This window comes from Brachyhypopomus gauderio, unplaced genomic scaffold (genome assembly GCF_052324685.1).
Source record: "Brachyhypopomus gauderio isolate BG-103 unplaced genomic scaffold, BGAUD_0.2 sc91, whole genome shotgun sequence".
NCBI lineage: Eukaryota > Metazoa > Chordata > Actinopteri > Gymnotiformes > Hypopomidae > Brachyhypopomus > Brachyhypopomus gauderio.
Genome location: NW_027506912.1, coordinates 901,596 through 973,684, shown reverse-complemented (window position 1 = coordinate 973,684; position 72,089 = coordinate 901,596). Strand labels below are relative to the sequence as shown.

Genomic DNA, 72,089 nt, shown 5'->3' with positions numbered 1-72,089 from the left:
TAATTCTCTCATGTACTCTGACATCTCCTGTTCCTGGATTTCTAAAGCTGGTCCCTCAATCCTCGGTTGAGGGCACCCTGGCATGGGTCTTCCTGTCATGAGCTGGTGTGGTGAGAGATTGTATTCTCCCGTGGGGGTCGCTCTCATAGACATCAACACTAGTGGCAGCGCCTGAACCCAGTCCATGTCTCCTGCTGCGCACACTTTGGCCAGTTTAGTCTTAATGGTCTGGTTGGCTCTTTCCACCAACCCCTGTGACTGTGGGTGGTAGACAGTGCCAAACTTGTGGGTTAGGCCCAGCTTTTGTTCTACTTCTGCCAAGTGTTTGTTATCAAAGTGGGACCCATTGTCACTCCTAATCACTTTTGGTAGGCCGTACCTGGGAATCAACTCATTTTGCAACCATTTTATGACTGACTTTGAATCTTCCTTTTTGGTGGGTATAGCTTCTACCCACTTGGTGAATCTGTCTACCATGACCAGCAGGTACCTGTACCCCCTTACCCTGTTGTCTGGCCCCATGTCTGTGTAATCGATCACAATCTCCTCAAATGGCCCCGCGGGCACTGGGTATCCTCCAATTCTCACCCGGTATGGTTTCTTTACATTGTATGACTGACAGATATCACATTCGCTCACGTATTGCTTCACATGGTCTCTGAGGTATGGATGCCACCATAAACATTCTAATTTGGTCACCATGGCCGACACTCCGGAGTGAGTTGGCCCATGTGCTTCGCATAGTATCAATTTCATCTTCTCTAAGGGCAGAACTACCCTCCCTTCTGGACTCCTCCAGAGTCCTTTAGTGACAGTGGCTCCCCGGTCTATCCACAATTGCTTCTCATAGACCGTGGCCTGTTCTTGGATCTGTGCCAGGTGGCTCTCTGTCAACTCAGGCATGTTATGAGTTTCCAGCAACAACAAGCTCTGTGGGTTGTACCCTCCAGCAGCTTTGGCTGCTCTGTCAGCAGCTTCATTACCTCTAGAAACAAAACTGTCATTACCCTGATGTCCTCTTACCTTTATCACTGCCACTTCTTTGGGTAACATGATAGCTTCACTCAACTCATGTACTGCTCTCAAATGTTTGATTGGCTGTCCTGTGGCGTTAGTGTACCCATTATCCATCCACCTGACTAGTTCATGGTGGATGACCCCATGCACGTATGCTGAATCTGTGTAAATGTTCACAATCTGACCTGACGCGTGTTCCAGTGCTCTAGTGAGTGCGACCATTTCTGCCAGCTGAGCTGAAGCTGGTTGTGGAACCACTCCTGATTCCACCTCCTCCCACTCTTCCCCACATGCTTGTACCACAGCGTAAGAGGCCTTCAGTTCGTTACCTTGTCTCCAACAACTCCCATCTGAACAGAGTTCCCATGCTCCTGGTTTAGTAATTCTGACCTTGTGCAGTTCTGGTCTGAGCTGAATGTATCTTTCTGTGGCGTCAGCGCAGTCATGTGGTGTCGCATCTTCGGCTACTTCAATGTTATCAGTCAGATTCACAAGTTTTGACGCAGTGTTGTACATGATGTGTGGCTGTGTGAGTATGGCTTTTATCTTGTTCTGTCGTGCTCTTGACAAAGAAAAGGCTTGTGAGTTTATGAACGCCATTACTCCGTGATTGGTGCTGACTATTAGTGGGTGACACATTACCAAGTGTGCTGTCTTCTCTATCGCTGTGGTGAGTCCTGCCATGTATGTTGTGCATGGTCCTGTTCCTATCACTGGTTGATCTAATTTGGAACTGTGAAAAAATAATATGTTCCTTCCTTCACTCTCCCCCTTCTGAAAGAGACAAGCATGAACATGACTGTCTCTTACAGAAACATTTAAATGAAAAGGTTGTGTGTAGTCTGGTGCTGCTAATTCAGTAGCGCTAGCAAGTGCTTGTTTCAGAGTTATCAAATCCCTCTCTGCCTCAACCGTCCAGTCAAGCTCCACCTTCCCGTTACTCAGACCTTTTGACACTGCGAGTTTTCTGAGGCTGTGAGCTAAATCACTGTAGTTAGGTATGTAGTTGCGGCAGTAGCCTGTCAGGCCTAAAAATGACATCATTTGGGACACTGTAGTGGGCTTTGGAAATGACAGTATTGACTGTCTCTGATTTGGAGTCAGGGTGTGACCTTTGTGTGAGATGTTTCTCCCCAGAAAGGTGACCATCGGCCTGGCCACCTGGAGTTTTGACTTGTTCACTTTGTAACCTAATTCAGCTAACAATGTTACCACGAACTGTATTAGTACGGTGTTGGAGTCAATCAAATCATTGTCAGTTAATCTAGACAGATCTTTCAACAGACATTGATTGAAGATGCCTGGTGAGTCTTTGTAGCCTTGAGGTAGCCTGTTGTACGTGTACTGTTGACCTTTAAAGGTAAACGCAAAAATGTCTTTCACATTCTCATCAATTGGTATAGAAAAGAAAGCATTAGCTAAATCTATGCATGAAAAGCTGCAGTGTTCAGTCGTCAGGTTCTGCAAAGATCGATAGGGGTCAGGTACTGGTATGTTCTCAGTTACAGTGACATCATTAATGCGCCTCAAATCATGCACCATACGATACTCATCTTTTCCAGGTTTTTTAACAGGTAATATGGGCGTGTTCCACGGTGACGTCGTGGGTTTCAGAACTCCAACTTTGATTAAATCTGCAATGGTGTCTGTAATACCTGCCATGGCTTCTGGCTTGATTCGGTACTGTGGCTGATGAACGACTTTGTTTCTCCTGGCTTTAACCTAATAGGAGCCATGTGGTGTGATGCACATCCTACATCTACCTTTGTCGTGGTCCACAAGTTGGCTGGGACCGTCTCTAGTTGTTCTTTGGCCTGGGGGTGATCCAACAGTGCTCTGCCGTGTGTGGCTGTCAGGGGCTGGTTACAGAAGTACGCCAAGTCACTGGTGTCACATGCGACTCTCCAGTACTTACCATCCGACGTACCCTCTACCCCTGGCAGACAGGTTGGGCGAAACTGTTCCTTCATGGCAGTGGCCAGCATGGGGCCCAGCTCACGAGGTTCGTGTCCAGCCGAGACCAACAGTGAGACATGTGGTAGTGAATCCTGCTGGTCCGAGTTTCTCCAGTACGTCATCTGTTCTCCTGTTAACACAACTAGTGCAGCCACACCTTCAGGTCCAACAATCATTGATTCACAAATTATATTTTGTAATTGACCTTCAATGTTATTCCACAGCTGTCCGTAAACCCCATCCTCCCCTCTGATGTAATTAAAAGTGCAGTGTGTGCTGTCTATTGGTGGGGTCATACTCTGAAGTGACAGGAACCATGGTTTCCATAAATTAAACGTGTAAAGCAAATTTTTAGCAGTTGCTTGTTCCTCAGGATGTTGTAATGTGGCCCAGTAAATGTGAGCTGGGCCGTCCGCTGCTTGTTGATTAAGTATTCTGAGGCGCTCATCATCGTTGGTGACAGAGACAGCTAATTTACCTTCACTCGGTGTGCATTCAATAATAGCTGAAAATTGACACAACAAATCTCTACCTAACAAATTAATTGGGCACTGTTAGACAAGAAATACTGAACGCCCTTTTTAGGATTGGGTAATTTATCTATCATAGTGTGCAAATCTCTGTGTGTCCACGGAGCGTATGTGTGTGCGTAACTGCTCCCTGGTACTGCCATTATCGGATAATGACCACCAGGGGTCGACGTGTTCTTGGCTTTTGATCGCGTGACCACACCGTGCCTGTCATAGTAGGCGGGCACTCTCAACCATTGCTCGGATTCAGTCAGGTTTATACATTCATCTACCACCTCGCTCTCCTCTGAGGAGGGAGTTTTCACTCGTCTGCTCGCCCCACCCTCGTCATTCTCCACTTCCCATTCTAAATTTTCACCAGTCACAATCAATGTATCTCTTCTGTCAGGTGCACCTCTATCTCTCCTCCTATCATCCGCAGCGCATTCCTCTAGCTGTCTCGCATGCTCTTTTTCCAACTTAGCTTCTTCTTGCCTGATGGCTTTCTCCACATCACAGACCACTTTCTCTGCTCTGTTCAACGTCTGTTCGAACCGTGTGGGGGCACTCAGACTCAAACTCTCAGCCATTCGCTGTTCAATTCTTTGCAATGCATCACTTATCTCTGTTTCTCCAGTTTTCTCACGCGCAGTCTTCGAGCCTCGCTAGTCTACTCTCTATTTTATCCATAGCCACATCACTGACAACCTCCATTACCACCTGTCTCCCCTCATCACATTCACGCTCTCTCACTGATTTTGGACGTGCAGAAGCCCCGTCCACACCAACGTCACTCATTTCACTCACGGACACTGGCGCCATCAGCGCTGCACGCGGACGTTGAGGAGCACCGGGTTCACACGCTTTTTCTGCATAGGGAGGGGGCACAGGGGGTTCTGTCTTTTTGGTTTCAACTCGTTCTTTATCATTAATATTTTGACAAATTTTTCGAAATGTTCTCACATACGACAAATAAGTTTCAGCTTCTTCCAGCTGGTTTTTGCGCTTTTGCTTAGTTAGGGCTCCGCTAGCCTCTAATCTTTTTTTCTCTTTATTAACCCGTGTGACCCAATGCTTCTCGATCTGCTCCCAATCAACCTGAGACACACCGCGATCGTCCGGGTCTGGCCACAACCCTTCGGATCGCATCTTCTCAAAACATTTTTTCACATACATCACTGTGTCCGACCTCATTTTCGGCACAGCACGTTTCTCCATAGTATCAACCAAATAATCCTCCAAACCCTTAATATTATCCATGATATAACTCCGGTTTTCAAACTACTTCCAAATTACTTTTGCTTCGTTCGATTCAGTAAATTTTAAAACTTTTTCGTTGTACTCACTAGCACTTTAATACCCCAGAATCAATTCAGTGAACTTTATCACTTTATCGTCGTGTTCGCAAGCGCTTTAATTCGCCAGCGCGCACCCCAAGGGCAGACAGACACAAGTTAATATCTCCACACTCCAAACAACTCCAGCTCAACACAGCTCGCGCGAGTTTCACTTCCAGCACTTAAATCGTATGTTTACGGAGCGTCATAAACCAAATTATAATCTCATGCATGAAAATATATAATAATTTTTGTTTTACACTTTAACCTCTTATGAAATGTTTATCTTGTGCTTGTGTACACAATGATGAACGTCTTTCTTGGGGGCTTATGCAATTTACTCAGGGGTTCAAATGTCCTCTCATAAGAGGCTCATGGATTTATGGGCGTGGGTTTGTAAGTCCCCCAATGAAAGGCTCTCAAGTTTTATTATAGCACGTATGCTCAAACAATTTATACAGGTCTTTATTCAACATGAAACCACACGGTACATGAAAACCAACCCAACACTGCAATTTTGCAAACACGCATACACAGATACAGCTGTAGTTTCACCAATCACGCACGCAATTTCAACAAAACACACGGGGGCCCCCCAAAACCGGCTGAGCGCGTCCTCCGGAATTTCTTTGAATAATCTATTATTCTTGGAATGCCAGGCTACCTACTCATTCATTTAACCGTGACCGAGCGCATTCTCCACCGTTCTCTTTTTTTTTTTTTTTTTTTTAGAACAATAGTTCCCTTTTTTTTAACGTGGGCTACCTACTCGTCACCTGAGCGCGTCCTCCACCGTTCTTTTTTAGAACCAAAGTTCTTTTTAAGAACGTGGGCTACCTGCTCTTTCTCTGAGCGCGTCCTCCACCGTTCTCTTTTAGAACCAAGGTTCTTTTTAGAACGTGGGCTGCCTACTCTTCAATCGTTTACTGCAGTTTACAGGGCGTCCTCCTCCCGACTTTATGAGTCGTAGGGCAATCCTCCTGTCTATATATCGAGTTTGTAACACGTATACAATTTCAATACTAAATTTACAGAGAGTATTTCGCCTCGACCATTTAGTGACTGAACTTTAATTTAGCCTATGACGTAGTAACATCAGCCAATAGGAGAGAATGGCTCCTTACCTTTTTTCAGACCGGTTTAGTTCAGTCACCTCACGGACGGATTGACCTCCTCTCTTGTCCTAATTGCAGAATTCGACTCCAGCCAAAAACCATCCTCTGCTACCAATTTGTTGGGAATTTTCTTCTCCGACCCAGACGGGCCCCAACACCGCCCGATGAACCGACTGGTTTTTGACTGAGTGGTCCAAGCAAAGTCTTGACAACAAAAGTTCTTTTAAAATGATTTATATAGAATATTAATGAATGCAATATAATAGAAGTATACGTGGTACAAACTCTTCAGTGCACTGGTGCTAGTTGCCTAGGAATCTACCTAACCCAAGTGGATCTCAGCAGTGTCCAAGCGAAAAGCCTCTCGTGCTGGGCGATGTCCTTTCTTTCATACTCTCTGTCCATAAGTTTCGATTTGTTAAGTTTCGATAACTCCCCAATCCTGGCTGCTCTCCATGGAAATTCACCTGCTCCTCTTCTCCCAGCCTGTGTGCCTGGTTATCTAAAAACTGCTTGCTACACATCCTGCACTGAATAGGCCCCTTCTGTTCTCCTCAAGGCCACTGAGGCCTCCTTACTCCTGCTTTCCCACAGTCTTCCTGAAAAACACTAAATTGACACATCAAGTTATTAGCCTTTAATTTTCTTTTTTCCAACACTAACACCTGTTATTTATCAGTGTATTTATTTACTTCATATTCCCAGAGGTCATGCAGTCCAGGGCTGCACTTTCATTGAGGACTACGCGTCTCCAACGTATTCTGCACACTGCCGTGTTGAGAGGAGAACTCTTTCTTTATTTTGCTTGTTCATTGCTCTTTGTGAGCTATTGCATTTTGTTGTTGCTTCATGCTTGTTTTTTTGTCATGGAGAATAAAAACCCTGGCGCTTACAACCAGTGCCTCCAGCCTCCAGCCATCATATCACCTTCTTAAAGAAAACAGTACATTTGAAATAATTTGAACACAGATAAACTTTAAAAGAAAGATTTAGAAAATTTTGAATACAGAAAAATTTGAATATTTACATTTACATTTACGGCATTTAGCAGACGCTCTTATCCAGAGCGACTTACAAAGTGCTTTGCTTCTGATCACAGAATACATCCTAGGTAATAGTACTGATAGGCCAGAATTCAAGACACCATTGAGTCAGACTACTACTAAACTACAGGAGTCAATATAATTACCTAGTGTTTTGCAAGTTAGACGTTTGCCAAGAAGCACAAATAACCATAGACAGACATACAATTTAAGAACAACGGCAAGTGGTATCAGCTGAGTTAGTGCTCTGGTAAGAACTCAACAAACAGGTGAGTCTTCAGTCCATGCTTGAAGATAGCAATAGACTCTGCAGTCCTAGCAGCTAATGGAAGATCGTTCCACCATTTTGGAGCCAGGACGGAAAATAGTCTGGAGCTTTGTCTTCCATGAGACTTTATACATGAAGTTTAGAGTCGAGCCAAGCTTGAGGTTCTGAGTGTTCACTGTACAGATCGGCTTTTTACCATGGACATCATGTAGGGAGGGGCCAGTCCATTTTTGGCTTTGTAAGCAAGCATCAAGGTTTTATATCTGATGCGTGCCGCTACTGGAAGTCAGTGAAGAGAGCGTAGCAGAGGAGTCACATGTGAGAACTTGAACTGGAATGTACAGAAGCTCAGTTTTGCTAGGGTTGAGCTTCAAGTGGTGAATAGTCATCCATGAAGCAATATCTGCCAAGCATGCTGAGATACACCTAGAGACCTGGGTGTCAGAATGAGGGAAGGAAAGAATTAGCTGGGTGTCATCAGCATAGCAATGATAATAGAAACCATGAGACAAAATAATGTCACCAAGGGAACGAGTATATAAAGAGAAGAGAAGCGGGCCTAGGACTGAGCCTTGGGAGACTCCAATGGAAAGTTTACATCAGAGCCATATAGAGAGAGAGTCGCGTCAACTCCGTTCACTCCAATGGACCAGTTTTTTACAGCAATGGCGGATCGTGGAGCCTGTCAATAGTTCCCGGAAGTTAGCAGCAAATACGAGCAGCGCAGTCAAACTGGAGCAGTGGACCATCTGTGATACACTTTTACAGGTTAGTAAGCTTAAAAAATCTGATTGTGTATTATAAGGACATCGGAATCAAATTAGCATGTGCATTAAAATGTGAATTAAAGCACTTTAGTGAATTATCCACCTCTTAATAAGCAGATTTAGGGAACTAAATCTATGCTAAGACAACGCGAATACGGTTAGCGAGATTTCACATTAACGACTGACAGCCTATTAATTGTAAATTCCTCTCTTAATGCCATTTCACCTAAACGCGATGTTTTTGCGGGGTAGCTAAGTATTGGGTAAATATAACATTTGAGTGTGATTGTAGAGTGTGTTGGGTCGAGGAGGTGAAATGAGGATATCCATTTTGGAGTACCAGCTAACTGCTTTTATTTATTTTATTTTCCTTTTTATTTCGTTTTATTTATTTTTATTTTATTTTATTAACGTATTTCCTCAGTTTTTGAAACTGCTGGATATAAAAGACGTATACTATTTAGTGTGATTAAGTTTTAAATATTCTATCACTTAAAGAAATAATATAATTATTAGGAGTTCATACTTATTATACCTGTGTCAACACTATAGCTATCAGCAGCTATGGGCCCTGTCTTTACAGGTCCAGTGGTGCATCGTAGTGCAGGGGGCTTCCTCTTTCTGAGTGCGAGGGGCGATGCACAAAAATGGTGGGAACAGCATCTGCTCTCAGCCTAGTCTTGCCCTGTTTGGTTCTGATGAACTGCTCTGCCTCAAAATGTGCCTGCAGAGTGATGTGATATTACTCCTCACACATGACAACTGAGTTTTGTCTACCCATATACATATCCCATAGTGGGTGAATACACAGTATTAGAGAACACTTACTGGATACGTATACACTCATTACACGTATAAAAAACAACCAAGCATGTGCAACAAGTTCAAATTCATATCACATCAATACTCATAATAATCATTTTCTCCTGTCTTTTTCTCCTCTCTCTCTTTAAGCCAAAGAACCATAGGGGATTCAATGGAGCCTGCAACTAGATAGCACCCTCACCCTGCACCCAAGTCTGTCTGGAGTCTTTGATTTTTTTGTTCACTATTCTGTATTTTAATAAATGATGCATTAAGCTTTCCAATAGTGTGTTTATTGTGAAAAGTGCAAATGCAGTGTTTGATGATTACCTCACATATATATTTGCTGTTGTAATCTTTAGTGAGGGTAAGATTGCTCCTGCTTAGTTGAGACAACCATTTTTTTCTCCTCTCAGTATCAGTGGGGAAACCATAAATTTTTGCTCGATTGGAGCATCCCCATGCAACACAGCAAACCATGGTGGACACTACACAAACAACACGGAGGAAAAGACACAGAAAAACTGCTTGACATGATATTCATATTTGAAATTATTAGAGATTAATTTAATGAATTAAGTGTGTATTAAAAAGACAAGATATATATATATATATATATATATATATATATATATATATATATATATACATATAATTTATCAATGTATTTTAATATGTCATATACTGTCTGGATGTAAATGTAATGTGTTTTAATGTACCCTTTTAAAGCATATTTCTGCACAATGAAGTCAAAGAAAATTTTCCTTCTATCAGAAAATGTACATTAGTCATTTAGATTAGTTAGGTTAATGTTAGAAAATTAATCTAATCTGAATTTCTCACCCCTTCCTGTCCCTCTAAATATATAAATGAACGTAATATATAACAATTATAAAACAATCAAAGCATTAAACAGCAATGTGCTCTAAAATTAGCCTAAAGTTGGTCGCCATATGTTCACAATAATCCTCAAATCGCAGTTCTGTCTGTGTGTTTATGCACTCAAATTGAATTCCTGGAACTATCTGAAGCCTCCGTGAATCACGTGACCATCAAGCGTTTTGAACTTCCGTTGTCGCAACTCTCTCTCTATACGGCTCTGGTTTACATGGATTGTATGTAGATCCTCTCCATGTTACCTGATAGGAATGGTCTTCAAGATATGACTGGAACCATTTCCAAGCAGAGCCAGTCACACAGAGGCTAGAAAGAACAGAGAGGAGGATGTTGTGGTTGACAGTGTCAAAGGCTGCAGAAAGATCTAGAAGAATTCTCGGTCACTGTTTTGAGGGCAGTTTCTGTTGAGTGTGCCCGTTTGAAGCCAGACTGATTAGGATCATGGAGTTGGTTCTGGGTGAGGAAGAGAGATAATTGGTCATAGACTGCTCACTCCAGAGTTTTTGATAGAAAAGAAAGAAGTGATACCGGTCTGTATTTGTTCATGTCAGAGGTGTCAAGTGTTGCTTTTTTCAGGATTGGTACCACCCTTGCCATCCTGAACATGGTAGGCACATGACCCAAACCTAAGAAGTTGATGATTGCCGAGATGAATGGAAGGAGTTCTCTTGACATATTCTAGAAAATATATAGAGTAAGCAGTTGAGATTACATGATGCTTCTCTGCTGAGAACAAAATGACACCAAGTTTAGAGATAACATCCCCTGCAACAAGCCCTTTCAGGTTTAAGTTGCAGGATCATTAGCTCAATTTTTCAATCTCCACACTTCTTATTCGTCGTCTAATCACTTCAGTTGTCATTCTTACACTGCTGAAAATAGGATCAACCACATCATAGAGCGGTAGTTCTTCTTCTAAGTAAATCCTATTCCCCACTTCGGAAGACAGCTCAATTCCATCATATCCATGGCCTCGTACACTGCTTCGTCTTCCCCATCTTCATCGGCATTTACATACACTACCTCAACCAATTCTTCAAGAATGATCGCATGTTCCTCCAGACGAGGCATCTACAGGATACGCTGTCCCCTGTACACCGTAGATATGCACCACTGGCACATCATCGGCCCACAACAAAGCAGAGCTGCGCCTACCACAACCACGGGCGTAGCTGCCATGAGCCACGCTCTCCAAGATGCAAACCATAGGGTTGCGTAACTCCCGGCCTGTGCTTTTCACTTCTCCTGCACGATCCACCAAATAGCTGTAGCTATTCTTGCTATGGCAGCAGTTCCTATCATTACAGAAACCACTTGCCAGCGAATGACCCCACTTCTGGATCTCCTCTTCCCTATTCTGTTTCCTTCACCCTCCATGCCCTTCTTGATTGCTTACAAGTTACCAGAATATAAACAGTCTGGCCCCACTTTTCACACAGGATTTCGGGTGAAGTCAGGATCCCTACTCTACTCTTCATTCTTCTCCTCTCACTCCTCCTCAGGCTGTGGAACTCGTCTGGCGTGGACCCACGTCACCAGGACTTGGAATCTCAAACAGACTCAGGCCATGTTTTGGTCTTACCTGCATTCTCATTTGCATGAGAACAATGGGGAGGATCTTAGTCCACCCTCGATTCGTTTCTGCACATGCTTTGCTTAGTTTGCTTTTCAGGTTGCTGTTCTCTCTCTCCACTGCCCCCGCACTGGATGACAGGCACAGTGTTGTTTCATGTCAATTCCTAAAAATGTGCTTACCATTTTCAAGGCCCCACTGATGACAGGGGTTCCGTTTTCGCTAGATATTTTACTTGGAATGCCCCATTTAGGAATGATTTGTTTTACCAGGGACTTGGCTACAGCATCTGAATCTTGCTTTGCTGTGGAGAAAACTTCAACCCACTTTGAGAACATGTCCACAACTATTTCTTTCCTTCACTTGGTATGAGCTCCACAAAATCCATCTACAAATGATCAAATGTTTTCTCAGGTGTTGGGTGTGCTGCTTGTTGCATCTGTGTTCCTCTCCCTACATTGTGTTGTGTACATATCACGCACTGTTGACAAAACTTCTGAGCAACCCCTGTGTGAACCAATGAAATTTTAACTGGTCAATCATTCCCCCTTTTGACACATGAGCTTTCCTATAGGTCAACTTAGCATAATCAGGAAACATGAACTTCGGCAAGCACGGCCAGCCTGAGGGACAGCGCCACACACTGTCCTGAAAAGCACAGCCTGCTTTCCTCCAAGCCGCCTTCTCCTCCTGTGTGGCTGTGGGTTGTAAATATGTGAGTGAGAGGGAGGGGTACTCACTGGGCTGAATAGAGTAGAGTACAGCCTACTCTATTCAGCCCAGTGCTGGGATCCCTGGATGCTGACCCATCGACAAATAAAATGCAATCTGGGTTGTCCAGGGGCTCTCCCTTGAGATCCAGCCTGTTGCATGTCGAGCAACACAGTGTTGTATTTCAGCCATCTCTGAGTGGATAAGTGTGATGTTTTCTTTTCAAGAAGCAGACGTGAAATGGAGTGTGGGACTAATAAGGTCAATGTAGAATAGCTCACAATGTCTCAGGATGCCGTCACCACCTTCTATGCCGAAGCCCCGCCACAGCAGGGTGAAACTTACAAGAGAAATAAGCAACTGGTCTCTGTTGGTCCCCATGTCTCTGCAAGAGAACAGAAGTCATACAACCATTCTTTTCATCCACCCTCTGTATGTAGGGCCGTGAGGGATCAGGAATGTCCAGGGTGGGGGCAGTCTGCAAGGCCTCTTTATGAAGGCCTCTTCGGCTTCGGTGGTCAATGGCTAATGTCGCTGGTCCACGGGTCAGAGCCCGCAAGGGAATCTCAACACAAGAATAGTTAGGTATGGAGCTTTTTTAGTGTCACCAGAACCTGAACCTGAAATCATTATTACTTGAAAAAACAGTCTGTAAAATTCATTCAGGTATGCAAAAATGTAAGTTAAAATTCAGGTTCAGGTCGAAATTCAGGTTTGGGTCGCAATTCAGGTTCAGGTCGAAATTCAGGTTTGGGTCGCAATTCAGGTTCAGGTCGAAATTCAGGTTCGGGTCGAAATTCAGGTTCAGGTTGAAATTCGGGTGAATGCATCCGGGATACTCAGGATGAGCAAACAAACTCAGAGCTAATCGAACTGCATCTGGCCAATCACAAAACATATCAGATGTCATTGGGAGGCACGTCTTTCTGCTAAATTTCCTGTAAAGGTGCGGTCCCTGTTTGGCGTGTAAGTAGCATGTGAGCAGCATGAAAGTGACCGCTGTGCCATCCAGAAATGGCACTTTGTGGCAGCTGCCACATAATCATGGCACTTAGTGTGGCCAGTGCTGCTTGACTGTGGCCTCAGTTGTCCAGAAACGCCGCCTGCCTCTGCTGACCGGCATCTAAAGAGTCTTTTGGGTGACTGCGTATCGGCCACTCCCTTAAATCATCCCGACGAGTTCCGAATTACCATTTGTTACATTTGTTGAAATGAAGATGGTTCATAACTTTTGTTTGAAAATTATGTTGAGTGAAATACTAGCTGACATCCAGCTAGACAGCTCTAAATTATTAGCTCAGAATACTGTTTAGCGATAACGTCGAATAAAGATTATAGGAGGGTACGCGAATCTACAGTGGTAGACCGTTAACGACTGCACTGTAAATTTAAAGGATTTATAATTATAGATGTATGGTTATTAGTGAATGTTCCTACACATCATCAGCGTATTTAAACTTCTGCGAGCGAGTGGCATCGCATTTGATAGATAGTTTAGCTTTGTATTGGTTTCGATTGTTAGTCTATTGCCCGCAGCATCAGCCGTCAACCACCGAGCGGCTCCTGCCACTCATTGTCTACCACTAATCTAAACTCGACATTATCGTTAAAGAGTATGTGTTTTCTATGAGAGTATGTGTGTGTGCATGGGTGAGTTTGAGTGTTTTTCGTGTTTATCTGTATGCGTTCTCTGGTATGTTGGGTTTAGTCATCCGTGTTGTGTCGCTGTAGTGGTTTCTGGTATAGTCTAGTTTAGTATAGTCATGCCTCGTCATCATGATCATGCTGTCCGTGTGTCTTCTATTATATTAACAGTTAAGTTAGTGTTAAATGTGAAACCCCTTATATAAAATGTTCTTCTCAGCAAGTGTGTCCTCCCATTGATAACACTTCACCCCCACGTCACAACATAAACAATAAAGATTTATTACAGATTGTTCATCAGTGAACGTTCATCCACGCTATCAGCGTAATTTAAACCGCTGCGAGCGAGTGGCAAGTAAGTTGATTTAAGTCAGTATTAGGGCATATTTTGTACATTTTGTTTGTCCTGACGTTATTTAGTCAATTGTGGTGAACCTGTTTAACTCACACGCTGCCTATGTAATTGGTGTAATTCCAGTTCATTTCTCTCAGGTATGTGTATCAGTGATTTAGTATGTAGCAGTGTGGTGTGTATGTTAAAGTAACGTCATGGACAACATTTATTGTATTTATTTCTGTTGTGTTCAGGATCACGCAAACATCTCAATGCGGATCAGAACCCTGTAACTTGTATAACTTTGAAGTTTAATAGAAGAAAATCAAGTTTAGTTAAACCCGTCTGGCGTCGTCCTTTCTGGCCATTCAACATCTTCATGACTTAAGTAGTGCTCTGGCCGGCATTCCGTGATTGTGTCCGATGTAAAACTGAACAGTGCAACCTTTTAGTTTAAAATAGTCCTACTACCTGCTATCTCCCCTACAGGTACACATGAACCTCCTGCAGGCATGCAAAATCTGCTTGCTTATGGCCATCAGCTCAGAAACAGGACACCCCTCGAGGATGCAGCTGCAGGATCGCAGAACTTCTATCACAACTTTGAGAAAATTGACATACCACAGTGTTGAGGCGACACATGCCTATGCTCACACAATCCGAAGGCCACAATTGTAGGAGTTTCACAGTGCTTAATTACTATGATTCTAGGCAATATCACAACCAAAGGCTCAGCCATACACAACAATAGGACAACTTTTTTTTTCCAGGTAATGTGCCTTCTAGAGACTTCGGCAAGCTACATGTGGGCATGCGGACGACATGCATACCACCATCTTCCAAAGAATGATGATGGCGCCCACCTTTCATTCAATGTTAGGGAAATAAGCAGAACAAGGCACCCTGCAGAGACAAAGGTGATCATGTTCGGGTCACACACAGATGCCTGGGTAATACCAGGGCTGTCATCTTTGGGACTCGTGGACGGGCCTGCGCGTAGGAACAGGGCTGTCGCTTAATTTCCCAACAGGAGAAGCAGCATCAGTTAACGAGGTTTTCACAACAAAATCGCCAACACAATAGAGCATATGAAACAGGTCTCTGCCCCACCTGAGACAGGGTCAGGTTTCTGGGGGAGTATTTGTAAGAACTGGGGAACTTGGCTGGTCACAGTATGCACCCCTATACTTATAGGCTTGATCTTGTTATTTGTTTGCGTGCCTTGTCTCCTGACTCTTCTGAGAGTCGGTGCAGCACAAGCTGTCAGTTCTCTGTACAGGACTAAGGAGTTCCAGATGATGACCAACGTGACGAAGGACTGCAACGAAGATCTACTGGACCAGACAATAATGGGCACGAATAGTGATTCATTCATGTTTCAACATCTGGATGATATTGTGTTATAAATCAACAGGAGTTTTCATGTATCCTCTGTAATGGTCTACTGTAATGGTCTTGTAATTGGATGCTCAGTCCATAAAGAAAACAACTTGTACAAAATGCTGCAACTAGAGTCATATCAAAGGCTATAGAAAATTCTATCATATTAGTCCTATTCTCGCAGCATTACACTGGCTTCCAATTAAATATCAAATTGAATTAAAAATTCTTCTGTTGACCTATAAGGCGTTAAATGGTCTTGCTCCACAATATCTGAGTGAAGTCATTGCATACTACAACCCATCTCGCCTTTTGCGCTCCCAAAATGCCGGATTTCTCTTAGTTCCAAAAATTAGTAAAACTACAGCCGGAGGCAGAGCTTTCTCCTTTAAAGCCCCTCAGTTATGGAATAGCCTTTCAACTCCAGTCCAAGATTCTGACACAGTTCCAATCTTTAAATATAGACATAAGACTCACATATCTAATAAAGCCTTCAGTTAATATTCCCCTTGTAAGGTGTGGGGCTCGGGGGCCCCCAGACGTTGAGCCTTCTGGTGATCTGAGATGTTGATGCTGTCATCCAGCTGTGTCATGGCATCACTCTAGTTGTGACAATGACTTGACTGGAAAGCAATGTCTCAGTGAGCCGTCATGACTGTGGTCACCTCTGAACCCCTCCCTTTAGTTATGCTGTAATAGATTAGCCTGCTGGAGCCATATGCTCATCACTGACATGTGAGCTATGTACATTTAAATCAATGGTGGTTTAAATTGATGTCCACTCAGTCTGTGTTGTCTCTTTTTGTATGCCTCTACCCAAGACGATTGGATACAGGTAGGGGTGACCTGCAATAGTCGCTGATTCGACTATAGTCGTCTATTCACGCTATTTTCCATGACAACGCTGGGCAGGGCCATCTTGGTTGACTTTGTGTAAGAACTTCCGGTGCTACGGATACGCTGATACCGATTACAAGCAAAACGACAACAAACACAAAATGACTAGCATAATATGTTCAGTTAGAGCAGAGGTGGCCAACCCGTCAGAGACCAAGAGGGGTGGCGAGTGTAAATTATTAGCGGGGGGGATATAAAATGGACACAAATTAAGTAAAAAAACGAACACAAACTTCGATATAAACATAAGGCATGATGTGCTTCAGGACTTTGTCACGTTTGGAGCACACTACGAGCTCTGTTATGTACACAACTGTTGTTTTCTAGGTTAAAAGTGGATAAACTCTTATCAACACTCGTTACAACGCCACTGACCTGCGCTCATCTTTAGGAAGAAGAGATCAGACAGCGTCAGTAGTTTTGAAGCTCCCTCAGTCGTGTGTGGTGCCTTTCCTGCACCTCATATGTGGTTTATTCCAAAACGTGTGACAGAAGAACCGCGTCTCACCAACGAGACTCAAAGCACAATCACAATATCACAGATACTTCATGCCGCTAGTCCCCCGTTTTCCACTACGCAGGTTTTAAAAGTATTAGCGGGTCGCTAGGCTTGTAAATAAACCGCGCACCACGAAGGTGTAGCGGTGTGTCACCCTCAGAGCTGATGAGGTAACCGGGCCACGGCATAGACCGTTAGTGCAGGTGAGAGTGGACCGGCTGGGGAGACCCATGAAACCAGGCAAAGAGCCGCAGGTTGGCCACTCCTGAGTTAGAGGGTGTCACAATAAATGGAAAAAGAGGAAAACTTGGCTTGACCAACAGTGTTACGAACACAGCTCGAAAAGATCTGAGTGTTGTGGGGCACCTTATAACTTATATCCACCGCCTTCCAAAGACGAGGACCTGCGTCTAAGGCTGAAGGCGCTAAATTTAAAATATCCACCCAAACGTCCATTAGTCTGCTCTTATCATTTTGTGGAGGGGAAACCAACACCAGATCATCCTTATCCCGAGAAATGGCTCAGTTATGAAGCTCCGATTAAGCAAACGCGTCGGGTGCTTGTGAGGCTATCAGATAAGTAACTATATTAAAATCAGTGGCCACATCTTTTCCTTGCATTCATTTTGTAATTTTAAGTAATTAAGTAAAGAAGTAAATAGACAAGAATGCCTATTTTATGAAAAAAATCATTAAAATGTAGTAGTGTACACTAATGCGAAAATAGCTGACCGGAAGTTCTAACACAAAGGCGGAAGAAACACACACTTGAAAGTGAGCGTGGCGAAATACGGTGAATACCCCCTAGTCGACTATGAACGTCATAGTCGAATGTACCATTCTAACTGCATGGGGTGCCCAAGGATGCAGCTAAGCATTAGTTGTTACATGAAATGTCTTTGTTTTTATATATAGCCTTTTGTCAAATAAAATCATCCTAATTTCTGTTAATAAATATTTAAAAATGATGTTTGCGCATTAACAATAGGCATCTTCCTTACTACACATTAATAAATCACACCCTGCTGTTGCACAATCCAAACGTGCGGAGCTGAAAACGCTACAGAATACGCACAGCATCTGCCGAGATTATAATGCCTACTAAAAAACTTGTGAGAGTGTTTTGAAGAAAATAAAGATGAATCAAACAAAGTAAAGTGCAAGTTATGTCATCAACGTCTTTCATTTCGCACGACAACAAACAACATGGCATACCATTTAAAACGCGTAAGGTCAATAAAAACGTTTGTGGTTTCAGTCGTCTCGTCGCGGTGCGTCTCGGCAAGTAGTCCTATAAACATTTTTTGTTGTTGTTTGCTTTTAATCCTGGGGGCTATTCCACGAAGCGAGCTTATGAAAGCGGCGCTTATTAGAGTGAGCCTCGCTTGAGTTAGCCAAACAGTTCACTTCCGTCTAGTTCCGTTCCACTAACGAAATCCAGACGCAACTTGTTCCCGCTAATTCAAGCCAGGCTTTTGTAATCGGCGATCATGCGCGTGCACACAGTATTTACACAGCCTCACTAATCGATATTCGAAAAGGCAAGAAAATGTTGAAAGAGCTGAAGAAACGAGCAGCTTTTTTTTCTTCTGCTGAACAGGAGCTACTCATACGTCTTTATGAGGAATATAAAGACGTTATTATGAAGAAAGGCAACACGTCCTGTATTAATACAGCCAGAGAAGCTGCCTGGCATAATATTGCAGACAATGCATAAGCATATAATTTAATTCATTCATTGGCATTTAAAAAGTGTTATAGTAAATTAATAATGTTAATAATTTCCTGATTTAGAAGTAACATGAGCGGGGTTATGAGAATGTGGCAGCAGGTCAAGGTGAAATATAAAAATATACTCCAGAATGGTAAGTACAGTTGATTAGTCCAATGTGCAGGAAAAGGTAAAACACCATATTAAATAACTATAAAATATTTTAGCAACCAGAAAGAAAACTGCTACTGGTGGTGGGCCTCCTGTAGCAGCCCTCACTCCTGCAGAAGACCTTGCTTTAGAGCAAAACAGCGGACGCCCCATCATTGTGGGAATCGAAGGAGGAACATCATCTGATCCTGTCTGTCCTCATGATACACAGCCTTATGTTAAAGGTAGGTTCAGTTGTTTCTCAGATTTTACATTTTTGTTCTTACAGGCTACATCATAGTATTATTGTATTCTTGATGACTAAAATTTTACAGTGGTGGGGGGTGTGCTGACTCTTTTGGACCCTCTTGTATTTGACAATGATGTGCATACCATAAACCAGCCTATTTCTTATGACTGAACCCTGAGGATCGTTAATATTTATGTCTTAATTTGTTGTTTGCAGGGGGGGGATTGCCGGACCATCCAGGATGGTACAGAAGGATGAGGACACAGTTTCTGCCTGTTCAGAAAGGACACAGTGTCTGCCTGTTCTGTAAGGCGTGTGTGTCTATGTATCTGTCTGTTAATTTGCTGTGTGATCTCATGATTTGTGTTGTATTTAAAGGAAATGGAAGAACAGAGAAGACCCTCAGGCCTCCATGTCCAGAGCTCACACCTCTACAAGAGAACACGTGAGTAGTAGTTATGCAGTTCAACATGAATAAATACTTCTCAATCTTGACTATACTTGTCTTGAAGGAATCTGAGATTAGTGAGATCTACAAAAGGTACTTGCTCCAAGATATAGAATGTAAAAAAGCAGATCTGCAATACAAAAAACTAAAAATACGGAAGTTGGAGCTTGAAATAAAGAAAATGGAGAAAAATGTGAGTATTTGCAAAAAGGTCTGACTTTAATATGCTTGCTTTTGCAAGATAAGTAAATCAAAGTTTCTTCTGTCCACATGCTCAGCAAGACAATTAATAAATTTCTCTTTCCAAAAAAAAAGGCGTCTTGTTTTATGTTAATAGTGTTAATGAACAAATGCAAACAAAATATTCCCTTAACTAAAGTAAGTGTTTGCATACATGTCCCTCACAGCTCTACCATCCATGTGGTCTGCAGTTAAAACGTCATCTTCCCATTGCTCCAACTGCACTCTTGGCATTTCTTCTTTTTGCAGTATTGCCACATTGTGCAAAACTGCACAGGCTGCTATAATATCACAGGCTCTCTCAGGAGTGACTCTGAGATGGCGCAAGCAGTTAAATCTGCTCTTTAACTGTCCAAAGGTTGGCAGGGGTAACCCCTATCCCCAAGCAGTAAGCCAGGAAAAGCACCTACGATTATAAGGAGTAGAGTTAAACACTGAGGCCAAATCTGCACTATTTTGTGTGGTTGAAGTGTTCTTACCTTGGGCAAACCTCTGTGCCTGTGAGGAGGCACGAAATATCCTGGAATCGTGCACCGAGCCATTTTGCCTCAGTGTTGGAGAATAGAAATTGGCTGGTGCAAACCATTTAGAACAATGGCAAAAGTGACAAAGGGTGAAAGTTATTCAAACCCATGAACTGACATGCTTTACATTTTCTGTTGGGTAGGCAAAACTTGCATGTACCTGTACATTGATGCTGTGAAATAATTTTTTGGTTCACATAGTCTGCCTCCATGGGTACAGATGGAGCCTTTATCCAGATGTGAGTACAATCTAGCACCAATGACACTTGGAAATCCTAGAGAATTCAATGCGTTTTGAATTGAATGAATTTTAGCATGAAATAGTTGATTAAGATGAATACAAAGCACTTCGGTAAGTCATATACATTTCTGTTAAAGTCATATACATTTAACTCCAGTGCCAGCCCCCTACTGCCTGACCGGATAAACCTACACCATGATGGACATTACTACATCTTTTCCTTTTCTTTATTTTCTTTCTGTCTAAATTGTTGTTGTCATGGCGACCGGTGTCGGCCAGAGGAGGATGGGTTCCCCCCCTGAGTCTTGGTTCCTCTCAAGGTTTCTTCCTCATGCAAAAAAACTAGGGAGTTTTTCCTTGCCACTGTCGCCTTTGGCTTGCTCACTGGGGGCTAGGACTCGCCACTTGTAAAGCTGCTTTGTGAACTGTTGTAAAAAGCGCTATATAAATAAAATTTGATTTATTTATTGACTCCAAGTTACTGATCAAACCAACACTACTTCTCATGAATACATGCCAGCTGTTCTGAAAAAGATGGGAAGGATGCCTCTGTGACCAGGGAATTTGATGAATATATTAAGGAAACGCTTAAGCGCAAGGTAAACCTTTCAAATTTCGCGGCAGACCGTTGCCTTACTAAGATGTTATGCATCCCCAACGCTGTACAGAAATGCACGACTGGCAAAGAAGCACAAAGCGATACAGACCGTTTGGGGTTTGGTAAGAGCTTTACTACGTCTAGTGGTCTTCTCAATATATGGCCCCAGTAATTTACAAAGATATATAATACTGTGTCTTCTGAACAAATAAGTAGTCATCCAGGAAAGCCCAGTGGATCTGTCTTGTCCTGGAATGACCTTGGAGCTGGTAGCATGAATGCTCTGTGCACTATACACGCTCCCTCATCTACTGGATTCTCTACAAATGGGCATGCCATGGTCAATCAGCCTTCAGCCTTCACTGTTAGCTGCTCTTTTATAGCCTACATTTTGGATTATTTGTATCACCTGTATGAAACTCTTGGTAAGGTAGTTGTCTGTGTCCATTTCCTTTTTGCACCATTAAGTTAACCACACATTTACATTATTTATACTGAACATATATAAATTGCAGAGTGATATGATTTGCTTGTAATCTGAACACAAAAGAGGAAGTATGGGGATAAATATATACCTAAAAGTATCTTCACCTAAATTACTCAGTATTAATAATTATTAATACTCAGGTACAAAGAATTGTATTTTTTGTGATATAGAGTTTATACTAATGTATGTTTCTGCACCATAACTGCGATTAGACACTGTATTCCATTTTACACTGACCTGAATTTGTGAAGATTAAACCAATACATTAAAATGTGCAGAAACCTCACTGATTAACAATGAATATGTACTCTTAAGATCGAAATATAAATTGCATTTGGAAATATAATTATTAAATTTTGATAAAAATAACCTGCAATCATTCCAAACTAATAATTACAGTACTCAATTAAATGTATAAAGATGTTATATTATATGCTACATCCACAGCAATTTAATGGATAGAACTGCAGCGGAACCTTGTTCCTCAATTCAGTTTCCCGGATGGCGAGACTGTCATCACGCTGCTCAGCCAATAGAATCGGTCCCGCTAAGCTAAGCCTCAACTCTAGCCTGGTACGGAGCAGGTTAGTTCAAACGTATATGTTGCTGTAGTAACTGAGCGAGGCTCAAGTCTAGCTTCTTTCGTGGAACCGAATTTGAGCAAAATGAGCCAGGCTTGTCTTAAAAAGCCCGGCTTACTGAGTTAGCTCGCTTTGTGGAATAGCCCCTTGGTTACTTGAACCTTTCCTTGTATTTTTTTGCTGTTGTGTGGCAATTTTTTAATATTTTCAGGCAGGCATATTTTATTTAAAATATTTTTGACATTTTGCACAGTGCCTGTCTGACAGTTCGATATGCGCACTGCGCACTAACGGTTAATGTTCTCTAACGTTTAATTAAAAAATAAATAAGTAAAAAAAGCTGAATAAAGCCAACCTACCGTGTTTATTCATTTATCTAAGTGTTTTAGGTTTTTACTTTGAAGAGGAAAAAAGTCCTGAATGAGAACGAGATCCCGTTTAAGGTGCTCTAAATAAAAAAAAGAAAAATAAACCCGATTAGACTATTAGTCGACTAAAGGGAAAAGCTGACGAATCAGATTTGACTATGAAAATCCTTAGTTGAATACACCCCTAGATACAGGCACCTGCAGGCACCTGGGGGATGGTCTGGCTTGCCGGTGGATATGCTAATGCCGGGGTTGGATGTGCCGTTGCCGTTGGGGGTCGTGTTGGTGCTGGCTCCTGCCTGAGGCCCATCGCCTGCACCGAGGGAACTGTGGCTACTTGGCCGAGGAACAGGAGCCTTGACTGTAGAACTGTGGAACCACCCTATGACCATGAACTTGTGTTAACGGGCCGCCCAATGGAGGATGGGTTCCCTTTTGAGTCTTGGTCCACCCGAGGTTTCTTCCTAATCCCCACCATCATAGGGAGTTTTTCCTTGCCACTGTCGCCTTTGGCTTGCTCATTAGGGATCTGGACCCAAACGATTGTAAATCTGCTTTGTGACAACGTGTATGGAGATGATTCCGTGCCTATTCGAAATGTAATCGCTACTAGGCAAAAATGGAAATGCAATCCACAAAATGCATTGCTTTTCCATACAAACATGCAGAATACGTGCCACAATGAAATGGAAAAGCACTATTACATTACGTTTCAATGCACTTTATCTCTTTATTGAAAAACAATACACAAGAATTGCCATTCAAAACCAAAACGCTGAATTTGTGCCAGAATTGAATATAATACAGCTCGAAATGTAATCACGGCACCGAGGTATTGCTTTTCACCGTACGGTATTTCTGACATAAATGTCTCCTTTAAATGTAATGATCACGAGATTGATTTAAACACTGATGTGATGAAAACATGCCACAATGAAAAGTAAAAGCTCCAGTGTGTGTGGATTTGTATTTAAAGAAAGAAACGCTGAATTCGTGCCAGAAGCCACCTTGAAATGCAATCGACTGAACGTCATTGTATTCCACTGTGTGTCTCTGCGAAGCTGTGTTCGTGTCAGAATGAAATCTAATCACTGTCCAATAGGAACGCTCGCCTGAATTTGGGGCGGGGCTTAGACTCCAGTCAGAAGCAATCGCTCGTAGTTGGACTTGAAAGCAGCAGAAATCTCTTTTCACGACAGAATAAAAGAGGAAATAAACAGTCTAATTGGACAAATTGAGGCTGGTGCAGTTACAGACGACTACGTGCTTAACTTAATTAAGCTGAAGGTGCTGGACAATATTGAAAATGGACCTTGAAGGTGTCGTACATGTGCTTGAATTCCACCTTGTAAAGGTGGATGAACCCTGCAAACAGCGCTGAAGAGCGGAACGCGACCTCGACCCGCCACAGCGGAGCCCCCGCGATTACTACCCGTATTTTCCAGATTATAAACCGCTACTTATTCCCTCACGCTTTGAACCATGCGACTTATAATGAGGTGTGGCTTTTTTGTAGATGTTCCTTCACCCGTCAGGGGTGGAACAGAAAGTTAATCAGGTGGTAGGATAAAGTTGTAAGTCAAAGAAGAAAGTGCTCATTTTCATTTAACTCATGCAAGCAGCAGGCACGACGGAGAATTTTTTCCAAACGAACGTGTTGTGCCAAATTCCGACGCCCCTCGTTTGCACACGCATAAAAACGCTACAGATGATATTCCGGAGTTACAGTGATTTTAACTTAGTTCATTGAGCACTTTAGTTTTGTCCTAACTAGATATTTAGACATAATACTGCTGTAAATACTGCAAAGTCGTGGTCAGAGGTGAACCTCGTAGAGCCAGTGTGTATTTTATTTAAAATAATTAACACGAGCCAGTGTGGCTTTGGCCATAGATAATGTGGTGCCGTTTACTGTGATGGATAATTAAAGTCTAGCTCTTATTTATGCATAGAAACATAAATCGACAATATAATCTGTAGCGTCTTTATGCGCGGATAAACTAATTCAACACAACACCGGCCGAAAGACCTTACAGGCATGAACTCTGAACTGTCAGGCACCGTTCAGAAACTGATCAGTTCAGTTAAATGTACAATGAGTCCCCGCTTAACGATGGGTTTAGAGACTGAAATGTCCATCGTAAAGCAGCTTTCGTCCTTAAGCGTGACCCTAGATTTAGATACTTTGATCATTAATACAGTATAGAAAAAACGAACAATGTTCTCGTGCGTACAGCGTGAGAGAGAGCGATCGCGTTGCCGAGATGGGCTTATCGTACACAACACTCCACTACACTCCACAATCTTCGCAGTTTGAGATTCGTTTGGTTACTTATTCGCAGCTCCTTATTCGGCGGCTGAAGTTGGTTACTTATACTTATAACTCCGGAATATCATCTGTAGCGTTTTTATGCGTGTGCAAATGAGGGGCGTCGGAATTTGGCACAACACGTTCGTTTGGAAAAAATTCTCCGTCGTGCCTGCTGCTTGCATGAGTTAAATGAAAATGAGCACTTTCTTCTTTGATTTACAACTTTGTCCTACCACCTGATTAACTTTCTGTTCCACCCCTGACGGGTGAAGGAACATCTACAGAAAAGCCACATCTCATTATAAGTCACATGGTTCAAAGCGTGAGGGAATAAGTAGCGTTTATAATCTGGAAAATACGGGTAGCAATCGCGGGGGCTCCGCTGTGGCAGGTGGAGGTCACGGTCCGCTCTTCAGCGCTGTTTGCAGGGTTCATCCACCTTTACAAGGTGGAATTCAAGCACATGTACGACACTTTCAAGGTCCATTTTCAATATTGTCCAGCACCTTCAGCTTAATTAAGTTAAGCACGTAGTCGTCTGTAACTGCACCAGCCTCAATTTGTCTAATTAGACTGTTTATTTCCTCTTTTATTCTGTCGTGAAAAGAGATTTCTGCTGCTTTCAAGTCCAACTACGAGCGATTGCTTCTGATTGGAGTCTAAGCCCCGCCCCAAATTCAGGCGAGCGTTCCTATTGGACAGTGATTAGATTTCATTCTGACACGAACACAGCTTCGCAGAGACACACAGTGGAATACAATGACGTTCAGTCGATTGCATTTCAAGGTGGCTTCTGGCACGAATTCAGCGTTTCTTTCTTTAAATACAAATCCACACACACTGGAGCTTTTACTTTTCATTGTGGCATGTTTTCATCACATCAGTGTTTAAATCAATCTCGTGATCATTACATTTAAAGGAGACATTTATGTACGGTGAAAAGCAATACCTCGGTGCCGTGATTACATTTCGAGCTGTATTATATTCAATTCTGGCACAAATTCAGCGTTTTGGTTTTGAATGGTAATTCTTGTGTATTGTTTTTCAATAAAGAGATAAAGTGCATTGAAATGTAATGTAATAGTGCTTTTGCATTTCATTGTGGCACGTATTCTGCATGTTTGTATGGAAAAGCAATGCATTTTGTGGATTGCATTTCCATTTTTGCCTAGTAGTGATTACATTTCGAATAGGCACGGAATCTTCTCCATAAACGTGTGTTGTGAAAAGCTCTATATAAATAAATTTGACTTTGACTTGAACTTGAAGCCTAAGTGCATCGTGGTCAAGAAAGAGCAAAGCAGAGCGATATTTAAACCATAGAAAATATATGATTAAATATAGAGTTTAACAAAACAACCCCCCACTCCTTAATAAACAGTGTGTTTTAGAAATAGTGACATGTTTGGCAGGTTTCTCCAACTTCACCATATACAATTCTGATGCCCTCTGCACTATAGGAACAAATATTCCCAACTTTTCCACTGAGAAAGTAATTATAAGCATCCAAATTGCAGTAAGCTTTCACTGACTCTGGTGTAAACACATTGTTTCAGCAACATAGTGATGATACACATCTGGGTTTGTCACTTCAGATAAACATTTGGAAACAGTGGGGAAAATGCCTTAAATTCTTCATGTCTGAGACTCAGTTTTGTTTTCTTTCATCTCTGTGATCTCCCATCACATTCTGTCTTCATATGGGACACCCAGCAAGACCCTGGAAGAGAGTGGACGTCCCTGTTCCTCTTTCCCCAACTGACTGATATTTGTGGAGGAAGTGTGAGTGTGTCAGATCTGTTTGGTTATCTCAGCATATTTTCCATCAGGTTTGCAGCATTATTCTCACTCAGAAAAGTAATAAAGTACCTGGTCCTGGTGTGCTGATCTGTATTCATCCAACATTTGACCAGTTTCTTTAAATAGATGGAATGTAAAGTCAATGTAGGCTATTGGAGACATAGCTAGGGGAAGTATCATAATGCATTCACAATACAGTGTAATTCATACTGTATAAATGCAAAGTGGTATTTATTTTCAGTTGCTACCAAGTAATGTTTCGATTGTTATATGTTCAAGACATTCAAGTGTGATGCGAGTGTAACAAACTAAAGAAAAAAACAAAACACTAAAAGGTCTGTTTGTGTAGAATTGCTTTTAATCTGTCTCTAGAGCATTTACAGACTTTCAGAAGAGTCAAAAACACCACTATGGTTTCCATGGAGTCCCAGTTAAAACATTTATGCACATTTCACATCAGCTTTCGTCACATTCAAAACTAGTTAAATTATTGAAACACATTGAAATTTCAGGCCTAATATTTTTACAGGAATCCAAAACACACAGTAACTTGTATGTTCACTTTGCAAGCAAGTATAGTCCATGCTTTCTGTAGGTCACGGAATAGAGGTGATGCTGAGATTTTAAGGAGGGTGTCATGTTTAGCCCCGCCTCCCTGTCAATCATGTATCACTTTTTAGTCTGTTCAGTCATGCCCAGTGTTACTTCCCCTTCAGCTGTGTCTCATTTAGTTCTGGTATTTAATCATCTGGGTTATTGTAAGGTGATGGTGAATATTATAGTGAAACTTATTGTGAAAGTAAAAATTATGGTGATCGTTTGTGGTGCAGTCTGTTGTGTTTTGGACGTCAGATTCAGTTAATCTTTCTATATTTATATAACCGACTTTCCCTCTGGGATTAAAAAAGTTAAATTTAATCTAATCTGTTTCTGTTTTCTCTACATTTAAGGCAAAAATATAGGTTCATTTTGGTATTTACGAATGCCAGGGAAGACCGAACTGGACACAATGTATGTAGCACTTGTGCAAGGCGTGTGTAACGCGGTGAGCACGGGAACGTACGCACAGCGTGAAATAATATAGAGAAGGGTGGACCCAAGTGCTGGCTCGCAAAAGCAATACATTTGACACTCGTCACATGTATTAGCGAGAGGGAAACGCGCACAGCGACCCAGAACGAACAAACAAAACAACACGGGAGACTTAACACGCAAGAGAATAGAAACCAAAATCATGAGGGCATGGAGCAAATAGAAACTAAAAACAATGTGCAAAATACAACACGGGAAAAATAACAGTTAACCGTAGTGAGATGGGAGAAAGAAACAAAACAACAACAGTAACTAAAAAACAGCGCGGATAAATGCAACGCGAAAACGAAACCAAGGACACCAGAAGAAGTAATTGGCAAAAAACGCCACAGCAAAATAAAACCCTTCCCAAAAATAAAGGCAAAACGGATAGGAAGACATACAGGATTGGGAAAACTTGAGATAAGTCAGGAAGCGACGCAGGAGATAGATACTCGGATAAGTAAAGAAAAAGCATAACAGAGAGGTGGCGAGACACCTTCAAACGAGAAGCAATCACAGAGAAATCAGAGACTGGCTGAGAACGTACGGTTACGCCAGTATAGTCTGGGACTGACTCTGGTGCCCCTAGCCACGGCTGGGGGAACAGCATCCGAGCCAGCCCTGACAGCTTGTAAAATGAAGCTCAAGAATTTTGGTAACAACAAAAAGCATTTTATTTTACCAAAGCACATTATTTTTGTTAATTAAATGTGAAAGACACTTTATTTTCTGTATTTGTCATTCTGTCTTGCAAAGCAGACTGTAGTAGATCATGCAGATTTTATAGACTTAAGCAGAAATTTTTATAAATCAAATCGTTTTTTTAATCGAAAATCGTTTTGAATCGAAAATCGATTTTGAATTGAATTGTGGCCCTCAAAATCGGAATCGAATCGTGAGATAGTAAACGATTCCCACCCCTAGTATATTATGTTCCTAAATAAATTTTAGTCATGAAAACAGGGTTGTTTTAATTATGTCATTAAGATGTATTTTTCATTAAGACATTATTAATTTTACATTGCAAGGTAGGGAAATGCTTGTGTAATCTTTTATTTATTAAACATTACAAGTAATCTGTTGTAATCACAACTGATAACAAGTAATTAGTAAACATTCTGATCTCAGACCAGCTGCTTGAACTTAAGTGCGGACTAAAATGTGGGAAACGATTCGAAACTGCGTGACGTAACAAAACCTGTTTTTGGAACAGTCACGTGACTTTCCCCTTTTAATACGGACTTCGAAACAGTGTTTCGGAACACCGTGATTCAAATTAATCGATTCAGTTCAATTTCGCGTTTCGAGCTTGACATCACTAGTTGTCTTGTCTTTATGTCTAATGATTAGTTGGTCATATCTGTTAGCCTGTTAGTTCTGTTATCATGCCTCATTGTGTTCGTGTTGTTTGTGTCTACTGTCAATTTGTGTGCAACCCTGTATGTTCAAAGTAAAACACATTTGTTAAAAAACCAATCACCTCAGAGACTGTGTTTGCTTCGTGATTGAGCAACACCCACCACGTCACAGAATAATCCACCATTAAAGGACAGTGAGGGAGCTTTACGAGGTGAGGCATTATCAGGAAGAGGATTACGGTTATCTTCCAATACGTATCTTGTCTGAGGACTTGATTAAACAGGTTAAGGATGGTGAACCGTTTGAGCTACCCTCCTCGATTTGTCCCTCCCACGAGTTCAATGAGGAGAATAATTTGGAGGGGTTCGTTCTCCAGAGCAGACCATTTTTTTTTTGTCCTTGTCTCATCCGAGAGAGGAAATGAACACCCTCGATGGGTTTTTGAACTTCTTAGAGCACGATTTGGCAAGAGTGGATCCACTGTTGATGATTTTGAATTTGGTGCATTCTCTGCTCCCGAGGTAGTTCATTTTCCAGAGCACTCAGAGAGGAAGTCTCAGCACTGGCACCAGTTCCCAAGAAGGTTACCACAGCCCCAACTACTAAGAGACCTGCTACAAGGACAGAGCAGCAGGACGTTAATATGGCTGTTCAGTACAAGCCTACAGTTCGCTGCTCCAAATCTGTAGCGGTACAGTGTACATCAAAGACCAGCGGACGAGTGTTTGTGGCTGTACAATGCAGCACCGACCTGCTAACAAGACTCTACATCAATACAGTGCTCAATAGGACCTGTTACGGCTCATGTGCCCCTGGTGGCACCCCTAGAATCCCCAGAGGTACCAAAACATTTTTGGGGGTACGGGGCATATTTGTATATGTGGCTTTTCGTATATATTCACCACTGTATTGTTATCCAGTAATGTTTGTCATGTTCCAGTTACCAACTACTATCTCTTATTTGCCGATCCACATTTACACTAACAAACTGACATCATTCTTAACCAAGCAGGGACACTGATGCATGTGAATACTCCAGTTAGCCTGCTGGCCATGGAGAATGAAAACATAAGGAAACTAAAATCATTCAGACTGATGAGGAAACGTTCAAACGTCTGTGCTCAGTGTCTCCCACTACTGTTTATTGCAGATCACATGTAGTCCAGCCTGCGTCATTCTGTACTAATACAGTGCAGTATTAGTGCACTACAGAAAATGTACAGTTAGCTAGAACTGGAGCTAGAAGCATCGGACTTCCCCACACTGAGCAGTATAGCATAGTTTCCCATAAACACCAACATAACGTTTTAGTAAAATGTTTATTTGATCTCATATTGTCTGTCACTGATAAATAACAATGTATAAACAACTGGAGAAAATGACAGATGGGTTGAAAACTCAAATGCTGATCCCACAGATCACTACGACCTTTACCAAGACTACATGAACTCAGGGTCACAACATTAACATCCCACAGATCACTACGACCTTCACCAAGACTACATGCACTCAGGGTCACAACATTAACATGCAAGCTTCAAATAATACATGTTATTCCCGTCATTTATTTTATTTGCTCTGAAACTCTCCTGTGTGTATTTTGTTTGATCTCCTGTGTGAATGCGCTGGTGCCGTTGAAGACTACTCTGCCTAGTAAAACTCTTCCCACACTCTGAGCAGTGATATGGCTTCTCTCCTGTGTGAATGCGCTGGTGTTCATTGAGATGACTGTGTTTAATAAAACTCTTCCCACACTCTGAGCAGTGATATGGCTTCTCTCCTGTGTGAATGCGCTGGTGCAGTTGAAGACTACTCTGTCTAGTAAAACTCTTCCCACACTCTGAGCAGTGATGTGGCTTCTCTCCTGTGTGAATGCGCTGGTGTAGTTGAAGACTTCCCTGTGTAGTAAAACTCTTCCCACACTCTGAGCAGTGATATGGCTTCTCTCCTGTGTGAATGCGCTGGTGTACGTTGAGATGACTCTGTGTAGTAAAACTCTTCCCACACACTGAGCAGTGATATGGCTTCTCTCCTGTGTGAATGTGCTGGTGTTCATTGAGATGACTGTGTTTAATAAAACTCTTCCCACACTCTAAGCAGTGATATGGCTTCTCTCCTGTGTGAATGCGCTGGTGCAGTTGAAGACTTCCCTGTGTAGTAAAACTCTTCCCACACTCTGAGCAGTGATATGGCTTCTCTCCTGTGTGAATGCGCTGGTGTAGTTGAAGACTTCCCTGTGTAGTAAAACTCTTCCCACACTCTGAGCAGTGATATGGCTTCTCTCCTGTGTGAATGCGCTGGTGTAGTTGAAGACTTCCCTGTGTAGTAAAACTCTTCCCACACTCTGAGCAGTGATATAGCTTCTCTCCTGTGTGAATTCGCTGGTGTTCGTTGAGATTTCTTTGTGTAGTAAAACTCTTCTCACACTCTGGGCAGTGATATGGCTTCTCTCCTGTGTGAATGCGCTGGTGCAGTTGAACACTTCTCTGTGTAGTAAAACTCTTCCCACACTCTGAGCAGTAATATGGCTTCTCTCCTGTGTGAATGCGCTGGTGTTCATTGAGATGACTCTGTCGAGTAAAACTCTTCCCACACTCTGAGCAGTGATATGGCTTCACTCCTGTGTGAATGCGCTGGTGCCGTGGAAGACTTTTCTGTCTAGTAAAACTCTTCCCACACTCTGAGCAGTGATATGGCTTCTCTCCTGTGTGAATTCGCTGGTGTTCGTTGAGATTTCTTTGTGTAGTAAAACTCTTCCCACACTCTGAGCAGTGATATGGCTTCTCCCCTGTGTGAATGAGCTGGTGTTCGTTGAGACTATTTTGTCTAGTAAAACTCTTCCCACACTCTGAGCAGTGATATGGCTTCGCTCCTGTGTGAATGCGCTCGTGTTGCTGGAGATGACGGTGTTTAGTAAAACTCTTCCCACACTCTGAGCAGTGATATGGCTTCTCTCCTGTGTGAATGCGCTGGTGTAGTTGAAGACTTCTCTGTGTAGTAAAACTCTTCCCACACTCTGAGCAGTCATATGGCTTCTCTCCTGTGTGAATGCGCTGGTGCTGTTGAAGACTATTCTGTCTAGTAAAACTCTTCCCACACTCTGAGCAGTAATATGGCTTCTCTCCTGTGTGAATGTGCTGGTGTACGTTGAGATTTTCCTGTGTAGTAAAACTCTTCCCACACTCTGAGCAGTGATATGGCTTCTCTCCTGTGTGAATGCGCTGGTGCAGTTGAAGACTACTCTGTGTAGTAAAACTCTTCCCACACTCTGAGCAGTGATATGGCTTCTCTCCTGTGTGAATGCGCTGGTGCAGTTGAAGATTACTCTGTTGAGTAAAACTCTTCCCACACACTGAGCAGTCATATGGCTTCACTCCTGTGTGAATCCGCTGGTGCCGTTGAAGACTATTCTGTCTAGTAAAACTCTTCCCACACTCTGTGCAGTGATATGGCTTCTCTCCTGTGTGAATGCGCTGATGTTCATTGAGATGACTGTGTTTAATAAAACTCTTCCCACACTCTAAGCAGTGATATGGCTTCTCTCCTGTGTGAATGCGCTGGTGCAGTTGAAGACTACTCCGTCTAGTAAAACTCTTCCCACACTCTGAGCAGTGATATGGCTTCTCTCCTGTGTGAATGCGCTGGTGCAGTTGAAGACTACTCTGTGTAGTAAAACTCTTCCCACACTCTGAGCAGTGATATGGCTTCTCTCCTGTGTGAATTCGCTGGTGTTCGTTGAGATTTCTTTGTGTAGTAAAACTCTTCCCACACTCTGAGCAGTGATATGGCTTCTCTCTTGTGTGAATGCGCTGGTGTTTCTGGAGATTACTGTGTTTTGTAAAACTCTTTCCACACTTTAAGCAGTTGTAGCTTTTCTCCTTTTCCATGTTTACTGATTTCAGCAGTCTGACATACTCCTCACAGATAAATGTGTTTATGTAGGTAAAGTTTACGTGTTGAGGAAAGTGTACAGCATTAATTCCTAGAGGAAAAAGACATTGTAAATTCATTGTGAGATGAAGATGAAACAGTCATGACAAAGAACCGTTTGGGTTCTGCATAACGCTAAAGACATTAATTCTAAAGACATTCATTTTAAAGACCATCAGGAGAAAGTGCTAGGCTTCATTACTTCACTAAAATGAAAACACTTGTGTATGTTGTGATTACGTGTCTCTCTCTGGTTCAGTGCCACTCTATGTGCCAGTCTATAGGGACTTTTATTTTGTAGGGTTCATCAACTTTATTTTCAAAGTTGTTCTTTTCCTTCCTTTCTCTCTCATGGTGCTGCAGAGCTGCTTTGGTCTGTTGAAGCTCCTTATGAGTTCCAGCAGTGTGATTTGATCTTTTAAATTATTGTGCATCAGAGAATTAATCTATGGGCAGCACCAACATATCACAGAAAATTCACCTGTGCACACGATTACTTAATGTGCCTCTTTAGAAATCACTCCTGCTAAAAGTGTCCAATAAGTCACATGATCCACAAAGGACATTTTTTGTACGTACGTATTTGTACGTGTAGTGTGATGAATTAGTAAGTTGCTGTGCATTTGCTTGAAAGTCACATATGAATGAACAACTATCACATTTTGTATTTGTAAGTTGTGGTTTTCATTTGAAAATCACGTTACGTTTGCTTGCAAATAGTATATTTGTGGAATATGTTCTGTTTGGTTACAATGTTTTGGCAGCATTATAACTCCATAGCAGAGTTACTGTCGTGATCAGAAGGGTCTATACCTCTGTCTATGTGGGTATAATGAGATTGGGAGATACTGTGATAATACTGTGTAAAAGGATGTATAACCCAGCCTGTGTGTGTAATGAGATTGGGAGATACTGTGTTAATACTGTGTTAAAGGATGTATAACCCAGCCTGTGTGTGTATAATGAGATTGGGAGTCTGTTCAAAGATCCAAAAACAACAAAGGCTGCATTATGTATCCAAATCCAAAAGGTACAATTGGGCCTACAGGCTACCTGTAGGCTGTGTGTGCTTTAAACTGTTGCTTATTTATCTGGATTATACTGAGAAATTTATCAGTCGCAGGTTTAAAATATAACTCACCTCTTCAGAAGATCTCAAATGTCTCACTGTTAAGACAACTTCTTCAACATTTCTGTTGGACTGAAAATGATTAGAATGAAAAAAATTTTAATTTCCACACTTCACATTTATTAAAATTGACATTAAAAGTAAAACATGAATATGTGGTGTAGATCTAACACATCTACTTTATTCGAACTCTTTCTCAACGTAGATCTCTGTGCCATTTCTTATTAAATGCCATGTCATTTTTACAGCGTATCTGTAAAAGCTGTAAATCAGTCCCACCAGGATTTCGCGGGCCTTTTTTGTGATTGTTGCGGGCCAAAATGTTTGATGTTGCGGGTGTTTTTCAAAAAAATTGTGATGAAAGTTGCGGTGTGTTTTTGCTTTTTTGTGAGTACATTACAATAGGGAGTAAATGTTGTATGGTTTCCTCTATTTAGTAGTCCATTTTAATTATCTATTTACCTATTTAATCAGGGTTGCCAACTTTTCAAGATCGCTTGAAGTGAGATTTGAACCTGGAGAGGGTGGCGAACATTAATTGTTGACGGGGGGGGGCGGGGTTAGCGAACGTAAGTTGTTACCGGGCGGCCTGTAAAATGGACACAAATTAAGTATTATATCGAGATAGATCGCCAGTGGTTGGCGCCAGAGCAAACTAGTAACTCATAGATATGGATCAGAGATAAATAAACTTTATCTCTGACTTTAAACTTTATCTCAGTTTAAAGTTTAAACTTATAAACTTTATCTCAGACCCTCGCTGCTTGCGTGCGCTGCAGTGACTTCGCGGGGAATGTAGTGTTTGTGCGTGCAAAACACCATCGGGCGGCTGTGGCCTGCGGGCCGGTTCTAATAGTAATTAAATATCATCCAGGGGGCCATAGATAATCAGTTTGTGGGTCGGATCTGGACAGTTTATCCCCGCTTTCATGTAGTGTACCGGGATACTGCTTTTCCCGATCTTTTTGCCGTTATTTTCGTCGCTCATGCTGCTTTCAGTCTGCTCCTCTTGAACGTATATACGGAAGTAAGACGGGAGTTTGTCGGTCAAATTTGCGGGAAAGTTGCGTTGATTGGCTGAAGTTGCAACACCGCCCTGAATTCGCGGGGTTTGCTTGAAGTTGCGTTGAAGTTGCAAATTGCAACATCGCGACTTTCTGGAGGGTCTGGTAAATGGTGTTCAAGATCTACAGTATAGGCGAGATCTACTTCCATCTTCTGGTGAAATATAAAATAGCTTTTTTGTACAAGGGCATTTTATACTGTGCTGGCAGGCCGCATATTGTCCGCCGGTCTGGATTTTGAACATGCCTGCACTAAAGCACAGCTTCCTATAAACACCAACATAACGTTTTAGTAAAATGTACATTTGATCGCATATTGGCTGTCACTGATAAATAACAATGTACAAACAACTGGAGAAAATGACAGATGGGTTGAAAACTCAAATGCTGATCCCACAGATCACTACGACCTTCACCAAGACTACATGAACTCAGGGTCACAACATTAACATCCCACAGATCACTACGACCTTCACCAAGACTACATGAACTCAGGGTCACAACATTAACATCCCACAGATCACTACGACCTTCACCAAGACTACATGAACTCAGGGTCACAACATTAACATGCAAGCTTCAAATAATACATGTTATTGCCGTCATTTATTTTGTTTGCTCTGAAACATAGATGAATGGTAAGAATACTGATTTGAAAAAGACAACGGATCTTGCAGGGTGACTATTTACAAGACTAGATTCCTTTAGAGATAATTTTCTACCGTGCAATGGATACTTACAAAAAGAGAAACCGATTAACAATGGGAAAATAATCAGAATTCAAGGGCGTAAATTCAGAGGTGGGGACTCGAGTCACATGACTTGGACTCGAGTCAGACTCGAGTCATTAATATTAAGACTTTGACTTGACCACCAATAACTTGGGACTTGAATTGGACTTGAACCTGTTTACTTGCAAAGACTTGATTTTTTTTTACCCCAAATCTAAATTTTAAAACGCATATTAATATTTATAAAGTGCGCCCCATTAATTTCATTTCCGTCCTTCTGACGCAGACCGGTCCTCTGCTTTTCCACACTCTGTACGTGTGTGTGTGTGTGTGTGTGCGTGCATGAGCTGCAGCACAACCAATCAAATGGGGGATTGGCGAACGTAAATTTTTACCGGGCGGGGTGTAAAATGGACACAAATTAAGTATTATATCGCAATCGATCGATCGCCAGTGGTTGGTGCCAGAGCGAACTAGTAACTCATTGAATCATAGATGTGGATCAGAGGTAAATAAACTAGATTTTTTCTGGCGTGAGAAATCGGATGTCTGGCGTGAGAGCGTGTGAAGACGGTCAAATGCGTGTGTCTCATGCTCAGTGCGTGAGGGTTGGCAACCCTGGGTTCTGTATCTGAACTCGGGGAAGAGAGCCTCTCTCTGTCACCATCATAATATCCAGTTCTATCTCAGCATGGATTGTGTATTTGAAGACATCTACGTCGAGAAAAAAATATATTGACAAAAGTGGAGCGAGTTTTCAGCTATGGGGACATCATTCATCGTGCACAATGATGACATACAGACTTTTGGCCAGCAAATGCAATGCAGAATACTTTACTGAAATGTCTAAAGTTGCAGATTCCTGTTAATTGTTCAGTTCTTATATTTGTTTGTCTTGTGTCACTCACACATGGACACACATGTTCTCCAAGAAACCAGATAAGAGAAGAGAGGGAAAAATGCTGTTATGGTTCTTTGTATTGTACTGTGAAAATATCAGCACTTTTTATTTGAACATGGAGTTCTACTTATGACTTTTTCACAGAATATTTATTTCTGGAAAATTGTAGTTTAAAGTATGAATATTTTTGCAGCTAAGTTTAACAAATTGAACTGTGCAATAAAGAGGTGTAATTTTAATTTTTTTTATACTTCGTGTTTTCAGTTGCACATGTTTTATCAAGATTTGAGGAGAATACAGATTTTAAAAAGAACACATGTCTATTATTTACATTTAAAATATACCTACAACATTGGTAAAAAAAAAAAAAGACTCGAAAGGACTTGAAATTCCAAGTTTCAGACTTGGGACTTGACTTGACTATTGCCTGTCTTGACTCGAGACTTGACTTGACTTGAGTGTCTTTGCTTGAGACTTGACTCGGGACTTGAGGATAAAGACTTGGACTTACTTGAGACTTGCAAAACACTGACTTGGTCCCACCTCTGCGTAAATTACATTTCAATGTGGGGTGGGGAGACAATACACAGTAAACATTTTCTAAAAGAGTTCCTGAGGGGGCATCAAAGCTTCTCCCAAATGTTGTTATTGTGCTTAAGAAAAGTACACCCGTATATATCTACAGTTGTGATCAAATTTATTCAACCCCCAATGCTGCGAAGGGTTTTATGGAATTCAGTGCACATTTGTAATTGTGTTCATAATGAAATCTTACAAGGACTTGTTAAAGAACTAAATGCAACTAAGATAGCATCAATTTTTTTTGTCATAAAGTATTAAATGGCCTTTTTGTGATTTCTTCATTGACACAATTATTCAACCCCTTTACGACTACCACTCCTAAGAACAGAGGTTCATTCCAGTGTTTTCCATCAGGTATTGAAAACATCTGTGGATGTCAACGAGCAGCAATCAAGCATGATAAGCACCAATTAGGCAGATTTAAAAGGACTGTGATACTCAGCTCCTTCTAGACATCTACTGGTGTGTTTCCAAGCATGGTGAAGGCAAGAGAATGGTCCCAGAAGACAAGAGAAGAGGTTATTGCTCTTCACAAGAATGGCAATGGATATAAAAAGATTGCGAAGTTGTTAAATATTCCAAGAGACACTATCGGAAGTATCATTCGCAAGTTCAAGTTAATGGGCACAGTGGAAACGTTACCTGGTCGTGGCAGGAGAAAGATCCTGACCGCGACTGCTGTGCGCTACCTGAAGCGTAATGTGGAGAAAAATCCCCGCGTGACTGCTAAGGAACTGAAAAAAGACCTGTCAGATGTGGGCACTGAAGTTTCAGCTCAGACAATAAGGCGCGCACTGCATAACGAAGACCTCCATGCCAGAACGCCCAGACGCACCCCCTTGCTGACTCCAAAGAACAAGAAAAGTCGACTGCAGTATGCCAAAAGTCATGTGGACAAGCCACAAAGGTTTTGGAACAGTGTACTGTGGTCAGATGAAACTAAATTAGAACTGTTTGGGACAATGGACCAGCGCTATGTTTGGAGAAGGAAGAACCAGGCTTATGAACAAAAGAACACCTTGCCTACTGTGAAGCATGGCGGGGGGTCAATTATGCTTTGGGGCTGTTTTGCTTCTAATGGTACAGGAAAGCTTCAACGTGTGCAGGGTACCATGAATTCCCTTCAGTACCAGGAGATCTTGGAGGAAAATGTGATGGAGTCAGTCACAAACCTGCGGCTTGGGAGACGTTGGACCTTCCAACAGGATAATGATCCGAAGCACACATCCAAGTCCACTAGAGCATGGTTGAACATGAAAGGCTGGAACATTCTAGAGTGGCCATCGCAATCACCAGACTTAAATCCAATTGAGAACCTCTGGTGGGACCTAAAGAAGGCAGTTGCAGTGCGCAAGCCTAAGAATGTGACTGAACTGGAGGCTTTTGCCCATGAAGAATGGGCTAAGATACCCATAGGTCGCTGCAAGACACTTGTGTCAAGCTATGCTTCACGCTTGAAAGCTGTCATAACTGGAAAAGGATGTTGTACTAAGTACTAAAAAATAATGTCACTAGGGGGTTGAATAAAACTGATAATGATGTGAGCACAGTAAAGACATTTGTGGTTATTCCATCATAAATATTATGTTATGTTTGTCTAATTTATAAGTGCCTCTTTGATATAATTGTAAATAAGATGACTGAAATGATCAAAATCAATGTCAAACTGGCCAAAACACTTTATTTCAGTGGGGGTTGAATAAATTTGATCACAACTGTATGTATATCAGGGGGCACGCCGAGGCATAATTACTGGCACGCGACACGCTGGACCAGCATCAGCAAAAAAAATTAATAATGAAAAATAGATCCTCCAATCGAAATTGCACTTAAAGGCTCTGCTCGGCGGAGGCGTTTATACTTGGCAATTGATCGCGATATAATACTTAATTTGTGTCTATTTACACCTCCCCTCCACTAACAATTTACACTCGCCAAATTAACCAAACTAAATCAAATGTATGTAACATTATAGGGGTGCGGGAAATTTTCAATTGTTAGATGCATCTCGATGCGCAACGTGGACGATTCAGAATCGATTCACAAATGACAACAATCGATTGTCTAGACGTTAGCTGCGCACATAACAAAGACGCAAGAGCGGCAAATCCAGCCGACACTAACTTACTGAAGCCTGGTTTTATACTTGCGAGGGTCCGCACGGCGAAAATGACGTAATCGCGGTGACTTCGCCCATGCGTGAGGGTCTCGCGTGCTGTCGATTCGCGAGGTCGTGCACCTCTCGAGTTTTGTAACTTCGCGCGCGCCGCGCCTCAGCGCAATGAACAAAGTCATGTTTGCTGGGCTCATACACCTTTTACAAGGTGGAATTCAAGCACTTGTACGTCACTTTCAAGGTCCATTTCTATATTTCCCAGCACGTTAAAAAACTTAATTAAGAGCTTTATGGCCATGTTAATATATTATATAACCATTACATAGTTGTATAGTAACGAAGTAGAACTACTTCACTACTGTACTTAAGTACTAAAATGCTGTATCTGTACTTTACTGGAGTATTATTTTTTTCTCCTACTTCCACTTTTACTTCACTACATATTTTCCATCAGTTTAATACTTTTACTACGATACATTTTTTACGTGCTCTATAGTTACTCGTTACAATTTTAAACATGTTAGCTGGCGCTGTCACCGGGTCAAGCAATCAGGCTGTCTTATGAGAAAACTGTGCATGCTCCGATCGTGTCTCGTTTACTCTGTTGCTGCCTTCACTGAACAATTGAGCTTCGTAATCTAGGTTCACTTGACACGTCCTGACTGCTAAAGGGTCCGCGTGGCAAAAATGACGCAATCCTGGTGGCTCCGGTCGTGTACCTCTCGATTTTTGTGTGTGCGAAGTTGCAAGGTGGAATTCACGCACTTGTACGGAACTTTGAAGGTCTTTTTTCAGTATTTTCCAGCACCTTCAGCTTAATTTAGATATTTATACAAATACACATATACTCTAAATGATTCCAAATAATTCGCTTTTTATCTCATTAAAAGAGATGGTACCGTATTTGGTAACAGCAGAAGTGCAGCATAAGTGCTGCATAATAAGCTTGTTGGCGTTTTATTGTACATATATTGGCACCTTCCGCACTTTCAACGTCGAGTGATCGTGGCGGTGAGGGTGAGGAAGGAGACCACCCTGGCCCTACCTAGAGACAGTGTTTGTGTTTGCTGGAGTGAAAGTAAATTCCTATAGGATGAAATGCCATCCCTGCCTCCCTAAAGAGGGTGAAATATTGGCCTTCAAAAAATCACCTTCGAACTTGAAGAAACACATCAATGTAAGTTATAATTATAACGCACAGAAGACACACCAGCTTTAGCTGTGTCAGTAAGCGCTAGTTAGGTTAGATATCCTAGCTAACTAACCTAATTATGTTCATGACTGCTGCAGTATTCACTTAACATTAGCTGGCAATCATAAAGGCGATGTCACGCTGAGTTGTGTTTTTTGCAACAGTAAACCGTGTCTCTTTTCATGCTGACTAATCAGTCATTTTTATAGTGTAGTGTATAGTGTAAGTGATATATAAAAACAATTGATAATCAAACTTTGATGGCTTTCTTTAATTCAAAACATAATACTTGTACTTTTTACTTTCAGTACTTGAGTAATACATTTTTTAATAAACTACTTGCAATACTTAAGTACAAAAAATGCTGAATACTTCTCTACTTCTACTTAAGTAAAGTTTTTAAAGAACACTTAAACTTCTACTCAAGTCAATTTTTTGATAGAGTACTTGTACTTTTACTCAAGTATGGGTCTCTAATACTTTATACAACACTGAACCATTATATAACTAATTTTTACACATTTGTAATGTAAACATTGGCTGTATGAGGCCAGGGATGCTCGGTAGGTTTTTCTGTCACCACACTTTCTTGCTACCGGTGGAGAAAGTTTGCGTATGTGATCACGTGACTGACCGGCTTCATTTCATTGGTCAGACATACTCAGATGACAAGACGTTGGTCAGTCTTCTCACTGAAAAGACAAATTATTTACAAAACTAAAGTAATGGTAGCGCGTGGCACAAATCCGATTGTAACGGAGTAAAAATCGCGTTTTTCTCACCACATATTTACTCAAGTAAAAGTAGAAGTCTTTCATATTACAACTACTCTCACAAGTACGTTTTTGTCCAAAAAGCTACTTGAGTAAATGTAACAGAGTAAATGTAACGCGTTCCTACCCACCTCTGCCTATGTGTCCTTGAGTGTATGGAATTTCTTTGATCATTAACTTTATATTTGCAACCAAATCTCATTTACTAATCCATTTATGAACACTCAATACACGTCTATGGCAGTTGCCTTTATTAGAAATAGAAATGTTCATGCTGGTGTTACACCAGATTCTGTGACAGACGTTTGTACTTACATTTTATCGTCTCTTAATTACATAAATGTACTTAAATAAGACTGACCATCCCCTCACCATTGTAGCCAACAAAAGAAATCATGAATGGGATGGACAGGTGAGCCTGGGGTCTCCAATTCTGATGGCAGCCATCAGCAGTGGTGGAGCCAAAGGGGGGGCTGGGGGTGGGGGGGGGCACAGGCTCCGCCCCCCCAACAGAGCCTGTGCCACCCCTAGTGCCACCCCACTGGAAATGGTCATTTTAACCACTGGCGATTGGTCGATCGTGACATAATACTTAATTAAACAATTAAACAAATAAACAATTTACACTCGCCAACAATTTACACTCAAATCTCTTCCCAAGCGATCTTGGCAAACCTGAATATGCATTTCCTTTCGTTCACCATTTGTATATGGACCCCTCTGATAAAGCCTTGGTCACCCTTTGGCCACTCCTTGAAAAAAAGTCTAGCTCCTCCACTGGCCATCAGAATATGTGACCCACTGAATCAATAGTACACCGTGACTCCACAATAGCAGAAAACAATGAATAAAATAACCCTAACATTTTATTAATCTATATTTAAACATTTTATCCAAAGGGGCAGAATTAGCATTTATAATGACAGCATCTTACAGAGCATGCTTACGATGAAGCTGGCTCTTTTCGTGTAAAATTATGTAATGAAACATTTTTGTTTAAGTACCTTTATATAATTAAGAGACGATAAAATGTAAATACAAACATCTGTCATCTTTTGGCTCGCGGACACCAACAAAACGAGAAAAGAAAGCGCATCAGTGTAGTTTATGTAGCGTTCGTAAAGCGCACGTGTGTGTGAAAAGAAACTATGAAATAGCGCCCCCTGTGGTCACAAAACTCGATGGTCACAGAATCTGGTGTAACACCGGCATTGGAATCACCAGTACAATTTAAAATGATGGTTTAACTGGTGCTGATCTACTTGTGAACGCTTGATATTTAGCAGCATGGAAGTTTGGGTAAACATAACGTTAGCAGTTAGCCACATTGGTAGTTATATAAAAAAGTCCAATACCAGTTAACTCAGTCATCACTGCCCTAAACCACATAATGAAAAAGACTGACAGAAAAACACTCAAACTCCTCTGACTTGATGTAATTGTTATATCATAATCACTGACCTGACGTTCTTTGAATTCTTTAAATAAATCCGCGTGTCTGTCAGAGAGATGCTTTGCTAAGTTGGAGGTGTTGGCTCCTTTGGTTGGTACAGCTTTAAAACACCGTTTGTAGACCGGTTTTGATGTGTCCACAGGGTTGCCATGACTGCAATGACACTGCCCCCGTGTGGAACTCTTTGGAAATACTGCTCTTAAAAAAAATAAACGCACCCAGTCCTATAGCACCAATACTAAGCAAATTGGGTATTGTACCATTTTTAATCAAGAAGTATCGCGATACTACTCTAGTATCGGTATACCGTGCAACACTATTTATTTCCTTTGTAGAATTTCCGTACATTTGATGCATTACATTCAGTTACTAATGGACTAAAGACAAATAACATTCATCTCTAATTGCAGTATGTTACATTAATGTTTGGATTGGTCCAAGTGTAAGCTATTCAGGGTCACCAAAGGTTAAACCATTCTTGCATTGATTCGAAGCATCATGTTGTCTTGTCAAAATTAGTTTGCTCCATTTTAATTTAATAAGCATACAGTGACAGTGTCCAAAACATTGAGAACACTTCAAAACAAGTATTATGGATCCAAAAAGGAAGGAAATGTGAGTTATGCCTTTTAAATATTTACAGTTGAATACATTTAAGTATTTAAATTTCTAATGGTGTAAATATTAGACTTCTAAAAAAGTTTAGTTGCTGAACAATTCGGCATGTCTGTCTCGCTATAAAGATTTTAATTAAGTAATTATGCTTATGTACTCTGTAGACATACATGAATTGAAACAATCAGTGATTTGACAAGTTAATGTTTTACTTGATGTGCAGCAGGAGGTGGAAGATGTGCAGGAGGAGGAGGAAGATATGAAGGAGGAGGAGGAAGATATGAAGGAGGAGGAAGAATATGTGCAGGAGGAGGAGGAGGAGGAAGATGTGCAGGAGGAGGAAGAATATGTGAAGGAGGAGGAAGATGTGCAGGAGGAAGATGTGCAGGAGGAGGAGGAGGAGGAAGATGTGCAGGAGGAGGAGGAAGATGTGCAGGAGGAGGAGGATGAAGATGTGCAGGAGGAGGAGGAGGAGGAAGATGTGCAGGAGGAGGAGGAAGATGTGCAGAAGAAGGAGGAGGAGGAAGATGTGCAGGAGGAGGAGGAAGATGTGCAGGAGGAGGAGGAGGAGGAAGATGTGCAGGAGGAGGAGGAGGATGTGCAGGAGGAAGATGTGAAGGAGGAGGAGGATGTTCAAGAAGAGGAAGATGTCAGTGATTGGAATTCTTGATGTCAGTGACTGGAATTCTTCATCCAGTCTCTTCCTTCACCACCTTCATTCTTTTTCATTCCACATTCAGCATGGAAAAATCTTAGAAGAAAGAAAAAAAATAACCCTTATGGGACTGCAGTGCACAAATGTTATTGCAGAAGGCATTCGGTCAGTACATCCATACTGCAGTTTTGCATTACTAGGCCACAGGGTTAAGGTAATTGGGTTTAATCAGAATATTCCTCTTTTTAAATGCTCAGGGTATTGATCATTTAATGACTACGTGTAACGTATTGACCAGATGAAGAGGGATCCAACTGCGGAAGTATACCGCTTTTATTTACATAAATCACGTGTACAGAGAACGACAGGTAAATCACTAGCATTAATGTTCTCTTGGGGTGGTCGGGACGGTCCAGGGTCATAACGGGAGAGCAGAATCCAGGAGCAGGCATGAAAATGGGTCAGGGGTTAAAAAGCTGAGAAGACCGGGGGGCGGGACGTGTGACGTCATGGGGATACGGCGATGGGGGGTTGACATGTGACGTCATGGGGATACGGCGACGGGGGGGTGGCTGCTGGTGTACGGGGGTACAGCGACAGGTGATGCCAAATATTGGTAAATGTACGATGTGGTAAATGTGGTATGTGGTAAATGTAGTGGTAAATGTACGATGTGGTAAATGTACGATGTGGTAAATGTACTGGTAAATGTACGATCTGGTAAATGTAGTGGTAAATGTACGATCTGGTAAATGTAGTGGTAAATGTATGATCTGGTAAATGTAGTGGTAAATGTATGATCTGGTAAATGTAGTGGTAAATGTACGATGTGGTAAATGTGGTATGTGGTAAATGTAGTGGTAAATGTACGATGTGGTAAATGTAGTGGTAAATGTACGATGTGGTAAATGTTCGCTCTTCTGACTTGTCCGTGGTGTAGCATAAGGTCCTGCTTCTCTCCCGCTTAGCAGTAAATGAATAACATGAATGAAGAACGTTGGTATGATTGAAACGCTATTTGGCCTCTATGATGGATCTGGGTGGAAACTTCTGGCCACTGTCATTGAAATTGCCGATTTCGGAAGTGCTCTGTTTGCTTATTAAGTCAATATGATAATTAAAATATATACATATAATCTCCCGACCCCCCCAACAAAAAACTCATTGGATCTACACGATTCACGTAGGTCACCCTTTTCAACTTAATGGCTGCCGGAGGTACAGAAGGGCTGGGCAGGAGACGAGGTCTGGGGAGTGAGCAAGGGTCAGAACACGGGAGTTCAAACAGGCAGTTGAAACGCTCGGTACGCATGAGTCGACAATACTTCGCGACTAAGACATGGTGGGGAAGGTGTATAAGTATGACTGAAAAGGGGATGTGGTGATGAGAGGCAGGTGAGGCTGGTTAGGGAAGATCAGGTGGCATTCCTTACACTACCCTGTGGAAGTAGAAGTTGTAGTGCATAGTGAAGCCTATATGTTCTTCAGAGGCGACATGTAAGAGCAGAAGATAAAACACAAATATGTCAGCAGCTTGTATCCATACTCCCAAGAGCTCTTTATCTTCAAAATATGCAGAAACCAAAGAGTTCTGTATTGGAGTCTGGATGCAGAGATGAAGCTCCACCTCCTGGGGTTCTGACATAAGGAGAGGAAACATCAAAATGAAATTCTGAGTCTGCAGAAAATGATAGATGAAAAAACTGGCTCATCTCATGAAGTTCTTCAAAAGGTGTCTCTTCTTCCAAAAGGTGTAATGCTCTGGTCCAAGAAGAGCATTGACATTTTCCACAGGTGAACAAAAAGGAGGACATAGTGTACCTGGATGCAACAGGGAGTATTGTAAAAAATACCAAATGATTATATGTGATGGGGGGTGGCAAACGTAAAATGGACACAAATTAAGTGTTATATCGCGATCTATCGATCGCCAGTGGTTGGCGCCAGAGCGAACTAGTAACTCATTGAATCATAGATGTGGATCAGAGGTAAATAAACTAGATTTTTTTTTTCCGCGTGAGATATCGCAAGTGTGGCGTGAGAGCGTGGGAAAATGCGTGTGTCAAATGCGTGTGTCTCACACTCAATGCGTGAGAGTTGGCAACCCTGGATACGGGTGGACCCATACGATTGTAAAGCTGCTTTGTGACAACGTGTTGTGAAAAGCGCTATATAAATAAATTTGACTTTTGACTTTTTTTTTTATGTCACCGTTAACTACACCGGGTTGAGGCGAACTTAATAGGCCTATCTATCTACCTATTTATCATGAGCTTGTGGCTAGCTCTGACAGTGTTCAACACTGTAGCAAACGGCAGTAACTTTGTTTTACCGCAAAATGTGAAAACGATTGAAACCGGTAAATGTTCGCTCTTCTGCCTTGTCGATTCGCGTAGGTCACCCTTTTCAACTTAAAAACGGTGAGGTGACAGATTTTCATGCCTGTAATGTGTACTATTCCAACACATTCATCCCTTCCTAATGTGTACTATTCCAACACATTCATCCCTTCCTAATGTGTACTATTCCAACACATTCATCCCTTCCTAATGTGTACTATTCCAACACATTCATCCCTTCCTAATGTGTACTATTACAACACATTCACCCCTTCCTAATGTGAACTATTACAACACATTCATCCCTTCCTAATGTGTACTATTACAACACATTCATCCCTTCCTAATGTGAACTATTACAACACATTCACCCCTTCCTAATGTGAACTATTCCAACACATTCACCCCTTCCTAATGTGTACTATTACAACACATTCATCCCTTCCTAATGTGTACTATTACAACACATTCATCCCTTCCTAATGTGAACTATTACAACACATTCATCCCTTCCTAATGTGTACTATTACAACACATTCATCCCTTCCTAATGTGAACTATTACAACACATTCATCCCTTCCTAATGTGTACTATTACAACACATTCATCCCTTCCTAATGTGAACTATTACAACACATTCACCCCTTCCTAATGTGTACTATTATAACGCATTCATCCCTTCCTAATGTGTACTATTCCAACACATTCATCCCTTCCTAATGTGTACTATTACAACAAATTCATCCCTTCCTAATGTGTACTATTACAACACATTCATCCCTTCCTAATGTGTACTATTACAACACATTCATCCCTTCCTAATGTGAACTATTACAACACATTCACCCCTTCCTAATGTGTACTATTACAACGCATTCATCCCTTCCTAATGTGTACTATTCCAACACATTCATCCCTTCCTAATGTGTACTATTACAACAAATTCATCCCTTCCTAATGTGTACTATTACAACACATTCACCCCTTCCTAATGTGTACTATTACAACACATTCATCCCTTCCTAATGTGTACTATTACAACACATTCATCCCTTCCTAATGTGTACTATTCCAACACATTCATCCCTTCCTAATGTGTACTATTACAACACATTCATCCCTTCCTAATGTGTACTATTACAACAAATTCATCCCTTCCTAATGTGAACTATTACAACACATTCATCCCTTCCTAATATGTACTATTACAACGCATTCATCCCTTCCTAATGTGTACTATTCCAACGCATTCATCCCTTCCTAATATGTACTATTACAACACATTCATCCCTTCCTAATGTGTACTATTCCAACACATTCATCACTTCCTAATGTGAACTATTCCAACACATTCATCCCTTCCTAATGTGTACTATTACAACACATTCATCCCTTCCTAATGTGTACTATTCCAACACATTCATCCCTTCCTAATGTGTACTATTACAACACATTCATCACTTCCTAATGTGTACTATTCCAACACATTCACCCCTTCCTAATGTGAACTATTACAACACATTCATCCCTTCCTAATATGTACTATTACAACGCATTCATCCCTTCCTAATATGTACTATTACAACACATTCATCCCTTCCTAATGTGTACTATTCCAACACATTCATCACTTCCTAATGTGAACTATTCCAACACATTCATCCCTTCCTAATGTGTACTATTACAACACATTCATCCCTTCCTAATGTGTACTATTACAACACATTCATCCCTTCCTAATGTGTACTATTACAACACATTCATCCCTTCCTAATGTGTACTATTCCAACACATTCATCACTTCCTAATGTGAACTATTCCAACACATTCATCCCTTCCTAATGTGTACTATTACAACACATTCATCCCTTCCTAATGTGTACTATTCGAACACATTCATTCCTTCCTAATGTGTACTATTACAACACATTCATCCCTTCCTAATGTGTACTATTCCAACGCATTCATCCCTTCCTAATATGTACTATTACAACACATTCATCCCTTCCTAATGTGTACTATTCCAACACATTCATCACTTCCTAATGTGTACTATTACAACACATTCATCCCTTCCTAATGTGTACTATTACAACACATTCATCCCTTCCTAATGTGTACTATTCCAACACATTCATTCCTTCCTAATGTGTACTATTACAACACATTCATCCCTTCCTAATGTGTACTATTACAACACATTTATCCCTTCCTAATGTGTACTATTACAACACATTCATCCCTTCCTAATGTGAACTATTACAACACATTCATCTCTTCCTAATGTGTACTATTCGAACACATTCATTCCTTCCTAATGTGTACTATTACAACACATTCATCCCTTCCTAATGTGTACTATTACAACACATTCATCCCTTCCTAATGTGTACTATTCGAACACATTCATTCCTTCCTAATGTGTACTATTACAACACATTCATCCCTTCCTAATGTGTACTATTCCAACGCATTCATCCCTTCCTAATATGTACTATTACAACACATTCATCCCTTCCTAATGTGTACTATTCCAACACATTCATCACTTCCTAATGTGTACTATTCCAACACATTCATCCCTTCCTAATGTGTACTATTACAACACATTCATCCCTTCCTAATGTGTACTATTCCAACACATTCATTCCTTCCTAATGTGTACTATTACAACACATTCATCCCTTCCTAATGTGTACTATTACAACACATTTATCCCTTCCTAATGTGTACTATTACAACACATTCATCCCTTCCTAATGTGAACTATTACAACACATTCATCTCTTCCTAATGTGTACTATTCCAACACATTCATCCCTTCCTAATGTGTACTATTACAACACATTCATCCCTTCCTAATGTGTACTATTCCAACACATTCATCCCTTCCTAATGTGTACTATTACAACACATTCACCCCCTACTTGGCTACATACTTCTTGCTCTGTGGACAAGTTTGATGCTGGGTAGGATACATCATACAATCACTTGTAAAATCAGATAAGGCAATGAACATTTTAACGAATAATATACATTTTCCTTTTATTTATAATGTTCACATACTATACATATGATTTACGCTGAGATTCTTTCTTCAGAAATGCATGTATGTAAAATCTAACATCCATAAAATGTTTTAGGAGACCTGGGAAGACATGGTGTAGGGTTTGCTTATCAGCAATTTTCAAAGAAATTTTTGAGAATTTCAAAGAAGACAACACATGTAAAGTTAAATATGCATTTAGCTAAATACTGGGAATATTATGATGGATGAAATATTGATGCATGCAAATTTCATTTCAGAATTTCACAAAAGACAATAGGACCCAAAGGATCATGGAAAAAAGCCAGTGGGCTCTCAAGAGAATTCTATTCCAGAGACGACGACCGACTAGACTCGATGACTTCGTTATGACTTATCAGGACACTCATATTGCCCTTTTAAGAGAATTTGCGGATATACAAGAATATACAAGAAGGAAGGTTTGTTAAAAATATATATATTAAAAATATGGATAAATATCAAAATATTAGAGAAAAATTGTCAAGATATATAAATTGTGTTATGATGACTTATATATTGGTAGAGTACGGCATATGACAAAAAGTGATTTACGACTTTGACCTCTAGTTGACCCCGCCCCTTACCACCCCTCCCCCCCTCCCCCTCCAACCCCCCCCACTACCCTCCCCCCTCCCCCCCCCCACTCCCCCCCCCCTCTTCCTCCCCCCCCCCCCCCCTCCACCCCACCCCAACTCATTAAATCATCATCACATCAATCAACGTCAAGACGACCAAAGAGTATTAAGTTGTGCTTTGATATTTTGCTTGATAAGGTTAATTAAAACATTAATTTGATCTTCTTTGTCCGTGTTCCCTGCCTGTTTGTCCCGCCCTGCTCGTTTGTCTTCGTGTTTCCTTGTTTGTTGCCCCAGTGTCATTGCCATCACCTGTCCCTAGTTAGTTTCTATGTATAAAGTCCCAGTATTTCCCCCGTCCAGTATCCGTGATTTTGTCTACTCCGTGCCTTGTGCTTTGTCTGCCTGTTTGTAGTGAGTATTTGTTTCCGCTACAAAGTATTCCTGCCTGTTCCGTGTTTCCCCGTCGTGTTTGGTTATTCTGTCCGAGTATGTCTGTTCGCGTTTCATGTCTGGACTGCCTGCCCGTTGTGACCCATGCCTGTTATATCGATGCTGCTTCTGGAATTTCCTTGAATAAATCTCGCTCTCCTCCGCGTTTGTGTCCGTCTCCCTGTTCTGCGCTACGCAGAACGTTACATTATTTCAAAAACAGAAATCTAAACAATGCATAAACTCAGGTTCAAAATTCTTGTTTTGAGATTCTGAATATCTCTTTATTACTTTATAAATCAGAAAAAAAACTGTTTACTTACTCTCAATCTAATCATATAGATTAGAGCATCCCCAACAATAAAAGGACAAACAACAGCAAAACAGAGCAATGTAATGACTAAGTTTAACTTCAATAAAACGCAATCACAGCGCACACACTGCAACCTGTAGAACTTTTACCTTAGATTGTTGTATGTCTGTCCTGCACAATAGTTCCCCAGTCCTGTTTACAACCTAGTCATCCATCCCTGCTCCATATGTATGTCCCTCACACATTTCCTCATGATGTCTTTTCAGCTTTTTAGCTGTGCTCAGGTTTGCACTTGTGTTTCACACTGGCAGACGTGTCAGATGCGACAACCTCTGCTTTTGATATTCTGAGTATATCAGCTTCATTACATTGACAGTAAGACTGATCTGATCATATCAGCTTCATTACATTGACAGTAAGACTGCTCTGATCATATCAGCTTCATTACATTGACAGTAAGACTGATCTGATCATATCAGCTTCATTACATTGACAGTAAGACTGCTCTGATCATATCAGCTTCATTACATTGACAGTAAGACTGACCTGATCATATCAGCTTCATTACATTGACAGTAAGACTGATCTGATCATATCAGCTTCATTACATTGACAGTAATACTGGGCTCTGCAGCCACAACCTCTCCATATCAGTCATCATAGCAGAGACACCTTCACTAAAGGTAGAAATGGTCATACCTGCTGCCTCAACCCTGCATTTACCAATAAAATTAAATGTATAGGATATCACTACCTGTTCATCTCCTCACGTTTAATTGGTGTATTTATTTTTTACTTTTACATAACATAGGTATGTGTTTAAAACTTTTAGTCACAAAACATTGTATTCATTCACTTTTATTAATATTTTGTCCATTCTACCACTAAAGAAAAAATCTGTAGGGTAAAACTGACATTATTGAAAGACAGGGTACTTTATTAATTAACGTTTTCCCCCATAGAAGCACAACACGTACATATGGAGCAGGGATGGATGACTAGGTTGTAAACAGGACTGGGGAACTATTGTGCAGGACAGACATACAACAATCTAAGGTAAAAGTTCTACAGGTTGCAGTGTGTGCGCTGTGATTGCGTTTTATTGAAGTTAAACTTAGTCATTACATTGCTCTGTTTTGCTGTTGTTTGTCCTTTTATTGTTGGGGATGCTCTAATGATGATTAGATTGAGAGTAAGTAAACAGTTTTTTTCTGATTTATAAAGTAATAAAGAGATATTCAGAATCTCAAAACAAGAATTTTGAACCTGACTTTATGCATTGTTTAGATTTCTGTTTTTGAAATAAATGCAAATTAACATATATTTAATTAGATAACGCCTAAGTTGCATATTTAAACATAACATTTCAGAAAACTTGTAATTCTCTTAATGTCAATAATCAATGTGGTAAGTTTCATAGTGATTGCTAGATGACATTTTTACCCTATTCACCTGTAGTGTCTTACCTTAAACGAAGAGAATGTTTGGCCGCAATCATCTCAGTTACATATTGTTTGGTGAAAGGTGTGTTTGGAGGGTTTGGTTAATTTTGACTAGATATGCAAAACTCAATAGAAAAACAAGGAACGTGAGCTCATGTTCATGGTCAGGTTTCCTATGTAGAGTCACAGTAGAACGTGTGATTGATGATGGGCTACATATTAAGGGACCAAAAGATAAAGATTTAACAGCACAAAATAGCAACTATCCAGATATCGATGTTCTTCACTGCTCGACGGTAAACAGCTCACTTTTAGAGGTTGTAATGAGGGTAGAATCTACTAACAAGGGCAATTACAGAGAATATCCGTGTACGATGATGTCTTAACCACTCCAGTCATCCTCTGTTTTCTGGCATGTCCAACTACATTCAGAGTTATTTACAACTGTAGGCTCTGTTATTACAGCCTCTGGCCTTAATGAAATCAAAGATGAAGTTCCATCTGCTTACATTTTTGACTGGCGAGTAGATAAGACAACTGACATTTTCATGTCATGCACAACAGTCTGATAATTTGTTATGTAAATACCGCAGGCCCAAACTTAGTAATGATTTGTGGATGTTTTATATTTCAGAACGACAAAATGTCCAATCTGTCTTTGGTGTTTTAAAATAACAGATGCAGCACTTTGTGATGTAAAAAATGTGATGTACATTGTGACTACTGTCATGGCTCCCGCTAAAGGACTTTAAGATAAATTTAAAGAAATTGCCCCAGAAGCAATTTTTGTGAACTGCTATGCACATTGATTAAACTTGGTGTTAAACTGGTGCACAATTCATGCCTCGGTCCAGTGTTTTTTTGCAACTTTCTATGGGTTTGTCACATTTATTGATAAACCCACATTTACTGTTAAAGGACGGCCTTTTATAAGTCTTCAGGAAGTTCCCTGAAACTCTGCTACACAGTGGAGCTTCACATAATGGATATTAAGCACTATGACCCAACATGTATCATAGGCTCCTGCAGACTTTAGAAAGGATATGTTTTAAAAGAGTCGGGTGATTCCTGAGGAGATATTCCAACATTTGATAAAAAGTTATGGCAGTTTCTTTGATATAGGGAGACTGAAATCTGAGTTCCATGTTTTCAGAAAAAAACAGTGAATAAAACAATGTATTAATCTTTTACATATATTTACATTGTTTTAAGATTGTCATTATAAACTTGATAGTTTAACAAGTTCTCTACATAAAATTTTAAAAGAGGTAATTTTAATGTTTATACAGTGTGGTTTAACTCGGTTGAGAATGATTCTTCATTGGTTCATCAGAGTTTGTTAATTGTTTGAAGTACGCTACTTTGAAGTAGGCATATTTGTGTGTGCGCTGTTCTGTGTGACTAGGGGAGTGTGTGACTAGGGGGCGCGCGCGTGTGTGTGTGTGTGTGTGTGTCGCGGGCAGTGGACGGAGGTTTCCCTACAGCGTTAGTCAAGGTCATGTGCGAGTGCATCGGTATGTGTGTGTGTGTGTGTGTGTGTGTGTGTGTGTGTGTGTGTGTGTGTGTGTGTGTGTGTGTGTGTGTGTGTGTGTGTGTGTGAAGACCTGAGTTAATTCATTGAGGGAAAGGTGACGAGGTCAACTCAGCGTGCCGAGGACCCTCAGAGTTACTTCAAGTCAGTATGGGGCCTCACTCAGGAAAAAAATGGTTTGTATGGATATTCGCATACCACAGTCGAATGCATGTTGACTCCTCAAGGAAACGTTCCCCCTCTCTCTCTTTAAATGCTCGCGCTCTAAACACGCACCCCGGATTGGTCTATTGAGAATGCCTCCTCATTGGTTCATCAGAGTTTTGTTAACTGTTTGAAGTTATTCAAAGTAAGCATATTTGTGTGCGCATGCGCGGTTCTGTGTTACTAGGGGGTATGTATGTATGTGTGTGACTAGGGGTGTGTGTGCGCTGTTCTGTTCAGGGGAGTAGGTGTGTGTGTGTGTGTTTGTGTGTCTGAGATCCTCCTGTTCTGTTCAGGGTGTGTGCGTGTGTGTGTGTGTGTGTGTGTGTGTGACTACGGGTGTGTGTGTCTGAGATCCCTATCTTTTAGCGCTGGTCTGTGTGACTAGGGTTTGTGCACGTGTTTGTTTATGTGTGTGCGTGTGTGTGTGTGTGCATGTGTGTGTGTCGCAGGTGTCTAGGGTTATACGGCTCCGGAGAGTCAACATCAAAGAAGATCAAATTAATGTTTTAATTAACCTTATCAAGCAAAATATCAAAGCACAACTTAATACTCTTTGGTCGTCTTGACGTTGATTGATGTGATGATGATGTCATGAGTTGGGGTGGGGTGGAGGGGCGGGGGGGGGGGGGGGGGAGGAAGGGGGGGAAGTGGGGGGGGTTGGAGGGGGAGGGGGGAGGGGGTGGTAAGGGGCGGGGTCAACTAGAGGTCAAATTCGTAAATCACTTTTTGTCATATGCCGTACTCTACCAATATATATTGTTAATACCTCTAAATTAAAATCTCTCCATAAACCCTCAAGAATACTAAAATCAAACCATTTCATTTTCTAGGAGCACAGAATAGAGAGAGAGAAGTGGAAGCCAAGATAATTGAGGGAGGGATTGTTGGGATGACAGAAAAGCCATTTGTACAAGTACTGAACATTAATGACAATCACTGGATTACAGCAAGCAACATTTTCTGTGGGTCAAACAAGGTGTGCATTTATGACAGTTTGAATGCATCAATTAATAAGACCACCCATCAAATGCTGTCTTGGATGCTTCGTCCAGAAGCACCCTATTTCCTCCTCAGGAGACCTGCTGTGCAAATTCAGCAGTCAGGTAGCAACTGTGGACTTTTTGCACTGGCCTTTGCTACAGTTTTATGTGAAGGAGTGAGACCAGATGAGTGCCATTTAGAGGAGTGTTGGGATATTTTCTCCTGACCCAGATAGGCCCCAACACTACCCCGATGATCCGATTGGTTTTGACTGAGTTACCCAAGCAAAGTCTTGACACCAAAAGTTCTTTTAGATCAATTTATATGTAATATAAGTGAGTACAGAATAGCCAAAGTATACGTGGTACAAACTCTCCAGTGCACTGGTGCTCGCCTGTGCTGGACGATGTCCTCCCTTTCATACTCTTTCTCTCTCTAAGTTTCTATTTCTCTCTAAGTTTCGATAACTCCCCCCACCTTTGCTGCTCTCCCTCGAAACCCCACCTGCTCCTCTCTAGTTATCTGTCTGCTTATCTCAAAACTGCGTGCCTTGCATTTTGCACTGAATGGGCTCATTCTGTTCTTCTCAAGGCCACTGTGGCCTCTTCCCTTCTGCTCTCTCACAGTCTTCCAAGAAAACAAAGTTTCGTTTCGCCTTTAAGTTTCTTTTTTCCTACAGGAGAGAAAAAACTAAGGCAAAGACAGAGCAATGATGGAGAAAAGAGCTCCTGTCTTTCCCTTCATAAAAACACAGCCAAAATTATACAAGACCACATGAGTGTCATGTGTGTGTCAGTGAAAGGTTACATATGTGTGTGCATCATTAATCTACATATCCAATATAATGGTTAATCAAGTGATTACATATCTCTTATGCAGAGTTAAAATTATAACTCTTATTATATATATTATATAATGGAATATAATGAAATAATAAAAATGTCCACCACAGTATAAAAAAGTAATATATTTTTTCCATCTCATTATTTCAAAATCCTACAGTAAAAACACTGGCAAATCACATGAATAATACCCTAGAAAGTGTAGAGTAATTTGAAAACAATTTGTGTATTTTACACAGCCCCAAATAGTGAACATAAACAACCGAATAATCATGTATCAGTATTTTGCCAACTTCTTATTTGAGTTCGGTATCATACGACTTAAAATTCCCACACTTAAAAAATAACTGAAAAACAAAATATGGGCACATTTAATTATTTAGATAAGTACAGAACATCAATGTATAACATTTCAATCTCTCTGTGTCGTGTCCCAAAGCGCTACCGTAATACCGCCTGTATGCGCGTAAGTGAGTTTTAGTAATAAAATCGTACAATATAACTAGCATATAAGCTTTAATCTTTGTAACAGGAACCACTGGGCTACTAAACAAAAGAACCAAATATAATTATATTCGTATAGTATCAAATAAGTAGCTACGTTATCTGGCTGGGTTAGTTAGCGCTACAACATCCATTATAAAAACACTTTAACACATTGAATTTTCCACCAACTTAGTCAAGACACGAGATTCAACCGTGAGGTAACGGAACGAACAAAATAGTGTGGTTAAGATGTGGTTAAAAGGTGTTAGTGGTACGTATTACTAAGTTAAGTACTTACAGGTCAACCAGTAGTCCAACACTTCCAAACACCAACACGACAATAGGCGCAACTCCACTAAACGCCCGATGCTGATATTGAGAATAAGGAAACCTGTGGTCTGTAATGTCCGATGGTGATGGTAGGTAGAGGTGGGCGGATCGATCCAAATATCGATACCAACGCTGATATTGATTTGGAGCAATACTCGTGTAAAAAGATTAATACTCAATCTTTTTAACTCTCCCGCACACACCGACTGCTGCGTACCTGGATTCATCAAAGTCTCTTCTCTGTCTGTAATAGTGATGTGTCGTTCGCGAACGATCCGGCTCTAAGAGCCGGCTCTTTGAAGTGAACGATTGGAACCGGCTCCACAATGGGAGCCGTTTTAGGATCCTATTTGGGAGCCGCTTTTTCCTTCAGTATTGCGCTTGTGCTCTGCAAGTGCCACAGTTTTTTTCCAACATCGTTTTTATTTGTCCTTCGGTGCCTCGCTGTCTCTCCCTCTCCTTGCGCGTATTGCTCTGTTTCTGCCAGTGGTAGAGCATACTTGGCGCGTCGCGACCTGCGCGAGGGTCCGTGCGCCGAAAATGACGCAATCGCGGTGGCTCCGCCCCTGCGCGAGGACCCTCGTGCGAAGCGAGGTCGTGCACCTCTTCAGCGCAATGAACAAAGTCGTGTATGCCGGCTTCATACACCTTTACAAGGTGGAATTTAAGCACTTGTACGTCAATTTTCAATATTGGAAAAGGCCATTTTCAATATTTCCCAGCACCTTAAACTTAAATATTTATACATATACTCGAAATTATTCGAAATAATTCGCTTTTTTATCACATCGATTCAGTCAGACATCTATTTGTTGTGAAACAAAATACAGTTACATTTTCAAGTAGCCTACTTTAGCCTACTTTAGCACTTTTCAAACCTGGAACACAATGCAACATTAATTTTCGTCAGGTAATTGTTCCTTCCCCTGTTTTTGAGGGGTGTTTCTTTTTCTCACATATCGTTTCGGACAACACTGCAAAGAATGTCTCCACTGCCCGCTTGTCAAGCGTGTGCTCCACACATCTGACCAATCACACACAGCTTTCAGTTAATAATGTGGTGGGAAAACACTGAAAAAAAAAGTCTCCACTTTTTTTGTGGAAGGCAATTGACCAAGCTGTATTGCGTTCTATTTTGTGATAATTTAATAATTGCTATAATAAAAGATTTATTTATAAAGCATTGTTATGCAGCATTTTTACTCATCACAAGTGCTTAACAATGTCAATAATGAAACAAAATGTAATACAATTAGGTTTAAGCTATTAATTAATAATGTAAAAAATATATATGGGGAGCCGTTTGGGAGCCGAAAAGAGCCGGCTCTCCACAGTAAGAAGAGCCATTAGAGCCGCATCTCAAAATAGAGCCGAAAATCCCATCACTAGTCTGTAAGAGCAGCGTTGCCAACAAGTATCCGTATCTGCAGAAGCAAAAGTCCAGGGGGTGGAGCTAGATCTAGATCCAACTCCTCCCACCGTCCATAGTTTCTTTTGGTCGGTCCAGGGGGCGGAGCTGCATCTAATCCAACTCCTCCTACGTGTTGCTTACGTTTTCCGACCAGGAAATATAAATCCAATAAATTCACCCTTAAGACTGCTACCGTTTACAGATCAAAATGTTCTTTAATTGTTATTTAAATAACATAATACACGTTTTTTAAGTTTACAAGAAAACGTAAAAGTTGCCAACTCCTCAGTAAGGAAAGACGCTATTGGCTATCCTAAAAGTCACAAAATGGTGTCATCGCCTAATTTGCATAATACCTGTTTTTGAAGCTGTAAAATAATAACGTTGTGGGAGAGAAAAAATAATAATAAAAATACTATAAATATGTTAGAGTGACTGACTGAGACTGTGTGAGTTAAATTCAGTGATTTATTTTAATTCGTTTATTTCATGCTGGTTGCCATTTTGATAAATTCCTGCACGAAAACGAGGCTGTGGTGGGAAGAATCCTGAAAGTGTCGTGCGGAGCTGCAGGAGCGGTGCAGCTAGTTCAGTGCTGCTGTGTAGTGATGGGATTTTCGGCTCTATTTTGAGATGCGGCTCTAATGGCTCTTCTTACTGTGGAGAGCCGGCTCTTTTCGGCTCCCAAACGGCTCCCCATATATATTTTTTACATTATTAATTAATAGCTTAAACCTAATTTTATTACATTTTGTTTCATTATTGACATTGTTAAGCACTTGTGATGAGTAAAAATGCTGCATAACAATGCTTTATAAATAAATCTTTTATTATAGCAATTATTAAATTATCACAAAATAGAACGCAATACAGCTTGGTCAATTGCCTTCCACAAAAAAAGTGGAGACTTTTTTTTTCAGTGTTTTCCCACCACATTATTAACTGAAAGCTGTGTGTGATTGGTCAGATGTGTGGAGCACACGCTTGACAAGCGGGCAGTGGAGACATTCTTTGCAGTGTTGTCCGAAACGATATGTGAGAAAAAGAAACACCCCTCAAAAACAGGGGAAGGAACAATTACCTGACGAAAATTAATGTTGCATTGTGTTCCAGGTTTGAAAAGTGCTAAAGTAGGCTAAAGTAGGCTACTTGAAAATGTAACTGTATTTTGTTTCACAACAAATAGATGTCTGACTGAATCGATGTGATAAAAAAGCGAATTATTTCGAATAATTTCGAGTATATGTATAAATATTTAAGTTTAAGGTGCTGGGAAATATTGAAAATGGCCTTTTCCAATATTGAAAATTGACGTACAAGTGCTTAAATTCCACCTTGTAAAGGTGTATGAAGCCGGCATACACGACTTTGTTCATTGCGCTGAAGAGGTACACGACCTCGCTTCGCACGAGGGTCCTCGCGCAGGGGCGGAGCCACCGCGATTGCGTCATTTTCGGCGCACGGACCCTCGCGCAGGTCGCGACGCGCCAAGTATGCTCTACCACTGGCAGAAACAGAGCAATACGCGCAAGGAGAGGGAGAGACAGCGAGGCACCGAAGGACAAATAAAAACGATGTTGGAAAAAAACTGTGGCACTTGCAGAGCACAAGCGCAATACTGAAGGAAAAAGCGGCTCCCAAATAGGATCCTAAAACGGCTCCCATTGTGGAGCCGGTTCCAATCGTTCACTTCAAAGAGCCGGCTCTTAGAGCCGGATCGTTCGCGAACGACACATCACTACTGCTGTGGCATATTGTTGTGTGATGGGAAGATGATACCTCAAGGAGTGTATCCACACACTACACAAACTGTGTTGACACTGTATTGACACTGTGTTGGTCATTGTTGTGTGGCAGCTGTAATTTAGTGATGGGAAGATGATACCTCAAGGAGTGTATCCACACACTACACAAACTGTGTTGACACTGTATTGACGCTGTGTTGGTCATTGTTGTGTGCCAGGCTGTAATTTAGTGATGGGAAGATGATACCTCAAGGAGTGTATCCACACACTACACAAACTGTGTTGACACTATTGACGCTGTGTTGGTCATTGTTTTGTGCCAGGCTGTAATTTAGTGATGGGAAGATGATACCTCAAGGAGTGTATCCACACACTACACAAACTGTGTTGACACTGTATTGACGCTGTGTTGGTCATTGTTGTGTGCCAGGCTGTAATTTAGTGATGGGAAGATGATACTTTTTAGTTCACTTGTGACTTTGATGAGGAAGAATTGCACATTACAAATCTGCATGAGAAAGAAATGTGAGTTACCAGAGACGTACAGAGCTGCAAATGATGAATTAATTTGTCAATGAATGTATTACTCATTACAATATTTGATTTCAAAGGTTATGGAAATATTTGAAACATTTTATCTTTATTATGTAAACAAAATAATGGTCTAAGCCCATAACGAGTTGATGCAGTGCATGAAGTAAGGTCTGGTAATCCATAACACTATTATCAAAGTACTTTAATGTATTGCAAGCAACAGTCAGCAGGGTTTGTGTAATATGGTGCAATTACCTGTACTCTATGCTTGGTACGTTACCAATATGGCCAAGTAGAGAGGCTGTAGATGAACTGATCCCACCCTCCTTTAAACAGACATTCCCCAAAGCATGAGTGATACTAGACTGTACAGAGATCTACATCCAAACTGCAAGCTCAAAGGTTCTCAACACTGTCACATACTCCCATTATAAAGGTTCCACCACACTAAACTCACTGATTGGTATTAATCCTTTAGGGTCAATTAGTCTAGTCAGCAAGCTGTACACAGGCTTCATCTCAGATAAAGAAATTACCACAGAGTCTGGCATTCTGAGCCTACTTGAACCAGGAGATGAAGTAATTGTAGATAAAGGGTTTCTTATCAAAGACCTCCTCAGTAACATTTGTGTGAAACTTGTAATTCCTACATTCTTGGGGCCATGTGGGCAGTTTAGTAAAGAAGAAATTACATACATGCAAGAAATTGCTCACTTGAGGATCCATGTTGAGCAATCAGACGCATTAAAGAATACCAGATATTTGACGGAGTTCTGCCCCTTTCCCTGTGTGGTTCAGTTAACCAGCTGTGTTTGTGCTCTACTTACCAATTTTCAGGGACCTCTTTTTTAATTATGAAGTAACATATTCAAAGTGTATTATCAAATGTTAACATGCATAGTACAACCATGAAGTATATTTTACAAATTCAGTATTATTTTTATTAGCCATACTGGACTTTGAATTGCTTGAAAATGTAATCGTTTGAATTGTTTGAATGTTTGAGTAACAAACATTCAAACATTTATTCATCTCAACTTTTATTGATGTGCATTTTTTTTGTTAATAATGAAATTAATGTAACACATTTTTGCTCATTGTGAACCAATAAAAACAATGTACTAATTTTCTAAAAATCATTCTTAGTTTTTTTTATGGTTCTGACATTTTTATGGTCATGACATTCTCTCACTTTTTAAAATCAATTCTTAAAACTGTCATATTACAGAAACATTTACCTATTAACAGTAGTTTCCTTAAGGAACAATGCCAAATTTATGTGTGCTTCCTTTATTTATAGTCTCCTCATCTGCACAGGCCAGGCAGAAAATATTCAAAGAAGAACATATCCAGTTTAGTTTTCATAGACTCCGATATCTTGCCATCAAAGTGGATCTGCTCCAGGTGATTGTCTTTGGTACAGTGAACAAAAAGATCACAGCACTTCATTCCAGTGATGCCCATCTGCCCCATTACCTGGTAATAGTAGTCATGGTTGCATTTAAGAGCAAAAGTGCCATCTGGGCTTGCAGACAGGTAACTGCACTCAACAAATCTCCAGAAGCCCCTGAAGAAGCCCAGAATTGTCAACCACCTTACGATCAGGTGAGGCACCTTAATGGGGGGGCATGAGGATTTATGATGAAGCCACAAGGTCATGTGTGATTACCTGTTACTTGTTCATACTCTGAAGCTACAATGGGTTCCACCTCTAGGCCCCTTTTCATTGCCAGGGTCTGCACAGGCCTTTTCTGTCTTTGCATATTTGTTGATAAGCAGTCAAAGTCTGCAATTCTAGAAACAATATTTTTGAAAACAGATGAGGTCAGACGCTGGGAGCGGATACTGTGCCAGGTCTTGTTTGTGCTCTGGTCCCTCGTTTCCATCTCCAGTAACTCTGCATCAGAGAGGGTGACAGTCATGCCACAGTAGTAGTTACTCTCAGTTTCATTTAAAGCAGTGGTGTAATTACATGGCTGTGGTGGCAGAGGAAACAGTGGGTGAGGGTCAGTGATTGTAGTGGTGGGCAGCTTGTGGGATTGGTAAGTAAACAGTGATCCACAGGGCAGGTCTCCAAACTCTGTTGCAACTTTATCCACTGGATGTCTGGCTGATGCTTGAAGTAGCTGGACCATTTGAGACGTGCTTCCAATAGCAGAAAGGTTCTCTGTAAGGACATGAGCAAACTGATCACTTGGAAGAGGGGCTGGAATGGGGCAATAGAGGTTAGGAATGATACCATCACAGCATCTTTTATATTTCTTCAGAAGTTGAGTTGCTGTGGGTGGCTTTAATTTTGACACCGTCACTGTATTAACAGGTTTTGGGCTTAAACCTAATGCACGTGGTGGAATGTGCCAAGTCTGTGGCAGTGAGGTGTTACTAACAGTAGGAGGGACAGATTTACAGTCTAGCTTCAAAACATGATTGCAGGATGGCAGCCACGGTGACGAGCTCCTCCGTGTTGTGTTTGTTTTTGTTAATTAATGTTGTCTATTGTATGTCAAACTCGGTCAGCTGGAACAGAGAACAGTTACTAACCATCAGGGACAACATTTCTCCTGACTTCATGGTAGAATTTATTCAAGTACCTTCAGAGTGTGTGGAAATCTTAACAACGGCCGCGCTGATGCTGCTTGGACTAGCAAGGAGACGCTGGAGGTGCAGACGAAGGGTCAGACGTGCGGGCTCGCTCGTACGTCTCAGGCTGCGCGGGCCTCGCACACCTCTACCGTCATTATTCCTCTCCAACCTCCCATCTCTCAGCAACAAAACTGAGGAACTACTCCTGCTCCACCGGACCAACAAGGACTTCTCCTCTGCTTCTGCCCTCTGCTTCATGGAGACCTGGCTGAACGAGCTGATCCCGGACAGCGCGCTGGACGTACCGGGCTTCCAGCTGCTGAGAGCGGACAGAGACGTGGAGCGGAGCGGGAAGAGCAGGGGAGGAGGAATCTGCTTCTACATCAACGAGCGCTGGTGTAAATACACTACAGTACTGTTAACATCATGCTCTCCTCATCTGGAGTCTCTCTTCATTTACTGTCGGCCGTTTTACTCTCCCAGAGAATTCAGCTCCTTCGTTCTGGTCGGCGTGTAGAGAGAGATCATCCAGACTCATCTGAACAGATAATGGAACTAGAGAGAGATCATCCAGACTCATCTGAACAGATAATGGAACTAGAGAGAGATCATCCAGACTCATCTGAACAGATAATGGAACTAGAGAGAGATCATCCAGACTCATCTGAACAGATAATGGAACTAGAGAGAGATCATCCAGACTCATCTGAACAGATAATGGAACTAGAGAGAGATCATCCAGACTCATCTGAACAGATAATGGAACTAGAGAGAGATCATCCAGACTCATCTGAACAGATAATGGAACTAGAGAGAGATCATCCAGACTCATCTGAACAGATAATGGAACTAGAGAGAGAGATCATCCAGACTCATCTGAACAGATAATGGAACTAGAGAGAGAGATCATCCAGACTCATCTGAACAGATAATGGAACTAGAGAGAGAGATCATCCAGACTCATCTGAACAGATAATGGAACTAGAGAGAGATCATCCAGACTCATCTGAACAGATAATGGAACTAGAGAGAGAGATCATCCAGACTCATCTGAACAGATAATGGAACTAGAGAGAGAGATCATCCAGACTCATCTGAACAGATAATGGAACTAGAGAGAGAGATCATCCAGACTCATCTGAACAGATAATGGAACTAGAGAGAGATCATCCAGACTCATCTGAACAGATAATGGAACTAGAGAGAGATCATCCAGACTCATCTGAACAGATAATGGAACTAGAGAGAGATCATCCAGACTCATCTGAACAGATAATGGAACTAGAGAGAGATCATCCAGACTCATCTGAACAGATAATGGAACTAGAGAGAGATCATCCAGACTCATCTGAACAGATAATGGAACTAGAGAGAGATCATCCAGACTCATCTGAACAGATAATGGAACTAGAGAGAGATCATCCAGACTCATCTGAACAGATAATGGAACTAGAGAGAGATCATCCAGACTGGCTGCTGATCATCCTGGGGGACTTTAACAGCGCTAACCTCACGAAGGAGATGCCCAAGTACAGGCAACACATCACGTGCGCTACACGTGAAGGCAACGCGCTAGACAAACGCTACACAAGCATCAAGAATGCCTATCACGCTGTTGCGCGCGCCGCTCTCGGGCTCTCCGATCACAGCCTCGTTCACCTCATTCCCACGTACCGGCAGAAACTCAAAACCAACAAGCCGGCCGTTACAACAGTGAAGAGGTGGACCAGTGGAGACACAGAGAAGCTGCAGGGCTGCTTCACATCCACAAACTGGGCTGTGTTTGAGGAGGCGACAGACGGACTGGACGAATACACAGACGCTGTGACGTCATACATGAGCTTCTGTGAAGACAGCTGTATTTCAACCAGAACACGTGTTAAACACAGTAACAGCAAACCCTGGTTTTCTACAGAACTGAATCAGCTTAGGCGAGAGAAGGAGGGTGAGAAAAAAGCCAAGTACAAACTGGAGAAAGAGGGAAAGCAGCGAAAAGAAAGTTCTCAGAGCAGATGAATAACCACATCACAGCTAACGACCCATCGTCAGCTTGGAACAGTCTTCAGCTTCTCACTGGCTACAAGGTGAGAAAAACCTCCTGAACCACCGACAGTTCACCAACGACCTGAACGAGTTCTTCTGCAGATTTCAAACAATAGACAATCAGCAGACTCTCTCACCCCATCATCAACCCCCCTCCTCCCCCACGCTGGCTCTCACACCTCCACCCCCAGCTTGTCTCACCATCAGCCTGCAGGACGTCCACAGGCTCTTCAGCAGACATAAGGTGAGGGAAAACCCCGGGACCTGATTCAGTCTCTCCATCCATCCTAAAACACTGCTGTGAGCAACTAGCACCAGTCTTCACCAGCATCTTCAACAGATCACTGGAGCTCCGTTGTGATCCAGCCTGCTTCAAGACCACCTCCATCATCCCAGTCCCCAAGAAACCCACCATCACTGGACGTAATGATTACAGACCTGTCGCCCTGACATCTGTAGTCATGAAGGTCTTTGAACGCCTGGTCTTAGCCCACCTAAAGACCATCACAGACCCCCTGCTGGACCCCCCAGTTTGCATACAGAGCAACCAGATCTGTTGATGACGTGGTCGACCTAACTCTCCACTTCATCTTTCAGCACCTGGACAGCCCTGAAGTTTGTGGATGATTCCACCCTGGTGGGCCTCATAGCCAACAGTGATGAGTCTGCTTACAGAAAGGAGGTTGATCAGCTGGTGTCCTGGTGCAGCGACAACCACCTGCTGCTAAACACAGACAAGACTGTAGAGATGGTGGTGGATATCTGACGCAACCCACCCCCTGTATCCCCCCTCTACATCAATGGCTCTGCAGTCTCCACTGTAGAGTCACTCAGGTTCATGGGCACCACCATATCCAGGGACCTGAAGTGGGAGAGGAACACCGTCAACATCACCAAGAAAGCTCAGCAGAGAATGTTCTTCTTGAGACAGCTCAGGAAATTTGACCTGCCGCAGACCCTGATGATCCAGTTCTATACAGCGATCATCGAGTCCATCCTCACCTCATCCATAACCACCTGGTTTGGTTCCTCTACCTCAAAAGAAAGAGCCAGACTCCAGCGCATCATCAGATCAGCAGAGAAGATCATTGGATGTAACCTGCCAACGCTTCAGGAGATCCACACCAGCAGGGTGAGGAAACGCGCTCAAAAAATGACACCTGACCCCTCACATCCTGGACATCACCTCTTCCAGACTCTCCCCTCTGGTAGAAGAATAAGGACCATTAAAACCAGCACAACACGACATGCTAACAGCTTCTTTCCCAGAGCTGTAGCTCTCCTTAACCACAGTGGACTCCTCTGAGTCTTTAAACCACTGAACTGAACCAACTGGACTTAACTGCACTGAACAGGACATGTCGCTCACTTGCACTACGCTATTTTGCACAGCTGTACAATGTTAACATCATCCGCAACATTATCTACAACATTATTAAACATAAACCTACCTCAGGAACATCTGGATACATATTCATACTCACATATTCATACTCACATGTGTACAGTACAGATTTAACATAAACCTACCTCAGGAACATCTGGATACATATTCATACTCACATATTCATACTCACATGTGTACAGTACAGATTTAACATAAACCTACCTCAGGAACATCTGGATACATATTCATACTCACATGTGTACAGTACAGATTTAACATAAACCTACCTCAGGAACATCTGGATACATATTCATACTCACATATTCATACTCACATGTGTACAGTACAGATCTTATATTTTACATAAACCTACCTCAGGAACATCTGGATACATATATATTCATCCTCACATATTCATACTCACATGTGTACAGTACAGATTTTATATTTTACATTTTATATGGTCTTATTTATGTCTTTTTGTCTACGCTCTTTTTTTCTAGTACTAACTATATTCCAGAGTCTATTTATTGTTTAGTGTACCTTTTAGAGTTATGTTTGTCAACAGTGTGCACATGTTACATGTCATACATGTGTTGCTCTCACTAAGACAAATTCCTAGTATGTTTAACATACCTGGTGAAATAAAGAGATTCTGATTCTGATTCTGATGTGTAAGAGTGTACAGCAGTGATTGCAGTGGTATGCAATGGTGCATATACAGGGAATCTTGCAGAGTAATTATTTTGCACACATATTTGCATGTGTGACACAGCAAAGTGGATAAGAGACTAAATGAACTTTCAAAAATGTGGTACTGACCATTAGCAGTGACTACCAGCACCAAATAAAGGTGCAATGTTTCACATGAAATAACATTACCAATTCTGTTTTCCCACATTCATTATTTGGCCATATCTTTGACAAGATGCACATTAAATATACATGCATGTATGTTTTGTATGCAGAAATGCAATGAACATAAGCAGAAATCGTTCAGGGTGCTTGTGGGCAGTATATCTTAATTAAATGTATGTAAACATACTTACATTCTCTTCACTGAAATGGCAGAACTTTGGCTTTAAAAGCTGCTTGAGTCGTAATGATGTTGCAGGATGTTTCCAAAGATACATCCGACTTGACTTTAGCTCATCAGAATGGAGTGCTCGATGGACTTTCTGCCGAGAGGTTGTATGCAGAGTATTAGACATACACACCATCAAAACTGTTTTGTATTTTCCATATTTGCTTAGTGAGCTAGACTTGCCTTTATTTCCTCAGTGTTAGTGAGACCCTCCATTCCATCTTTATGCAGAATCATAAGAGTCCTACCAAGAATAAGAGTCATACATTCATAAAAGCCTCAAATGGGAGGCAGAGGCATTTGAACTGGAAACATGAGAAACCCAAACCAAAGTAACCATATACCCGTCAACATTCAGTGGCATTTTAACTGGAAACATGAGAAACCCAAACCAAAGTAACCACATACCCGTCAACATTCAGTGGCATTTGAACTGGAAACATGAGAAACCCAAACCAAAGTAACCACATACCCGTCAACATTCAGTGGCATTTTAACTGGAAACATGAGAAACCCAAACCAAAGTAACCACATACCCGTCAACATTCAGTGGCATTTTAACTGGAAACATGAGAAACCCAAACCAAATTAACCACATACCCGTCAACATTCAGTGGCATTTTAACTGGAAACATGAGAAACCCAAACCAAAGTAACCACATACCCGTCAACATTCAGTGGCATTTTAACTGGAAACATGAGAAACCCAAACCAAATTAACCACATGCCCGTCAACATTCAGTGGCATTTTAACTGGAAACATGAGAAACCCAAACCAAAGTAACCACATACCCGTCAACATTCAGTGGCATTTTAACTGGAAACATGAGAAACCCAAACCAAATTAACCACATGCCCGTCAACATTCAGTGGCATTTTAACTGGAAACATGAGAAACCCAAACCAAAGTAACCACATACCCGTCAACATTCAGTGGCATTTTAACTGGAAACATGAGAAACCCAAACCAAAGTAACCACATACCCGTCAACATTCAGTGGCATTTTTTCTGTAGCCACACATAAAAGGAGCCCAGGTAGCCTGGCCACTCACGCCAGCACCGTCTGTGTGTAGCCATTCTTTGCAGGATTCACACTGTACCCAGTTGATATGTGTTACCTCAAGGTAGAACATACTATAAAAGCCCAAAATCTACAGCCAGTATTCCTATAGAGAAGAATATGTTTTATAAAGTACCAAACCTCCTGTCCCCAGACTCTGGAAAACACAGATGTTTATATCAGCTGCCATACACTCATGTTGTCATGTTAATGTTGTCATGTTAAACTCCCTGTTAATATAACACATGCCAACAATGCAATAACATGCTGTTATATAATCTTAAATGTGTCAACATTCTGATGTGTGTCATTTAGATGTGAAGTTTTCAGTTTGCCTTTGTATTTCTATACTTTATCGGCTAATCCCAGTCACGCTGTGTGTTTTTCCTCTTTGTGATTTGAATACATGCCCTCGGTGTTGCTACATGCCTTTGTTTTGAACACCATTTATGATGACAGTAATGGTCTCTCCCCTCATTAAAGTAGATGTTAAACTCATGTACTTGCATTCCACCTACAACTCGCCTGTTACAGTTCTGTATTAAAAATACTGCCATGTACCTTCACCATCACATCACAACTTAAAGTGGTTGCATGATATCGATGGAGATATTGTAGCTGAGAAACACTGTGTCTCTTCTCTAAGTTTTATCCCCCGCACTTCCATTTCAGCTATCTATACAAAAAAACAAAGTGAACATTTATAGAGGAAAAAAGCAACACTTGTTTACTTACTGTGCATACAAAAACACCACAGTTTTGAGAATCTCTTTGGAGCCACTGTTGTGGATACTGAATGCTCCATTCAGCAAGGTTCAAAGTCTCAAACTGAAACTCAGTCATTATCAAAAAAAGAAAGTCTATTTTTCAGATGCAAAGACTTAATACACTTACCATCACCAAAGAGGCATATTCTTCCATTTATACCAACAGCTGCTTTCCCCATAGACAGACAGACCATTTTTTCAAAGAAGGTTTTGTTCACACGCTGATTGTGCAGGTGAAATACCAGGTGTAGCATGAACATGTAACACATGTTCTTCAGCAGGTAGAGGAAATACAGGGAATTGGCAAGTTCTTTGTTCAGCTGTTCTGCCACTGAGGAACTGAGGAATCCTGTCAGTTCTGGAAGTATTTCGAAGTACTTTGGAGTATTTCTTCTGGTCTCTTCTGGTTCCTTTGGTGGAATCGGTCATAGAAGAATAATCGGCAGGATATTCCTGTAATGGGATGTGGACCCTCATGGCCTTTGCCCACTGCTGCACTCTGTACAGCCCCCCAGATGGTTTATTTGTTTTATAGAAGGCTTTCCTGATTGTATTGTGAAGAATTGTTGTTTCCAAGTAATCTTCCATCATTGACAGGAACCGCCCAATTGCTGTACTGTTCTAATTTAGGAAAATAGGAAAGGCTTTTTAAAAATACATAAATTAATTGGCATATACAACATTCAATAGTAATAAATGAAGAAATTACATACTAGTATGGCATGGTATGACATTAAAGGCACCATATACCTTTATTGCTGTGGTAAGCACTGAACACAGTTGTATAGTCAGGAGGGATTTGTTAAAATGGTGGTACCCTGTTAAATTTTCCTGAAATCGAACTTGCCTTTGACATATTGGGCAGCATTTCACAGCTACTGTGACTGAAAAAAATTATTAGATTTTGTCTACAAAAAATGTAAATTTAGGTTTTACCCGATTTTAAATTTACAACATTTAGCAGATGTCCAGTGTGTGTTATTCCCTACTGATATAGAAGAGGAAACATACCTCTTCTGATTTTGTAGAGCCCATACACAGAGGCATTTGTGGTTATCACTGTAGGACCAGACAGGTCAAGTGTTCTAATTAGCGTTAATGGAAAACAGCTGATTAGTATTCGGGTGATCGCGACCTCATGTCTGACAATAGTATTAAGTGTGCACTTTAACATATTTGATAAAAATAAACACATTTTATCTAGGACAAAAATATGTATATTTTGTCGTTATGCAGAGAATTTAGGTTTAAAGTATATTCAGCCTGATCGTGTAACAGGTTATCCCATGGCCATAGTGTATGTAAATTCACTTTTGTGTTGGCGTTTTGTTCTGCGTCTCTACGTGGAATTGAGCCGCTACGAATATTACGAATAACACTTTGTGAATGTTGTAGGACGATGTGCAAGTGTCTGGATTCAGTTCGTGAATGTCGCGGGACAGTAGCGTGGCACTTGGCGAGCAGCGCGCGGCAGCAGCTCGAGACAGTGGTCGAGCGTCGCGCGGCACTACCAGCTGTACAGCCGGCACACGCAAAACACGACCTAATGGTGATTCCCTGCTCCATAGGGAAAAGGACTCGACAGAACACGAGTTTTATGTCGACATTATTTAACCCCTGCCATTGAGAGAAAGCAATATACTTCTAACAGTAACAGAGTTCCACACAGTCCTGAAGCATATTTTAATAGTGACATAGTCGACTATTTTGCGTCACAGTATGTGTATATGAAGTCACCGAACCGCACGTATGAAAAGCCCCAGCTGCCTATGCCGTTATCATTGATTGATAAAGTCAGTGATTGATCTAGTCAGTTACCGGTGCCTGTGCAAATTGGATAAAAAAGACTACGGACAAACAACACAATCTGTACACTTCAAAATACAGACTGCATACCTCTAAGGGATAATTCTAATTTCTTCATTGGATAATTACAGTTCTCCGATATCAAAGGTAAGCCTAAAATTTTATACCAGGAATAAAAGCAAGGGAATTGATACTTTATGCTGGTTTATTCATTTAAAGAAAGGATCCATAATAGATTAATAAATGTTTTTAAATATATTTATTTTACTAGCCTAGATTAACATATAATTTTTAGATTAAGATATTTAGTGGAATATTGATTCTTATAAATTACATTATGTACTTTTGTGATATTTAAAATCTGTCTATCTTGCATCTTTGTTGTTAAGATTAAGAGAATGGTAAGACAAGTTTAGAGAGATAAACTGGTGTGCATTTATAAACTATTGAAACTCATGTAGATTTGTGTTCTATTTCCCAGTATGTCATCCATCAGCATAATGAGAAATGGCAAAACTACAAAGAACTTCAGTGAAGTGAGGAATGCCACAACACTACCCAGCATCCATCTGGGAGAAAAGGCACATCCTCAACAGGGAGGTGGAAACAGCCACCACTTCCCTGTTATTGCTGAAGACTCACAGGGGAAGAAAATGGAACCTGAAGTCTCTCCAAACTTGAGAAAGTTTAGCAGGTGTGCTAAACTATTTACCATAGCTGGACAACGTGGTGGCAAGTCGACAGGCATATGCCTTGATGCAGGCCAGCGTTGCAGTCAGACTAGGTTCCCTTCCCTGGTTGGAGAGCCAGGCTGCAAGAGCAGTAACAGGAGTGTGAAGATTGCTCACACTCTAGCAGCTCCAGCCATCTCAGGGCCAGCCGCCATCCACACTAAGGTGTCCTCCAGCCCCAATCCTGGTACAACCCACCAGCATGTCAGGAAGGTCCCTGTAAAGGTGGAGGATAAGGCCAGCGAGGTGTGGAATGAGGAGATATGCCCCAGCTCCTCACTGTACTCCACACCTGAAAAGAGTGAGGTCTGCTACAAAGGGCTGGAGGGCCTCGCCTCAGCGTCCCTGCGCAGCACA

The 72,089-nt window shown here is 41.3% G+C and overlaps 2 protein-coding genes and 1 long non-coding RNA gene across 3 annotated transcripts in view; 1 reads left to right on the top strand and 2 right to left on the bottom strand.

Moving 5' to 3' along the window:
• Positions 1-7,068: 7,068 nt before the first annotated feature.
• LOC143494183 (uncharacterized) lies at positions 7,069-9,758 on the bottom strand. The gene is made up of 3 exons (XR_013125569.1): positions 9,660-9,758; positions 9,147-9,304; positions 7,069-7,679 (listed from the first exon to the last, which is right to left on the bottom strand). It is a non-coding gene; the product is annotated as an uncharacterized LOC143494183 (long non-coding RNA).
• Positions 9,759-26,899: 17,141 nt separating this feature from the next.
• On the bottom strand, positions 26,900-57,763 carry LOC143494169 (uncharacterized). Its single transcript, XM_076992258.1, has 3 exons — positions 56,549-57,763; positions 33,965-34,024; positions 26,900-32,875 (listed from the first exon to the last, which is right to left on the bottom strand). Exon 3 carries the CDS (start codon positions 32,778-32,780, stop codon positions 30,417-30,419), a length of 2,364 nt encoding a protein of 787 aa, XP_076848373.1. The 5' UTR covers positions 32,781-32,875; positions 33,965-34,024; positions 56,549-57,763; the 3' UTR covers positions 26,900-30,416.
• A 12,808-nt stretch (positions 57,764-70,571) lies between these two features.
• Positions 70,572-72,089, top strand: part of LOC143494153 (uncharacterized) — a 2,415-nt gene continuing 897 nt past the window's right edge. The window contains exons 1-2 of the mRNA XM_076992241.1: positions 70,572-71,148; positions 71,483-72,089. The exon at positions 71,483-72,089 is cut by the window's right edge and continues 338 nt beyond it. Coding sequence (XP_076848356.1) covers positions 71,484-72,089 — 606 coding nt within the window. The 5' untranslated portion in view covers positions 70,572-71,148; position 71,483. The remainder of the gene's footprint in view (positions 71,149-71,482) is intronic.

Bases quoted from the DNA above. Each gene is read 5' to 3' on its own strand.
- LOC143494169 (XM_076992258.1), bottom strand. From the start codon at position 32,780: ATGGAAAAGGAGAAAAGCTACAACTGCTTAAAGTGTGGAAAGAGTTTT.